The sequence below is a fragment of the Pyrus communis genome, chromosome 15 (genome assembly GCF_963583255.1).
Source record: "Pyrus communis chromosome 15, drPyrComm1.1, whole genome shotgun sequence".
NCBI lineage: Eukaryota > Viridiplantae > Streptophyta > Magnoliopsida > Rosales > Rosaceae > Pyrus > Pyrus communis.
This window is the reverse complement of record NC_084817.1, coordinates 1,090,231-1,159,482: the sequence shown is the minus strand read 5'-3', so window position 1 is coordinate 1,159,482 and position 69,252 is coordinate 1,090,231. Positions and strand designations below refer to the sequence as shown.

Below are 69,252 nucleotides of genomic sequence, written 5' to 3'. Positions count from 1 at the left end.
AAAGTTTGGCAGTATAATTTTTTTTTAATTTTAACAAACGATAGTACATACACTGAAGGTAAGAGACTGGACCAAGCCTTACTATCCAATAAACCGCCTTTTTGAAGATTGTATTATAACTTGACATTTTGGAAAAAATGATTCTATAGCTTCGCAAGTCAATGACTCAATGCACATTTTGGAACATGATCTTGATTTGAAAGTGATTACATAGCTATCTAAATACCATTAAAAGATAATTGATGATGTCAATACCACCCAAACTATTGATTTTCCAAAATTCTTACGTCTTAATCATCCAATATGAAATGACACGGCAATAGGTTTGTAAATACCGACTTGAAACTAACTCATATGGGTTCTTAATAGTTGATTTGCTTGATCGTATCACCAGAAAAATATTTCTAATTGAATTATATTTTTGGTCCCTCCAACAGCAATGGTTTGGTTTTGTCTCCTGCTGGTAAAGCAAAATGCATGTGTGGTTATGGCCTATGATGCTTAATTACTATAGGTTCATGAATATATGAAAGATTTGACTCGCAGAGTTTGGTGGTTTGCAAGCAGCACGCATGGCTGCTAAACATTCTTTTTGCAGGTTCATGGATTAAGAGCTTAATTTAATTTGTATGGATAATCCGCAGTCTAAAGTGGTTGACGTACACCTTAATTAGTTATAAGTTAGGGCTCATTTCAGACAAGTTCAAATCTTCTATGTACTCATTTTGTGTGTGACCTAGTTTCTGTTATTGATCGACACGTGTTCATAAACTTAACACTCCATCAACTTTGGTGTCATAAACTTAACACGTGTCAATTAATTATAGAAGCTACAAAGAAGCCACACACAAAACAGATGCAAAAGATTTGAACTCATTTCAAATTGTTTACATAGAAATTAATTTAGCACTTACATTCATGAGCGTCTTAAAAAAAATTACTAGAAAATACGTTAAAGTTAGTTTTTACGATTTATTAGCATTTTAAAGGTATTTTTTTGTCAAACGTAAGTATCATCATCATGAGCGATTTTAGCTCTTTCGTATGCACCATCGTAAATAAATTTTGAGTCATTTCGAATACTACAAACACAAACAAGAAAATATGATGGCAAACAATAAAATAAACAAAGTTGACCAAAAGAACGAGTGTATATATATATATATATATATATATATATATATATGTGAGGAAACTTTCACTAATAATATTCTTCGACCAAAACATAAAAAATATATAGAATTAATTAAGGAATATCGCATCTCAACAATACATATAAAATACATATACCAATACGCATGGTGTATATTGTAGAATAGCAAGACGTGCTGTATTTTCTATTTTCCACGGCCCGACAATTTGAGTCGATCAATTTATCAATCATTACAAGAACAAGATCAGAAATGCATTATAAATTTAGTTGAAGGATGTATCTGTCTAAACCAACCGTATCAAAGACATTCTGAATGAGCCCCATCAACCGTTTACAAAATTGTCCAAGTACACTAAGGAATATCTCACTTAATAACAAATATAGAATTAAAAGATCATGACTTCACTTGTTGCAAATAAGGTTGTAAAAGACGTTAAGTGCTAGTCGGGCAACAAACAGGGGCCTAGCTTCAGTTTATTCATACTTATTGAACAAACTAACGGTTGTGATATTAACAAGTAGTACCCTCATAATCTACTTTCAATTTGTCTAATTCAAGTCACGTCATCATATGGGGGGGGGGGGAATAATTCATGCCATATTGTTGAGAATCCCGGATTGATAATTTGAGAAACCAAATTGCAACTTATAATATATGGTACAATACCTAATTACACTGAAACATCTAGGAAAAACCCTCAGTGTTTCATGGTTAGGGAGCTAGGTTTGACGATAACAGGGCGTTATATTAATGGAATGTAAGATGTCAATCATGTCCTGCTAACAACCATAGAGGAATTGGAACCTTGAAGATTTTACAATTAATATAGACCAAATGTCAAGGGACTTAAGAGGATACTGTAATATTAACAACTAACGGGCAAAGCTATAATTTAGCATCAAACTAGTTATTATCAAGATAGTAGAATTTACAAAATCTTAACTTACTCATGAATAAAATATTGTACCAGATATATACCGAGTTTAAGACATCTTACTTATCCATGTCGAGAAGAATATAACTCAATATAGTGCTAATTAATGACATATACTTGTCGATTAGAGGAGCACTCCCTTACTTATTAGTTAGTTCCAGGCTATATTCATTTAGTTAAGAGTAATGTTAGAGAGACTAAATTTATAGACTAAATGATGTGTCACCGATAGGAAATGAGCACGTTTATCAACGTTTAAGTAATAATCCAATTATCAACTCCCATATCATTTCTCGTTTGGATGTTCTTTTAAAATAACTGAAAGCTCTTTTAGAGAAAATGTTTTTGGATTCCAAAAGCACTTAAAGTGTTTGCTGCAAGAAACTCTAATTATGTGCTTATTCTAGTGACACTTTAAGCGTTTTTCCAGAATTTACTTGCATTTTTACCAAAGATTAGTTCTAAAAACATTTTCATCAAAAGAGTTTTCAGTCATTTTAAAAGCACATCCAAACAAGCTCTTAGTTTACAAAATTTAGCCTCCCTAGCATTGCTTTTTAGTTAATTAATTAGGACGGGGTAACTCGAAAACCCTAGTATTTAAGGAGGGCCAGGTCGAGACTTGAGACAGACAGAACCACAAAGCTATAGCTCATAAATCACAGCTAAAGCACAATTTAAGTAAGCAAAAACCAAGAAAGAAAGAAAGAATGAAGCCAATTACCAGTCTCATTCTTTCATTTCTGTTGTTAATAATATTTCTTGGGTTCTCTCGGAGGGCCCACGCTGCCGGTGGCAATTGGCAAGTGTTGGCAACCATTGGCGTTTCCGCCATGCACATGCAGCTCTTAAAAAATGACCGCATTGTCCTGTTCGACCGCACAGACTTCGGCACATCCAACTTGTCCTTGCCCAACGGTAATTGCGTCAATAACGACTGCACTGCCCACTCTGCCGAGTTCGTCGTCCAGACCAAAGCCTTCCGCCCCCTCACGGTCCTATCCGACGTCTGGTGCTCCTCCGGCTCCATGGCCCCCAACGGCAACTTAATCCAAACCGGTGGCTTCAATAGTGGAGAACGCCGCGTTAGAGTTTTCCAACCCTGCACGGGTTGTGATTGGACGGAGGTTGTGGATGGCTTGGCCGTTCGCCGTTGGTACGCCACCAATCATGTTCTGCCCGATGGACGCGAGATTATCATCGGCGGCCGGGGGCAATTCAACTATGAATTTTATCCGAAGACCGAGTCCACAAGCAATGTCTACAGCTTGCCGTTCCTTTCGCAGACCAATGACCCCGGCCAAGAAAACAATCTATACCCTTTTGTTTTTCTCAACCCTGATGGCAACTTATTTATTTTCGCTAACAATCGAGCTATTTTGTTGGATTACGGGAAGAACGTCGTCGTTAAAACCTACCCGCAAATACCCGGTGGCGACCCGAGGTCGTACCCCAGCACGGGTTCAGCCGTATTGCTACCATTGAAGAACTTGATGGCTCCATCTGTTGAGGCTGAAGTTTTGGTCTGCGGTGGAGCTCCAAAAGGGTCATTTGTCCAGGCAAATAAGGGTACTTTTGTGGAAGCTCTAAACACATGTGCTCGGATCAAAATAACAGACCCTAATCCACAGTGGATTGTTGAAACTATGCCTCAAGCTAGAGTCATGGGTGACATGTTATTGCTCCCAGACAGCACTGTTTTACTCATCAACGGTGCATCGTCGGGGGTTGCAGGTTGGGAAATCGGGCGTAATCCTGTTCTCAACCCAGTTGTGTACCGACCAGATAATGCAGTTGGGTCAAGGTTCGAACAACAAAACCCTACCACCATACCGCGAATGTACCATTCCTCAGCATTATTGGTACGCGATGGTAGAGTGATCGTTGGAGGTAGTAACCCCCACGATAAGTACCAATTTGGCAGCAACGTGCTTTTTCCAACAGAATTTAGATTGGAGGCATTTAGTCCTGAGTATCTCGACGCTAAATATGCGGATTTGCGTCCTACTATCATCACACCCCTAAACCTAGCCAAAATCCATTACGGAAGAAAATTGACCGTTCAATTCTCGCTTACGGGCACACTAGCAATGAATTCAGTGTTGGTGACGATGGTGGCGCCGCCATTTAGCACACATTCATTCTCCATGAATCAAAGGTTGCTGGTTCTTGGTGCAGAGAACGTACAAAAGGTAGGGCCAACAACGTATCAAGCTCAAGTGACGACACCGACTTCGGTAAATCTTGCGCCTTCCGGATATTACATTTTGTATGTGGTTCATCAGCAAATTCCAAGCGAGGGCATCTTTGTTCATATTTAGTGAGAACCTTGAAGGTACATTTCATTTCCCAAATGAAGAAACATGATTGGTTATCAGTTGAAAAAGAAAATGGTCATATGTTCAGAGATCAAGCTAGCTAAGAGTGCTAACTTGTCAGATGTAATTTCGATCACAATTTGCAAGTTGTACTTTCAATTTCTTTTTGTATTTTGTTTTTTTTTTTACCGAAATTGTAAAGTTTGTGTTTAAACTGATGAATAAAGTTCTATTAAACTTGCATTGAACTTTTGCCACTGATGTGTGTTCAGGGTACTCACAAATTAGATGAATCAAACGCTACTAAATACTCACAAGGGCACAAAATCAAAAGTAGTAAAGCAAGGGCAAATACAAGACTGATCTCATATAAATTGCCTTAAAAGCCGATTTAACGGATTAGTAAACAAGCTTAAGTTAAAAACGAACGATGGATTGACGGTGATTAAAAGGTAAACTAAACAAAATGAATCAAAAGGTAAACGATGGATGTGTTATTTAAAACTAAAATTGGAAATCGAAAGAGAGACAAAGTAGGAAGACTAGATCATCATATTAGGGTTTCACCATATGCCCTAGCAAAAGTGCTTAGTTACAACTAGAGATAAAAATAAAAGGAAGATAGAACTCGAAATCCATGGTGATGCACATCTCAAACTCTTCTTCTCCGTCAAACAAAAATTGTATGTCTAAAAAGGCACCTTATTTATATTAAAACAACACAATTCTAACTCTAAAAAGTACAATAAAAACTCTCCTAAAATGAAACAAAGACCTAAACAAAAAGAACACAAACTACGAAAGAATCATATTCTTAGCTTGGGAAACGTGTAATCTGACTTGCAGGCTTGATTTGGGTTCGTTCCATCTTCTAGAGAATTTCAACAAAAATAGGTAACTTGTAACTCTTTTTGTTAGTTTTCCAGGTGTGGCACATTAACTAGGAAAATTTGGGAAAGTTTTCAAATCTTTATTCGCGCAAGTGCACAATCCTGAAGGCAATCAATCAACTTCCGCGGGATTGTCTTTGTAAATTGGAACATTTGGCTTCGTATGAAATTATGAAATGTAAGCACAATGATTCTCAATCTCTTAGCTCTCTCTTCCAGTTGGCCTTGCATACAAAATTCCTTCGAAAAGTCGATTTATCTTCAAAACCCTCCTAAGTGTGCATATTGGCTGAAATTGGGAAAATAAAAGTAACGAGGCTCTTTTAAAATCAATTCCTTGACAAAACTTAGGAATAATAATTGACATCAAGAAATAAAATTTATCAGGCCCTATTAGATAATATATTGCTTGCAAAAATTTTGGTATTTGCAAGTTGCACCTTCAATTTTCTTTTGTATTTTGTTTCTTTTTGCTGTATAATTTGGATCATTACATGGTAACTTAGACAAGAGTTTGTAACTTTGTAGTACTAGATGTTTTACAACTCCAGCCTCTGAACATTAGAGGTGTTTCTCGGATGTTGAAGTTGGACTAACAGGTTTCAATTTTGTCGCTGCAATATGTCAGAGAGGAAGTGTTTATAAACAACAATATAATTAACGCGTGCGACGCGAGTCAGTCCGCTCGAATTAGATGGGTGCATTATTTCTGAGCTTGTGAAATTTGAAATCATGCGCTATCGTTTCTTTTTGGTACAAAAACTATGTCGATTTTGGAACTCAAGTAACGAAACAAGCAAGGCTTTGAGATCTCTATTAAGTCCTCCTTCCACAAGGCACCCGAAAACTTTAAAATTCGGCTTGGATTTCTTTCACTCAAAAGCACGACCTAGTATTTAATGATGCATCAGGTTGCCCCATTAGTTAAGATCCAGTCTAGCTAGCTCGGTTTGTTAACTTGTACGTAACATCCTAGATGAACAGATGGTTTGCCTGGAAAAAACTTGTCCCGCTTGGTTTTGGTAATTCAGAGTTGCAATGTTGATGTTAATGTTGGCTGATGGATGAGTAGCTTTCAGATCTTTGATGGAAAAATCGAATTGCCCAATAATTAATAAGCCATCACGTAGAAAGTTCATTCAATCACTTTCCTTCTGTATATGATAATATCCTATAACAAAGTTCTTGTCTGTTAGCTGATTCGCTCCTTAAATCGTTTTAAGGATGATTACGTTGGAGAAAATGGAGATATGTTCAAATTATGTATAATTACAAGATAATTCATAAAGAAACCATCATGCATTAAACTACAACTACTGCCTTTAATCGAAATATAGTTTTATTTTATTTTATTATAATGTGACATTCTGAAATACTTTGACAGGAAGGAATTCAAAAGGGTTGACACGTGCCAACAGGAAGGTGTGCATCTTGTGTTGGCCAACTGACCGTAATCTACATATGCAACTGAGTTGTGAAAGTTTGACTCTTATCCTCTATTTTGACCCTAATCTAGTGTATTTCATGGGAATGATTTCAAATCTGGAGTAAGAGGTAGGCACAAGTTTCTTTTGAACTAAAAAGAGCAAAAGAAAAGCTACTTTATCCGTAATCGACAAGTTGTTTATGGGTCGTTTTCAAGTATTTGAGTTAACAGTAAAAAAATGCCTTTAAGAAACCGCCACTCAGAGAAACTCCATATGAACAAGGCATGCATATTGGATGCAAATTCAAACACGTTTAATTGGAATCTGCTGTTCTGATCTAATTAATGTCAATTACTTCATCAAGTTGAACCTTGTTGCTTGTGACTTGTGTATGGAAATAGAGTGCCTACCTAACTTCTAGTTAATCTCTAAAACCTTCTTATCCTTCTTCTCATTTTACTTGTGAAAACGATGCTTGCTGAGCTAAGAAGATTGGATGTCTATGGTCCTGGTTATCAAAGCGGAAAAATATATATAAAGTACGTCTAAATTATATATTGGAAATGTTTTATATATTGGATAAAGCCAGGGGGGGAGCATTCTCAAGAGTATGAAAACAAAACTTAATTCTCTTCTCTCTGTAAATACAAATTCGCATTGCCAATTCTTGTCAAGAAAGTCTTTTGCACGTATTGATTAGGCTAAACAAGGAGTTAGAACTTCAACACTATTGATTGGCACATCAATATTGAAACTAGATAATTGAGGTAGATCATTTTAAAAGCGTTTAAAATTCTGAGTCCTCATCAAATAATATTTCTTGCATTATATTTTTGTCTCTCCACCAGCAATGGTTTTGTCTCCTGGTGGTAAGAAAAATGGTTTATTCCCTCTGCCTATGGTGCTTATAAGTTCATGAATCAAAGGTTTGACTCGTACAGTTTGGTGGTTTTGTCTCCTTGCAAGCACGCATGGCTGCTAATTAATCATTCTCAGAATCATGAATTAAGAGTTTTATTCAAATTCCAGATATAATAAGTGAGGAAACTTTCACGATGCTCTCGAACTAACAATATTCTTCGACCAAAACTAGAAAATAAAGGGCACTAAGAATTTTCACACACAGAATGTTGCAAAGATGGTATATGGTGGATATATATTGTATAATACTGAGACGTGCCTTTTTTATTTAATTGAGATGATAATGTCAAAACTAGCCAGGTCGATTTTCAATTATTTTGAGAATATGAGATCAGAATGAAGTACATTATAAACTTATTGGAAGAATTTATGTGCGTGACCAACCGTATACATAAGACATTCTGATTGATCTTCCTCAACCGTATATATGCATATATAATCATCAGAATAAACTAATTAAGGAATATCTCATCTAATAACAGTGAAGAATTAATTAATGGATCATGATTTGACTTTCTCATGTTTTTTTAATGAATTTATATAATTTTACTCAGAAACTTTGATAAGCATATCCTTTTTTGTAGAAAACGTAAATATCATGTAAAACATTGTTTTCGTTAAGCAGAAGATGGTTTGTTTAAAGCTAGCGAGGGACCTAAACAATTTGTGTAGAAGATGCTCACACACTATGTATCTATTTTGCGAAAGAGATATTTGAACTGATTCGAGCCACCGTGTAGAGCTAGCATGCAACTAGCTTTAGATATATGTATATATTTCGGGATGGTTTGGGATTGCTTAAATGTTTTTAAAAGCAGCTCCTTAAAAGAGTTGGAGTCTTAATTGTGTTTGGTTCATGAAAATAAAGTGTTTTTTTTTTCAAGATCATGTGTCCAAAATAGCAAAAAGTAGAAGCAGCTAGCCCTACACATGCTTGTCAAAAAAGTGTTTTTTTTTTTTTATAGGAAAATGAATAGTACCAATTAATGAAACTTTCATATTGATAGTTCTACTCCTATCATTTTTTTTTTCTTTTTCCTAAAAGCACTTTTAGTATTATAGTTTACCAAATACTTACCAACTTTTTTCACAGTTGTTTATTTTCATAGCACAGTAGAAGCTGTTTTGAAAAAATAAAAACACAGGAACTCCAAACTAGCACTTCATTTGCTGTCATATATGCTTCTCTATAAGTATGTTCGAAAATGAATCTGAGAATTTGTCAAAGAATACCGAAACTAGATAATTATGGGGTGAAGCTTAAAACAATTATATTTGAGTTCAAGAAATCGTTATGCACACAAATCTAGCTATACAAAACTTGCAAGAAGAAAACTAGATAATCGGTTTCCTTTTCTTATTTAATCATATATAATTTGCTTAATAATCATAACCTGATGCTAAATATAAAATATAATATTGATGATCCATACATTCAAGGTATGTGATTGATCAAGTCAATTAGTCTGCACTTAATCTCAGTTTATTGTTATAAGACTCAAATTACAGCTGCATGACCTCAAAATAAAATAAATTTACAGTACAGGACATTGTCCTCGGACTTGGCTTTAGGAACTAGTAGCTGCCGGCCCCAAGCTATAGATATACAAAAAAAACCCTAGATCAGCATTGTCGGCAGCAATGATATGCCATGCATTGCCATTAACTGGTTTCATGTCTCTTGTTTAATATTTGCAACAGGTGCAGACCATATAGGAAGAGAGATTGACCCATCGATATATTAGGACAACATTTACATACATACATACATACATACATACATATACATACACATACACATACACATACACATACATACATACATACATACATACATATATATATATATACACATACATACATATATATATATACACATACATACATATATATATACACATACATATATATATATATATATATATATATATATATATATATATTCAAGCCAAAAGCCTCTTTATTTAGATACGATTCGATTATGGCTGGCCGTTTATGCCAAAACCCTCTTTCTTTGCACGAATATATATCTTTTCGGTCAGGGTAACCATTTAGATGATACAAGTATATATTAAAATGTCAATGTATTTTAGGTAGGAAGTTTTTCAGCCATTTTTGCCATTCCTACACTCATTTTTACTTCTCACATACTCAATTTTCGGATGTCAGATCAAATGAATTGAAGAAAATCACTGGAAACAAAAATTAACCAGGATGTGTCGAAAATAAAAATAGGTGTGAGTAACACTATCCTTTTTCATGTAATTGATACTTGATTTTATCCCTAGATTACAAGATTCCTTATTGTACAATATAACTAGTTGTATACATTCAGAATGTATCAATAAAGTACACAATTTGCCGTGAAATTCTTTTTCAACATGGTATTAGAGCGAATTTTGTATGAACTCGAATATTGGGTTTGTATTCTTTCTGAACCGCATTACTGGGTCTAGTCCAAGTGTGTAGTTTTAACGTGCTTGTCTTTACTTTCTCGATGTGGAAGTTCTCTTCACGTGTGAGCCATAAATATATGATTGCACGTGAAGGGGCATGTTGGAAATCCCACATCGGAGACAAAACAAATTACAATTTATATACAAATGGTTCCATTCGTAATTACACCGAGCTCTTTTAGAATAAAATCTCACACACCACTTGGGCTACAGGTTGTTAGGTTGAGAACAATATAGGTGTTGAACTATTTGGCCGGTCTCTCTGAAACTATATCAATAATATGACTCTTGAAGACAAAAATTTATGCATATCTTTGTATCATAATATCATGGACACCGAATGCTAGTAATGTACTCGTGCCATTGAAATATTTTCTCTTTCTGATTGGCCTATTCAAAATTAAGAATGATGAGAATATATAAGATGGCAAAGGTTTGATCGCAGGGAGGTTTGACCGAGCGTTATATTTAGTTACTGGAATATAATATATTTATTGCTGTCACTTTGTCAACTCCCTCAGCCATACACGCATTGGACAACCTTTACATTATTATTAGGATGCAAGATTGTACAATTAATACAGACCAAATGTCTAGAAAATAAAGAGAGGTGCAATGGATATCTACCAAATGGAATATTAGAACCATGCATGATCAAGAATCTAATTAATATTATAGTTCTGATCTTAGTATTAACCTAACAAGAGCAGCTTCTGCAATACACATTGATAAGTTTGCTTCCCAAAAATGCATGCATATACACAAAAATTTCTCTTTCATATACCAAAATCTATAACATCATTCAACTGGAAATTAAGTTCAAAATTAAGAAGTTAATAATTAGAGTTCGAAAGGTAGTTTTCACTCTTGACGACTATATTTCGATTTTTGACCCAAACAAGCAATCATTTCATATTTTGTCTCTAATTAATATATGTATGCATTAAACTGATCAATTTTTTTTTTTTATATATACGTACCTAGCATATATATGAACTAGAAATTAGAAAGACGAAACAAAGTTCATCAACCCAATGAAAGAATAAGTCGATAAGCTTAGTTATACCTAAGATATGTACCTGAAAAAAAAAAGGAAATAAATTTGATCAACCAACGAAAGAATAAACATTTAACAAGTATAATTATAAAAATAAAAACAAGAAGAAGACCTGGCTAAGTACCAGTTTGGTGCTGCTTAACTTAAAAAAAAAAAAAAAAGCAATATGCAAAAAACACTCAGTTTTTTTTTGTGTTTGGTAAACTTTCAAAATCAGCTTTTTTTTTTCATAGTTTTGGGTAAAAAAAAAAAAAAAAAACTAAAAAGGCAAAGCAACAAAACTGAGCTTTTGGAAAACCAGCTTTTTATCATAATACACAGGTGAACAGTGCCATTAAATGAATTTTTCAAAATGGCAACCTTAACCTCTCTTTCTCCTTCATACCAGTTCTAGGCTCCACCCCCCTTCTCCAATTGCTCTCTGGCGCCGTACTACCCAGATTCACCACCCCATCCCCTTTATCTCTTCTTACTCCCCAGATTCGTCACCCCATCTCTCTCCCAATCCCCACCAAATACACCCATCGCCACCTCGCAGACCATGATCCCAACCCACTCCCTGCTAGATGATAACCCAGATCCCACCCACCCATCCACCACCGCACCTTCCAAAACATGTAATGCCTTGGAAATCAAAATGCAGGAAATAGAAATGGGAGTGAGGATGAAGGTCCCAGATCGTTGGACCTGAAAGAGAAATGCGAAGGGACGAAGGTGGGTGAGGACATTGAAATTTCAGGAGGGATCATTGATGAAAAATGGAAGAAAAGCCAGAAACATTTTGGCAGAACAAAATATAAAGAAAGAAGAATGAAAAAGTTAGAAAGAAAGGGAAACAAAGAACAAAGGAAAAAGAAAACAATCATGAACTTTTTGGCAGAAAGAAAAAGAAAGGAAGAAAAACCCATAAGTTTTTTTTTTTTGTTGTCATATTTTACATAATTATAGCTGTTCTACATAAATATTTACCAAACACTATAACACTGTTTTTTTATTCAAAGCACTTTTACAATTATTGTTACCAAACACTTTATTATTTTATTTTACAAGCTGCTTATTTTTACAACACAATAAAAACAATTTTTTTTTTCAAAGCACAACAATACCAAACTAGAGTAATAAAGTTAGTTAGCATTCCCATTGTGAATTGCTCTTCGACTACAACAGTCCTTTTCACTAACCGGACAAATTGTCGGTCCCACACGTATATAATATAGAATGGGTAGCTCAAACCCTAGTATTTAAGGAGCTCCAGGTAATGAGTTGAGACAGACCCACAAAGCTAAAAGCACAAATAAAGAGATTCAAAAGGACCACGTCAGCAAAATCCAAGAAAGAATGAAGACAATTAGTCTCATTGATCTTTCACTTCTGTTGTTAATAATCAATTTCTCTGTTCTGACGGCCCACGCTGCAGGTGGCAAATGGCAAGTGCTGAAAAACGTTGGCATTTCCGCCATGCACATGCAGCTCTTCAAAAACGACCGCATCGTCTTGTTCGACCGCACCGACTTCGGCAAATCCAACTTGTCCTTGCCCAACGGTAACTGCGTCAATAACGACTGCACCGCCCACTCCGCCGAGTTCGTCGTCCAAACCAATGCCGTCCGCCCCCTCACGGTCTTATCCGACGTCTGGTGCTCCTCCGGTTCAATGGACGCCTACGGAAACTTAATCCAAACAGGCGGCAACAACATCGGCGAGCGCCGCGTTAGAGTTTTCACGCCCTGCACGGGTTGTGATTGGAAGGAGATTGTGGACGGCTTAGCTGCTCGCCGTTGGTACGCCACTAATCATATTCTGCCTGATGGACGCGAAATTATCATCGGCGGCAGGGGGCAATTCAACTATGAATTTTATCCGAAGACCGCGTCTACAAGCAATGTCTACAGCTTGCCGTTCCTTTCGCAGACCAATGACCCCGGCCAAGAAAACAATCTATACCCTTTTGTTTTTCTCAACCCTGATGGCAACTTATTTGTTTTCGCTAACAATCGAGCTATTTTGTTGGACTACGTGAAGAACGTCGTCGTTAAAACCTACCCGCAAATACCCGGTGGCGACCCGAGGTCGTACCCCAGCACGGGTTCAGCCGTATTGCTACCATTGAAGAACTTGATGGCTCCATCTGTTGAGGCTGAAGTTTTGGTCTGCGGTGGAGCTCCAAAAGGGTCTTTTGTCCAGGCAAATAAGGGTACTTTTGTGGAAGCTCTAAACACATGTGCTCGGATCAAAATAACAGACCCTAATCCACAGTGGATTGTTGAAACTATGCCTCAAGCTAGAGTCATGGGTGACATGTTATTGCTCCCAGACAGCACTGTTTTACTCATTAACGGTGCATCGTCCGGGGTTGCGGGTTGGGAAATCGGGCGTAATCCGGTTTTCAATCCAGTTGTGTACCGACCTGATAATGCAGTCGGGTCACGGTTCGAACAACAAAACCCTACCACCATACCACGGATGTACCATTCCTCAGCATTATTGGTACGTGATGGTAGAGTGATCGTTGGAGGTAGTAACCCACACGAAAAATACCAGTTTGGCAACGACGTGCTTTTCCCAACAGAACTGAGGTTAGAAGCATTTAGTCCTGAGTATCTCGATGCTAAGTACGCGAACTTGCGTCCTACAATCCTTGCACCTGGAAACCAAGCCAAAATCCATTATGGAATAAAATTAGCCATTAAATTCTCGCTTACGGGCACGTTTGCAAAGAATTCAGTATCGGTGACGATGGTGGCACCGCCTTTTAGCACGCATTCATTCTCGATGAATCAAAGGCTGTTGGTTCTTGGTGCGGAGAACGTACAACAGGTAGGGCCAACAACGTATCAAGTTCAAGTGACAACTCCGCCTTCGAAAAATCTTGCGCCTTCCGGATACTACATTCTCTTCGTGGTTCACCAGCAAATTCCAAGTGAGGGCATCTTTGTCAAAATTTACTGAGAAATTTGAAGGTACATTTTCTAGTGTGTATAATATAAGTTGAAAAAAATGAAATAAAAGGTTCATGCAGGGAGAGAGATCAAGCTAGCTAAGAATGCTAACTTATCACAAGTAATTTCGATCAAGTTGTAATTTTCTTTTTTTTTTTTTTTTTACTAAAATTGTAAAGTGTGTAACTTTGTATCCAAACTGATGATGAATGAAGTTGTATTTCGTTATTTCCAGTTATCAATTATTATGTAAATGGAATTACTTAAAAGTCAATGACTTGGGTTCCAATTGTTAATTGATTCTCAAGGTGATTTGTGGACTGTCTTACAGCGAGTGCATAATCATATATTACTTGAAAAGATGTGGTTTATGAAAATCCTTAAATTAACTTGGGTCCAGATTAATGCTAATTAAGTGTTGTCCTTCGTGCTATTGTGGGGCTTTTTCGTGGACCTAATGATGATATCAATTGTACGAAGGATTGGCTGTGAAAGTACTGACTAATTAGAAATGTAATTCTAGTAGAAAAACATGTTTGCGCGACCGCATTTTGCGCGACGAATCAACTTTTGTCGCGCAAAGTATGTTTGCGCGACCAAAAATACACAACGTCGCGCAAAAGGCATTTGCGCGACGGATTTTTGCGCGACCAAGGATGACGTCGCGCAAAACAGCTTTGCGCGACGCATCAGATCCTGCGTCGCGCAAAGGTGTTTTGCGCAGCGCCATATGTAGTCGCGCAAAGGTTCGTCGCGCAAATCACTTTTGCGCGACGTTTTATACGTCGCGCAAAGTCCTTTTTTTTTCTTTTTTGGCCTTTTCCTTTTCTTTTGGGTTTCTTGCATTGCCTTTTTCTTTTGTAGTATCCACTTGTGTAAATGTTTTAAATTGACGATCGAATCAGTTCATTGTATTCATATAGGGTTAAACAGTGCAGCTGTAAAAAATCATCAAAATCGGAGTTAATATAACCGTTAAATCGTAATTTTTCGTTTATAGCCGTCGAAAAGGTTTGTCCCGTTGTTTAATCTCTACACGCTTGTTTTTTACAATTTTTGGCGTATGCGATCTCAAAGCATATACAAACAAGTTTGACGGTTGGATCGTTGAAACTAGTTTTGTACAATGCGTATCCCATCAAAACATTATATTCACTAACACTTGGAATGTATTTAAACTTTCATTAAGTATAACATAATTTTTTGTGGTATCCACTTGTGTAAATATTTTAAATGGACGATCGAATCAGTTTATTGTATTCATATAGGGTCAATGAGTGTAGCTGTAAAAAATCAACAAAATTGGAGCTAATATAACCGTTAAATCATGATTTTTCGTTTATAGCCGTCGAAAAGGTTTGTCCCGTTGTTTGATCTCTACATGTTTGTTTTTTACAAATTTTGGCGTATGGGATCTCAAAGCATATACAAACAAATTTGACGGTTGGATCGTTGAAACTAGTTTCATACAATGCGTATCCCATGAAAACATTAGATTCACTAACACATGGAGTTTATTTATACTTTCATTAAGTATAACATAATATTTTGTAGTATCCACTTTTGTAAATATTTTAAATTGAAGATCGAATCAATTTGTTGTATTCATATAGGGTCAATGAGTGTAGTTGTAAAAAATCATCAAAATCGGAGTTAATATAACCGTTAAATCGTGATTTTTCATTTATAGCCGTCGAAATGGTTTGTCCCGTTGTTTGATCTCTACACGTTTGTTTATTACAATTTTTGGCGTATACGATCTCAAAGCATATACAAACAAGTTTGACGGTTGGATTGTTGAAACTAGTTTTGTACAATGCGTATCCCATGAAAACATTAGATTCACTAACACTTGGAGTTTATTTATACTCTCATTAAGTATAACATAATATTTTGTGGTATCCACTTTTGTAAATATTTTAAATTGAAGATCGAATCAGTTTGTTGTATTTATACAGAATCAATGAGTGTTGTTGTAAAACATCATCAAAATCAGAGTTAATATAACCGTTAAATCGTGATTTTTTGTTTATAGCCGTCGAAAAGGTTTGTCTTGTTACTTAATCTCTGCATGTTTTTTTTTTTTGATTTTTGGCGTATGGGATCTCCAAGTATATATAAACAAGTTTAACGGTTGGATTTTTTAAATTAGTTTGGTACAATGCATTTCCTATCAAATCCAATGGTATATGTATTTACTAAGTAGATTTTAATTAATTTATTTTGTACTCATAAGCAAAACGGGTAAAAAAAAAAAAAAACAGAGGACTTCGCGCGACGTAGGTACAACTGCGTCGCGCAAAACAGGCTTGCGCGACGCAGTACTACCTAAGTCGCGCAAAGTCCCTTTTTTTTTCTTTTTTGGCCTTTTCCTTTTCTTTTGGGTTTCTTGCATTGCCTTTTTCTTTTGTAGTATCCACTTGTGTAAATGTTTTAAATTGACGATCGAATCAGTTCATTGTATTCATATAGGGTTAAACAGTGCAGCTGTAAAAAATCATCAAAATCGGAGTTAATATAACCGTTAAATCGTAATTTTTCGTTTATAGCCGTCGAAAAGGTTTGTCCCGTTGTTTAATCTCTACACGCTTGTTTTTTACAATTTTTGGCGTATGCGATCTCAAAGCATATACAAACAAGTTTGACGGTTGGATCGTTGAAACTAGTTTTGTACAATGCGTATCCCATCAAAACATTATATTCACTAACACTTGGAATGTATTTAAACTTTCATTAAGTATAACATAATTTTTTGTGGTATCCACTTGTGTAAATATTTTAAATGGACGATCGAATCAGTTTATTGTATTCATATAGGGTCAATGAGTGTAGCTGTAAAAAATCAACAAAATTGGAGCTAATATAACCGTTAAATCATGATTTTTCGTTTATAGCCGTCGAAAAGGTTTGTCCCGTTGTTTGATCTCTACATGTTTGTTTTTTACAAATTTTGGCGTATGGGATCTCAAAGCATATACAAACAAATTTGACGGTTGGATCGTTGAAACTAGTTTCATACAATGCGTATCCCATGAAAACATTAGATTCACTAACACATGGAGTTTATTTATACTTTCATTAAGTATAACATAATATTTTGTAGTATCCACTTTTGTAAATATTTTAAATTGAAGATCGAATCAATTTGTTGTATTCATATAGGGTCAATGAGTGTAGTTGTAAAAAATCATCAAAATCGGAGTTAATATAACCGTTAAATCGTGATTTTTCATTTATAGCCGTCGAAATGGTTTGTCCCGTTGTTTGATCTCTACACGTTTGTTTATTACAATTTTTGGCGTATACGATCTCAAAGCATATACAAACAAGTTTGACGGTTGGATTGTTGAAACTAGTTTTGTACAATGCGTATCCCATGAAAACATTAGATTCACTAACACTTGGAGTTTATTTATACTCTCATTAAGTATAACATAATATTTTGTGGTATCCACTTTTGTAAATATTTTAAATTGAAGATCGAATCAGTTTGTTGTATTTATACAGAATCAATGAGTGTTGTTGTAAAACATCATCAAAATCAGAGTTAATATAACCGTTAAATCGTGATTTTTTGTTTATAGCCGTCGAAAAGGTTTGTCTTGTTACTTAATCTCTGCATGTTTTTTTTTTTTGATTTTTGGCGTATGGGATCTCCAAGTATATATAAACAAGTTTAACGGTTGGATTTTTTAAATTAGTTTGGTACAATGCATTTCCTATCAAATCCAATGGTATATGTATTTACTAAGTAGATTTTAATTAATTTATTTTGTACTCATAAGCAAAACGGGTAAAAAAAAAAAAAAACAGAGGACTTCGCGCGACGTAGGTACAACTGCGTCGCGCAAAACAGGCTTGCGCGACGCAGTACTACCTAAGTCGCGCAAAGTCCCTTTTTTTTTCTTTTTTGGCCTTTTCCTTTTCTTTTGGGTTTCTTGCATTGCCTTTTTCTTTTGTAGTATCCACTTGTGTAAATGTTTTAAATTGACGATCGAATCAGTTCATTGTATTCATATAGGGTTAAACAGTGCAGCTGTAAAAAATCATCAAAATCGGAGTTAATATAACCGTTAAATCGTAATTTTTCGTTTATAGCCGTCGAAAAGGTTTGTCCCGTTGTTTAATCTCTACACGCTTGTTTTTTACAATTTTTGGCGTATGCGATCTCAAAGCATATACAAACAAGTTTGACGGTTGGATCGTTGAAACTAGTTTTGTACAATGCGTATCCCATCAAAACATTATATTCACTAACACTTGGAATGTATTTAAACTTTCATTAAGTATAACATAATTTTTTGTGGTATCCACTTGTGTAAATATTTTAAATGGACGATCGAATCAGTTTATTGTATTCATATAGGGTCAATGAGTGTAGCTGTAAAAAATCAACAAAATTGGAGCTAATATAACCGTTAAATCATGATTTTTCGTTTATAGCCGTCGAAAAGGTTTGTCCCGTTGTTTGATCTCTACATGTTTGTTTTTTACAAATTTTGGCGTATGGGATCTCAAAGCATATACAAACAAATTTGACGGTTGGATCGTTGAAACTAGTTTCATACAATGCGTATCCCATGAAAACATTAGATTCACTAACACATGGAGTTTATTTATACTTTCATTAAGTATAACATAATATTTTGTAGTATCCACTTTTGTAAATATTTTAAATTGAAGATCGAATCAATTTGTTGTATTCATATAGGGTCAATGAGTGTAGTTGTAAAAAATCATCAAAATCGGAGTTAATATAACCGTTAAATCGTGATTTTTCATTTATAGCCGTCGAAATGGTTTGTCCCGTTGTTTGATCTCTACACGTTTGTTTATTACAATTTTTGGCGTATACGATCTCAAAGCATATACAAACAAGTTTGACGGTTGGATTGTTGAAACTAGTTTTGTACAATGCGTATCCCATGAAAACATTAGATTCACTAACACTTGGAGTTTATTTATACTCTCATTAAGTATAACATAATATTTTGTGGTATCCACTTTTGTAAATATTTTAAATTGAAGATCGAATCAGTTTGTTGTATTTATACAGAATCAATGAGTGTTGTTGTAAAACATCATCAAAATCAGAGTTAATATAACCGTTAAATCGTGATTTTTTGTTTATAGCCGTCGAAAAGGTTTGTCTTGTTACTTAATCTCTGCATGTTTTTTTTTTTTGATTTTTGGCGTATGGGATCTCCAAGTATATATAAACAAGTTTAACGGTTGGATTTTTTAAATTAGTTTGGTACAATGCATTTCCTATCAAATCCAATGGTATATGTATTTACTAAGTAGATTTTAATTAATTTATTTTGTACTCATAAGCAAAACGGGTAAAAAAAAAAAAAAACAGAGGACTTCGCGCGACGTAGGTACAACTGCGTCGCGCAAAACAGGCTTGCGCGACGCAGTACTACCTAAGTCGCGCAAAGTCCCTTTTTTTTTCTTTTTTGGCCTTTTCCTTTTCTTTTGGGTTTCTTGCATTGCCTTTTTCTTTTGTAGTATCCACTTGTGTAAATGTTTTAAATTGACGATCGAATCAGTTCATTGTATTCATATAGGGTTAAACAGTGCAGCTGTAAAAAATCATCAAAATCGGAGTTAATATAACCGTTAAATCGTAATTTTTCGTTTATAGCCGTCGAAAAGGTTTGTCCCGTTGTTTAATCTCTACACGCTTGTTTTTTACAATTTTTGGCGTATGCGATCTCAAAGCATATACAAACAAGTTTGACGGTTGGATCGTTGAAACTAGTTTTGTACAATGCGTATCCCATCAAAACATTATATTCACTAACACTTGGAATGTATTTAAACTTTCATTAAGTATAACATAATTTTTTGTGGTATCCACTTGTGTAAATATTTTAAATGGACGATCGAATCAGTTTATTGTATTCATATAGGGTCAATGAGTGTAGCTGTAAAAAATCAACAAAATTGGAGCTAATATAACCGTTAAATCATGATTTTTCGTTTATAGCCGTCGAAAAGGTTTGTCCCGTTGTTTGATCTCTACATGTTTGTTTTTTACAAATTTTGGCGTATGGGATCTCAAAGCATATACAAACAAATTTGACGGTTGGATCGTTGAAACTAGTTTCATACAATGCGTATCCCATGAAAACATTAGATTCACTAACACATGGAGTTTATTTATACTTTCATTAAGTATAACATAATATTTTGTAGTATCCACTTTTGTAAATATTTTAAATTGAAGATCGAATCAATTTGTTGTATTCATATAGGGTCAATGAGTGTAGTTGTAAAAAATCATCAAAATCGGAGTTAATATAACCGTTAAATCGTGATTTTTCATTTATAGCCGTCGAAATGGTTTGTCCCGTTGTTTGATCTCTACACGTTTGTTTATTACAATTTTTGGCGTATACGATCTCAAAGCATATACAAACAAGTTTGACGGTTGGATTGTTGAAACTAGTTTTGTACAATGCGTATCCCATGAAAACATTAGATTCACTAACACTTGGAGTTTATTTATACTCTCATTAAGTATAACATAATATTTTGTGGTATCCACTTTTGTAAATATTTTAAATTGAAGATCGAATCAGTTTGTTGTATTTATACAGAATCAATGAGTGTTGTTGTAAAACATCATCAAAATCAGAGTTAATATAACCGTTAAATCGTGATTTTTTGTTTATAGCCGTCGAAAAGGTTTGTCTTGTTACTTAATCTCTGCATGTTTTTTTTTTTTGATTTTTGGCGTATGGGATCTCCAAGTATATATAAACAAGTTTAACGGTTGGATTTTTTAAATTAGTTTGGTACAATGCATTTCCTATCAAATCCAATGGTATATGTATTTACTAAGTAGATTTTAATTAATTTATTTTGTACTCATAAGCAAAACGGGTAAAAAAAAAAAAAAACAGAGGACTTCGCGCGACGTAGGTACAACTGCGTCGCGCAAAACAGGCTTGCGCGACGCAGTACTACCTAAGTCGCGCAAAGTCCCTTTTTTTTTCTTTTTTGGCCTTTTCCTTTTCTTTTGGGTTTCTTGCATTGCCTTTTTCTTTTGTAGTATCCACTTGTGTAAATGTTTTAAATTGACGATCGAATCAGTTCATTGTATTCATATAGGGTTAAACAGTGCAGCTGTAAAAAATCATCAAAATCGGAGTTAATATAACCGTTAAATCGTAATTTTTCGTTTATAGCCGTCGAAAAGGTTTGTCCCGTTGTTTAATCTCTACACGCTTGTTTTTTACAATTTTTGGCGTATGCGATCTCAAAGCATATACAAACAAGTTTGACGGTTGGATCGTTGAAACTAGTTTTGTACAATGCGTATCCCATCAAAACATTATATTCACTAACACTTGGAATGTATTTAAACTTTCATTAAGTATAACATAATTTTTTGTGGTATCCACTTGTGTAAATATTTTAAATGGACGATCGAATCAGTTTATTGTATTCATATAGGGTCAATGAGTGTAGCTGTAAAAAATCAACAAAATTGGAGCTAATATAACCGTTAAATCATGATTTTTCGTTTATAGCCGTCGAAAAGGTTTGTCCCGTTGTTTGATCTCTACATGTTTGTTTTTTACAAATTTTGGCGTATGGGATCTCAAAGCATATACAAACAAATTTGACGGTTGGATCGTTGAAACTAGTTTCATACAATGCGTATCCCATGAAAACATTAGATTCACTAACACATGGAGTTTATTTATACTTTCATTAAGTATAACATAATATTTTGTAGTATCCACTTTTGTAAATATTTTAAATTGAAGATCGAATCAATTTGTTGTATTCATATAGGGTCAATGAGTGTAGTTGTAAAAAATCATCAAAATCGGAGTTAATATAACCGTTAAATCGTGATTTTTCATTTATAGCCGTCGAAATGGTTTGTCCCGTTGTTTGATCTCTACACGTTTGTTTATTACAATTTTTGGCGTATACGATCTCAAAGCATATACAAACAAGTTTGACGGTTGGATTGTTGAAACTAGTTTTGTACAATGCGTATCCCATGAAAACATTAGATTCACTAACACTTGGAGTTTATTTATACTCTCATTAAGTATAACATAATATTTTGTGGTATCCACTTTTGTAAATATTTTAAATTGAAGATCGAATCAGTTTGTTGTATTTATACAGAATCAATGAGTGTTGTTGTAAAACATCATCAAAATCAGAGTTAATATAACCGTTAAATCGTGATTTTTTGTTTATAGCCGTCGAAAAGGTTTGTCTTGTTACTTAATCTCTGCATGTTTTTTTTTTTTGATTTTTGGCGTATGGGATCTCCAAGTATATATAAACAAGTTTAACGGTTGGATTTTTTAAATTAGTTTGGTACAATGCATTTCCTATCAAATCCAATGGTATATGTATTTACTAAGTAGATTTTAATTAATTTATTTTGTACTCATAAGCAAAACGGGTAAAAAAAAAAAAAAACAGAGGACTTCGCGCGACGTAGGTACAACTGCGTCGCGCAAAACAGGCTTGCGCGACGCAGTACTACCTAAGTCGCGCAAAGTCCCTTTTTTTTTCTTTTTTGGCCTTTTCCTTTTCTTTTGGGTTTCTTGCATTGCCTTTTTCTTTTGTAGTATCCACTTGTGTAAATGTTTTAAATTGACGATCGAATCAGTTCATTGTATTCATATAGGGTTAAACAGTGCAGCTGTAAAAAATCATCAAAATCGGAGTTAATATAACCGTTAAATCGTAATTTTTCGTTTATAGCCGTCGAAAAGGTTTGTCCCGTTGTTTAATCTCTACACGCTTGTTTTTTACAATTTTTGGCGTATGCGATCTCAAAGCATATACAAACAAGTTTGACGGTTGGATCGTTGAAACTAGTTTTGTACAATGCGTATCCCATCAAAACATTATATTCACTAACACTTGGAATGTATTTAAACTTTCATTAAGTATAACATAATTTTTTGTGGTATCCACTTGTGTAAATATTTTAAATGGACGATCGAATCAGTTTATTGTATTCATATAGGGTCAATGAGTGTAGCTGTAAAAAATCAACAAAATTGGAGCTAATATAACCGTTAAATCATGATTTTTCGTTTATAGCCGTCGAAAAGGTTTGTCCCGTTGTTTGATCTCTACATGTTTGTTTTTTACAAATTTTGGCGTATGGGATCTCAAAGCATATACAAACAAATTTGACGGTTGGATCGTTGAAACTAGTTTCATACAATGCGTATCCCATGAAAACATTAGATTCACTAACACATGGAGTTTATTTATACTTTCATTAAGTATAACATAATATTTTGTAGTATCCACTTTTGTAAATATTTTAAATTGAAGATCGAATCAATTTGTTGTATTCATATAGGGTCAATGAGTGTAGTTGTAAAAAATCATCAAAATCGGAGTTAATATAACCGTTAAATCGTGATTTTTCATTTATAGCCGTCGAAATGGTTTGTCCCGTTGTTTGATCTCTACACGTTTGTTTATTACAATTTTTGGCGTATACGATCTCAAAGCATATACAAACAAGTTTGACGGTTGGATTGTTGAAACTAGTTTTGTACAATGCGTATCCCATGAAAACATTAGATTCACTAACACTTGGAGTTTATTTATACTCTCATTAAGTATAACATAATATTTTGTGGTATCCACTTTTGTAAATATTTTAAATTGAAGATCGAATCAGTTTGTTGTATTTATACAGAATCAATGAGTGTTGTTGTAAAACATCATCAAAATCAGAGTTAATATAACCGTTAAATCGTGATTTTTTGTTTATAGCCGTCGAAAAGGTTTGTCTTGTTACTTAATCTCTGCATGTTTTTTTTTTTTGATTTTTGGCGTATGGGATCTCCAAGTATATATAAACAAGTTTAACGGTTGGATTTTTTAAATTAGTTTGGTACAATGCATTTCCTATCAAATCCAATGGTATATGTATTTACTAAGTAGATTTTAATTAATTTATTTTGTACTCATAAGCAAAACGGGTAAAAAAAAAAAAAAACAGAGGACTTCGCGCGACGTAGGTACAACTGCGTCGCGCAAAACAGGCTTGCGCGACGCAGTACTACCTAAGTCGCGCAAAGTCCCTTTTTTTTTCTTTTTTGGCCTTTTCCTTTTCTTTTGGGTTTCTTGCATTGCCTTTTTCTTTTGTAGTATCCACTTGTGTAAATGTTTTAAATTGACGATCGAATCAGTTCATTGTATTCATATAGGGTTAAACAGTGCAGCTGTAAAAAATCATCAAAATCGGAGTTAATATAACCGTTAAATCGTAATTTTTCGTTTATAGCCGTCGAAAAGGTTTGTCCCGTTGTTTAATCTCTACACGCTTGTTTTTTACAATTTTTGGCGTATGCGATCTCAAAGCATATACAAACAAGTTTGACGGTTGGATCGTTGAAACTAGTTTTGTACAATGCGTATCCCATCAAAACATTATATTCACTAACACTTGGAATGTATTTAAACTTTCATTAAGTATAACATAATTTTTTGTGGTATCCACTTGTGTAAATATTTTAAATGGACGATCGAATCAGTTTATTGTATTCATATAGGGTCAATGAGTGTAGCTGTAAAAAATCAACAAAATTGGAGCTAATATAACCGTTAAATCATGATTTTTCGTTTATAGCCGTCGAAAAGGTTTGTCCCGTTGTTTGATCTCTACATGTTTGTTTTTTACAAATTTTGGCGTATGGGATCTCAAAGCATATACAAACAAATTTGACGGTTGGATCGTTGAAACTAGTTTCATACAATGCGTATCCCATGAAAACATTAGATTCACTAACACATGGAGTTTATTTATACTTTCATTAAGTATAACATAATATTTTGTAGTATCCACTTTTGTAAATATTTTAAATTGAAGATCGAATCAATTTGTTGTATTCATATAGGGTCAATGAGTGTAGTTGTAAAAAATCATCAAAATCGGAGTTAATATAACCGTTAAATCGTGATTTTTCATTTATAGCCGTCGAAATGGTTTGTCCCGTTGTTTGATCTCTACACGTTTGTTTATTACAATTTTTGGCGTATACGATCTCAAAGCATATACAAACAAGTTTGACGGTTGGATTGTTGAAACTAGTTTTGTACAATGCGTATCCCATGAAAACATTAGATTCACTAACACTTGGAGTTTATTTATACTCTCATTAAGTATAACATAATATTTTGTGGTATCCACTTTTGTAAATATTTTAAATTGAAGATCGAATCAGTTTGTTGTATTTATACAGAATCAATGAGTGTTGTTGTAAAACATCATCAAAATCAGAGTTAATATAACCGTTAAATCGTGATTTTTTGTTTATAGCCGTCGAAAAGGTTTGTCTTGTTACTTAATCTCTGCATGTTTTTTTTTTTTGATTTTTGGCGTATGGGATCTCCAAGTATATATAAACAAGTTTAACGGTTGGATTTTTTAAATTAGTTTGGTACAATGCATTTCCTATCAAATCCAATGGTATATGTATTTACTAAGTAGATTTTAATTAATTTATTTTGTACTCATAAGCAAAACGGGTAAAAAAAAAAAAAAACAGAGGACTTCGCGCGACGTAGGTACAACTGCGTCGCGCAAAACAGGCTTGCGCGACGCAGTACTACCTAAGTCGCGCAAAGTCCCTTTTTTTTTCTTTTTTGGCCTTTTCCTTTTCTTTTGGGTTTCTTGCATTGCCTTTTTCTTTTGTAGTATCCACTTGTGTAAATGTTTTAAATTGACGATCGAATCAGTTCATTGTATTCATATAGGGTTAAACAGTGCAGCTGTAAAAAATCATCAAAATCGGAGTTAATATAACCGTTAAATCGTAATTTTTCGTTTATAGCCGTCGAAAAGGTTTGTCCCGTTGTTTAATCTCTACACGCTTGTTTTTTACAATTTTTGGCGTATGCGATCTCAAAGCATATACAAACAAGTTTGACGGTTGGATCGTTGAAACTAGTTTTGTACAATGCGTATCCCATCAAAACATTATATTCACTAACACTTGGAATGTATTTAAACTTTCATTAAGTATAACATAATTTTTTGTGGTATCCACTTGTGTAAATATTTTAAATGGACGATCGAATCAGTTTATTGTATTCATATAGGGTCAATGAGTGTAGCTGTAAAAAATCAACAAAATTGGAGCTAATATAACCGTTAAATCATGATTTTTCGTTTATAGCCGTCGAAAAGGTTTGTCCCGTTGTTTGATCTCTACATGTTTGTTTTTTACAAATTTTGGCGTATGGGATCTCAAAGCATATACAAACAAATTTGACGGTTGGATCGTTGAAACTAGTTTCATACAATGCGTATCCCATGAAAACATTAGATTCACTAACACATGGAGTTTATTTATACTTTCATTAAGTATAACATAATATTTTGTAGTATCCACTTTTGTAAATATTTTAAATTGAAGATCGAATCAATTTGTTGTATTCATATAGGGTCAATGAGTGTAGTTGTAAAAAATCATCAAAATCGGAGTTAATATAACCGTTAAATCGTGATTTTTCATTTATAGCCGTCGAAATGGTTTGTCCCGTTGTTTGATCTCTACACGTTTGTTTATTACAATTTTTGGCGTATACGATCTCAAAGCATATACAAACAAGTTTGACGGTTGGATTGTTGAAACTAGTTTTGTACAATGCGTATCCCATGAAAACATTAGATTCACTAACACTTGGAGTTTATTTATACTCTCATTAAGTATAACATAATATTTTGTGGTATCCACTTTTGTAAATATTTTAAATTGAAGATCGAATCAGTTTGTTGTATTTATACAGAATCAATGAGTGTTGTTGTAAAACATCATCAAAATCAGAGTTAATATAACCGTTAAATCGTGATTTTTTGTTTATAGCCGTCGAAAAGGTTTGTCTTGTTACTTAATCTCTGCATGTTTTTTTTTTTTGATTTTTGGCGTATGGGATCTCCAAGTATATATAAACAAGTTTAACGGTTGGATTTTTTAAATTAGTTTGGTACAATGCATTTCCTATCAAATCCAATGGTATATGTATTTACTAAGTAGATTTTAATTAATTTATTTTGTACTCATAAGCAAAACGGGTAAAAAAAAAAAAAAACAGAGGACTTCGCGCGACGTAGGTACAACTGCGTCGCGCAAAACAGGCTTGCGCGACGCAGTACTACCTAAGTCGCGCAAAGTCCCTTTTTTTTTCTTTTTTGGCCTTTTCCTTTTCTTTTGGGTTTCTTGCATTGCCTTTTTCTTTTGTAGTATCCACTTGTGTAAATGTTTTAAATTGACGATCGAATCAGTTCATTGTATTCATATAGGGTTAAACAGTGCAGCTGTAAAAAATCATCAAAATCGGAGTTAATATAACCGTTAAATCGTAATTTTTCGTTTATAGCCGTCGAAAAGGTTTGTCCCGTTGTTTAATCTCTACACGCTTGTTTTTTACAATTTTTGGCGTATGCGATCTCAAAGCATATACAAACAAGTTTGACGGTTGGATCGTTGAAACTAGTTTTGTACAATGCGTATCCCATCAAAACATTATATTCACTAACACTTGGAATGTATTTAAACTTTCATTAAGTATAACATAATTTTTTGTGGTATCCACTTGTGTAAATATTTTAAATGGACGATCGAATCAGTTTATTGTATTCATATAGGGTCAATGAGTGTAGCTGTAAAAAATCAACAAAATTGGAGCTAATATAACCGTTAAATCATGATTTTTCGTTTATAGCCGTCGAAAAGGTTTGTCCCGTTGTTTGATCTCTACATGTTTGTTTTTTACAAATTTTGGCGTATGGGATCTCAAAGCATATACAAACAAATTTGACGGTTGGATCGTTGAAACTAGTTTCATACAATGCGTATCCCATGAAAACATTAGATTCACTAACACATGGAGTTTATTTATACTTTCATTAAGTATAACATAATATTTTGTAGTATCCACTTTTGTAAATATTTTAAATTGAAGATCGAATCAATTTGTTGTATTCATATAGGGTCAATGAGTGTAGTTGTAAAAAATCATCAAAATCGGAGTTAATATAACCGTTAAATCGTGATTTTTCATTTATAGCCGTCGAAATGGTTTGTCCCGTTGTTTGATCTCTACACGTTTGTTTATTACAATTTTTGGCGTATACGATCTCAAAGCATATACAAACAAGTTTGACGGTTGGATTGTTGAAACTAGTTTTGTACAATGCGTATCCCATGAAAACATTAGATTCACTAACACTTGGAGTTTATTTATACTCTCATTAAGTATAACATAATATTTTGTGGTATCCACTTTTGTAAATATTTTAAATTGAAGATCGAATCAGTTTGTTGTATTTATACAGAATCAATGAGTGTTGTTGTAAAACATCATCAAAATCAGAGTTAATATAACCGTTAAATCGTGATTTTTTGTTTATAGCCGTCGAAAAGGTTTGTCTTGTTACTTAATCTCTGCATGTTTTTTTTTTTTGATTTTTGGCGTATGGGATCTCCAAGTATATATAAACAAGTTTAACGGTTGGATTTTTTAAATTAGTTTGGTACAATGCATTTCCTATCAAATCCAATGGTATATGTATTTACTAAGTAGATTTTAATTAATTTATTTTGTACTCATAAGCAAAACGGGTAAAAAAAAAAAAAAACAGAGGACTTCGCGCGACGTAGGTACAACTGCGTCGCGCAAAACAGGCTTGCGCGACGCAGTACTACCTAAGTCGCGCAAAGTCCCTTTTTTTTTCTTTTTTGGCCTTTTCCTTTTCTTTTGGGTTTCTTGCATTGCCTTTTTCTTTTGTAGTATCCACTTGTGTAAATGTTTTAAATTGACGATCGAATCAGTTCATTGTATTCATATAGGGTTAAACAGTGCAGCTGTAAAAAATCATCAAAATCGGAGTTAATATAACCGTTAAATCGTAATTTTTCGTTTATAGCCGTCGAAAAGGTTTGTCCCGTTGTTTAATCTCTACACGCTTGTTTTTTACAATTTTTGGCGTATGCGATCTCAAAGCATATACAAACAAGTTTGACGGTTGGATCGTTGAAACTAGTTTTGTACAATGCGTATCCCATCAAAACATTATATTCACTAACACTTGGAATGTATTTAAACTTTCATTAAGTATAACATAATTTTTTGTGGTATCCACTTGTGTAAATATTTTAAATGGACGATCGAATCAGTTTATTGTATTCATATAGGGTCAATGAGTGTAGCTGTAAAAAATCAACAAAATTGGAGCTAATATAACCGTTAAATCATGATTTTTCGTTTATAGCCGTCGAAAAGGTTTGTCCCGTTGTTTGATCTCTACATGTTTGTTTTTTACAAATTTTGGCGTATGGGATCTCAAAGCATATACAAACAAATTTGACGGTTGGATCGTTGAAACTAGTTTCATACAATGCGTATCCCATGAAAACATTAGATTCACTAACACATGGAGTTTATTTATACTTTCATTAAGTATAACATAATATTTTGTAGTATCCACTTTTGTAAATATTTTAAATTGAAGATCGAATCAATTTGTTGTATTCATATAGGGTCAATGAGTGTAGTTGTAAAAAATCATCAAAATCGGAGTTAATATAACCGTTAAATCGTGATTTTTCATTTATAGCCGTCGAAATGGTTTGTCCCGTTGTTTGATCTCTACACGTTTGTTTATTACAATTTTTGGCGTATACGATCTCAAAGCATATACAAACAAGTTTGACGGTTGGATTGTTGAAACTAGTTTTGTACAATGCGTATCCCATGAAAACATTAGATTCACTAACACTTGGAGTTTATTTATACTCTCATTAAGTATAACATAATATTTTGTGGTATCCACTTTTGTAAATATTTTAAATTGAAGATCGAATCAGTTTGTTGTATTTATACAGAATCAATGAGTGTTGTTGTAAAACATCATCAAAATCAGAGTTAATATAACCGTTAAATCGTGATTTTTTGTTTATAGCCGTCGAAAAGGTTTGTCTTGTTACTTAATCTCTGCATGTTTTTTTTTTTTGATTTTTGGCGTATGGGATCTCCAAGTATATATAAACAAGTTTAACGGTTGGATTTTTTAAATTAGTTTGGTACAATGCATTTCCTATCAAATCCAATGGTATATGTATTTACTAAGTAGATTTTAATTAATTTATTTTGTACTCATAAGCAAAACGGGTAAAAAAAAAAAAAAACAGAGGACTTCGCGCGACGTAGGTACAACTGCGTCGCGCAAAACAGGCTTGCGCGACGCAGTACTACCTAAGTCGCGCAAAGTCCCTTTTTTTTTCTTTTTTGGCCTTTTCCTTTTCTTTTGGGTTTCTTGCATTGCCTTTTTCTTTTGTAGTATCCACTTGTGTAAATGTTTTAAATTGACGATCGAATCAGTTCATTGTATTCATATAGGGTTAAACAGTGCAGCTGTAAAAAATCATCAAAATCGGAGTTAATATAACCGTTAAATCGTAATTTTTCGTTTATAGCCGTCGAAAAGGTTTGTCCCGTTGTTTAATCTCTACACGCTTGTTTTTTACAATTTTTGGCGTATGCGATCTCAAAGCATATACAAACAAGTTTGACGGTTGGATCGTTGAAACTAGTTTTGTACAATGCGTATCCCATCAAAACATTATATTCACTAACACTTGGAATGTATTTAAACTTTCATTAAGTATAACATAATTTTTTGTGGTATCCACTTGTGTAAATATTTTAAATGGACGATCGAATCAGTTTATTGTATTCATATAGGGTCAATGAGTGTAGCTGTAAAAAATCAACAAAATTGGAGCTAATATAACCGTTAAATCATGATTTTTCGTTTATAGCCGTCGAAAAGGTTTGTCCCGTTGTTTGATCTCTACATGTTTGTTTTTTACAAATTTTGGCGTATGGGATCTCAAAGCATATACAAACAAATTTGACGGTTGGATCGTTGAAACTAGTTTCATACAATGCGTATCCCATGAAAACATTAGATTCACTAACACATGGAGTTTATTTATACTTTCATTAAGTATAACATAATATTTTGTAGTATCCACTTTTGTAAATATTTTAAATTGAAGATCGAATCAATTTGTTGTATTCATATAGGGTCAATGAGTGTAGTTGTAAAAAATCATCAAAATCGGAGTTAATATAACCGTTAAATCGTGATTTTTCATTTATAGCCGTCGAAATGGTTTGTCCCGTTGTTTGATCTCTACACGTTTGTTTATTACAATTTTTGGCGTATACGATCTCAAAGCATATACAAACAAGTTTGACGGTTGGATTGTTGAAACTAGTTTTGTACAATGCGTATCCCATGAAAACATTAGATTCACTAACACTTGGAGTTTATTTATACTCTCATTAAGTATAACATAATATTTTGTGGTATCCACTTTTGTAAATATTTTAAATTGAAGATCGAATCAGTTTGTTGTATTTATACAGAATCAATGAGTGTTGTTGTAAAACATCATCAAAATCAGAGTTAATATAACCGTTAAATCGTGATTTTTTGTTTATAGCCGTCGAAAAGGTTTGTCTTGTTACTTAATCTCTGCATGTTTTTTTTTTTTGATTTTTGGCGTATGGGATCTCCAAGTATATATAAACAAGTTTAACGGTTGGATTTTTTAAATTAGTTTGGTACAATGCATTTCCTATCAAATCCAATGGTATATGTATTTACTAAGTAGATTTTAATTAATTTATTTTGTACTCATAAGCAAAACGGGTAAAAAAAAAAAAAAACAGAGGACTTCGCGCGACGTAGGTACAACTGCGTCGCGCAAAACAGGCTTGCGCGACGCAGTACTACCTAAGTCGCGCAAAGTCCCTTTTTTTTTCTTTTTTGGCCTTTTCCTTTTCTTTTGGGTTTCTTGCATTGCCTTTTTCTTTTGTAGTATCCACTTGTGTAAATGTTTTAAATTGACGATCGAATCAGTTCATTGTATTCATATAGGGTTAAACAGTGCAGCTGTAAAAAATCATCAAAATCGGAGTTAATATAACCGTTAAATCGTAATTTTTCGTTTATAGCCGTCGAAAAGGTTTGTCCCGTTGTTTAATCTCTACACGCTTGTTTTTTACAATTTTTGGCGTATGCGATCTCAAAGCATATACAAACAAGTTTGACGGTTGGATCGTTGAAACTAGTTTTGTACAATGCGTATCCCATCAAAACATTATATTCACTAACACTTGGAATGTATTTAAACTTTCATTAAGTATAACATAATTTTTTGTGGTATCCACTTGTGTAAATATTTTAAATGGACGATCGAATTAGTTTATTGTATTCATATAGGGTCAATGAGTGTAGCTGTAAAAAATCAACAAAATCGGAGCTAATATAACCGTTAAATCGTGATTTTTTGTTTATAGCCGTCGAAAAGGTTTGTCTTGTTACTTAATCTCTGCATGTTTTTTTTTTTTTTTTTTTTTGGCGTATGGGATCTCCAAGTATATATAAACAAGTTTGACGGTTGGATTTTTGAAATTAGTTTGGTACAATGCATTTCCTATCAAATTCAATGGTATATGTATTTACTAAGTAGATTTTAATTAATTTATTTTGTACTCATAAGCAAAACGGGTAAAAAAAAAAAAAAACAGAGGACTTTGCGCGACGCAGGTACAACTGCGTCGCGCAAAACAGGCTTGCGCGACGCAGTACTACCTAGGTCGCGCAAAGTCCCTTTTTTTTTTGGCCTTTTCCTTTTCTTTTGGGGTTCTTGCATTGCCTTTTTCTTTTGTGGTATCCACTTGTGTAAATGTTTTAAATTGACGATCGAATCAGTTCATTGTATTCATATAGGGTTAAACAGTGCAGCTGTAAAAAATCATCAAAATCGGAGTTAATATAACCGTTAAATCGTAATTTTTCGTTTATAGCCGTCGAAAAGGTTTGTCCCGTTGTTTAATCTCTACACGCTTGTTTTTTACAATTTTTGGCGTATGCGATCTCAAAGCATATACAAACAAGTTTGACGGTTGGATCGTTGAAACTAGTTTTGTACAATGCGTATCCCATCAAAACATTAGATTCACTAACACTTGGAATGTATTTAAACTTTCATTAAGTATAACATAATTTTTTGTGGTATCCACTTGTGTAAATATTTTAAATGGACGATCGAATTAGTTTATTGTATTCATATAGGGTCAATGAGTGTAGCTGTAAAAAATCAACAAAATCGGAGCTAATATAACCGTTAAATCGTGATTTTTTGTTTATAGCCGTCGAAAAGGTTTGTCTTGTTACTTAATCTCTGCATGTTTTTTTTTTTTTGATTTTTGGCGTATGGGATCTCCAAGTATATATAAACAAGTTTGACGGTTGGATTTTTGAAATTAGTTTGGTACAATGCATTTCCTATCAAATTCAATGGTATATGTATTTACTAAGTAGATTTTAATTAATTTATTTTGTACTCATAAGCAAAACGGGTAAAAAAAAAAAAAAACAGAGGACTTTGCGCGACGCAGGTACAACTGCGTGGCGCAAAACAGGCTTGCGCGACGCAGTACTACCTAGGTCGCGCAAAGTCCCTTTTTTTTTTGGCCTTTTCCTTTTCTTTTGGGGTTCTTGCATTGCCTTTTTCTTTTGTGGTATCCACTTATGTAAATGTTTTAAATTGACGATCGAATCAGTTCATTGTATTCATATAGGGTTAAACAGTGCAGCTGTAAAAAATCATCAAAATCGGAGTTAATATAACCGTTAAATCGTAATTTTTTGTTTATAGCCGTCGAAAAGGTTTGTCCCGTTGTTTAATCTCTACACGCTTGTTTTTTACAATTTTTGGCGTATGCGATCTCAAAGCATATACAAACAAGTTTGACGGTTGGATCGTTGAAACTAGTTTTGTACAATGCGTATCCCATCAAAACATTAGATTCACTAACACTTGGAATGTATTTAAACTTTCATTAAGTATAACATAATTTTTTGTGGTATCCACTTGTGTAAATATTTTAAATGGACGATCGAATTAGTTTATTGTATTCATATAGGGTCAATGAGTGTAGCTGTAAAAAATCAACAAAATCGGAGCTAATATAACCGTTAAATCGTGATTTTTTGTTTATAGCCGTCGAAAAGGTTTGTCTTGTTACTTAATCTCTGCATGTTTTTTTTTTTTTTGATTTTTGGCGTATGGGATCTCCAAGTATATATAAACAAGTTTGACGGTTGAATTTTTGAAATTAGTTTGGTACAATGCATTTCCTATCAAATTCAATGGTATATGTATTTATTAAGTAGATTTTAATTAATTTATTTTGTACTCATAAGCAAAACGGGTAAAAAAAAAAAAAAACAGAGGACTTTGCGCGACGTAGGTACAACTGCGTCGCGCAAAACAGGCCTGCGCGACGCAGTACTACCTAGGTCGCGCAAAGTCCTTTTTTTTTTCTTTTTTGGCCTTTTCCTTTTCTTTTGGGTTTCTTGCATTGCCTTTTTCTTTTGTAGTATCCACTTGTGTAAATGTTTTAAATTGACGATCGAATCAGTTCATTGTATTCATATAGGGTTAAACAGTGCAGCTGTAAAAAATCATCAAAATCGGAGTTAATATAACCGTTAAATCGTAATTTTTCGTTTATAGCCGTCGAAAAGGTTTGTCCCGTTGTTTAATCTCTACACGCTTGTTTTTTACAATTTTTGGCGTATGCGATCTCAAAGCATATACAAACAAGTTTGACGGTTGGATCGTTGAAACTAGTTTTGTACAATGCGTATCCCATCAAAACATTAGATTCACTAACACTTGGAGTTTATTTATACTCTCATTAAGTATAACATAATATTTTGTGGTATCCACTTTTGTAAATATTTTAAATTGAAGATCGAATCAGTTTGTTGTATTTATACAGAATCAATGAGTGTTGTAAAACATCATCAAAATCAGAGTTAATATAACCGTTAAATCGTGATTTTTTGTTTATAGCCGTCGAAAAGGTTTGTCTTGTTACTTAATCTCTGCATGTTTTTTTTTTTTTTTTTTTGGCGTATGGGATCTCCAAGTATATACAAACAAGTTTGACGGTTGGATTTTTGAAATTAGTTTGGTACAATGCATTTCCTATCAAATTCAATGGTATATGTATTTACTAAGTAGATTTTAATTAATTTATTTTGTACTCATAAGCAAAACGGGTAAAAAAAAAAAAAACAGAGGACTTTGCGCGACGTAGGTACAACTGCGTCGCGCAAAACAGGCTTGCGCGACGCAGTACTCCCTAGGTCGCGCAAAGTCCCTTTTTTTTTTGGCCTTTTCCTTTTCTTTTGGGGTTCTTGCATTGCCTTTTTCTTTTGTGGTATCCACTTGTGTAAATGTTTTAAATTGACGATCGAATCAATTCATTGTATTCATATAGGGTTAAACAGTGCAGCTGTAAAAAATCATCAAAATCGGAGTTAATATAACCGTTAAATCGTAATTTTTTGTTTATAGCCATCGAAAAGATTTGTCCCGTTGTTTAATCTCTACACGTTTGTTTTTTACAATTTTTGGCGTATGTGATCTCAAAGCATATACAAACAAGTTAGACGGTTGGATCATTGAAACTAGTTTTGTACAATGCGTATCCCATCAAAACATTAGATTCACTAACACTTGGAGTTTATTTATACTCTCATTAAGTATAACATAATATTTTGTGGTATCCACTTTTTTACGTATGCGATCTTGGAGCATATACAAACAAGTTTGACGGTTGGATCATTGAAAGTAGTTTTGTAGAATGTGTATTCCGTCAAAACGATAGATTCAACAAACACTTGGAGTTTATTTTATACTTTCATTAGGTAGAACATAATATTTTGTGGTATCCATTAGTACAAATATTTTAAATTGAAGATCGAATTTGTTTATCGTATTCTTATAAGGTTGAGGAGTGTATTTGTAAAAAATCATCAAAATCGGAGTTAAAATCACCGTTAAATCGTGACGTTTCGTTTATAACCGTCGAAAGGTTTCATCCCGTTACCTAATATCTGAATGTCAGGTTTTTGCAATTTTTTATATATGCAATCTTGGAGCATATACAAATAAGTTTGACGGTTGGATCTTTGAAACTAGTTTTGTAGAATGTGTATCCCTTCAAAACGAAAGATTCAGCAAACACTTGGAGCTTATTTTATACTTTCATTAAGTAGAACATACTATTTTGTGGTATCAACTAGTGCAAGTATTTTAAGTTGAAGATTGAATTGGTTCATCGTACTCTTATAGGGTTAAAGAGTGTATTTGTAAAAAATATCAAAATCGAAGTTAAAATAATCATTAAATCGTGAGTTTTCGTTTTCAAAATGTTTCGTTCGGTTACCTAGTATTTGAATGCCATTTTTTTGCAAATTTTTACGTATACGATTTTGAAATATATACAAACAAGTTTGACGGTTAGATTAGCTATAAGAAATCTTACATATGTGAGATTAAATCCTTACCGTTGAATTTAATCTAGCAATTAAATCATAAAAGTGTTTTTGGCGGGCTGCCAAAATTTTGGCGTGGCGCCTAAAAACTAAATTTCCAAAGAGAACCGCGCACTCTCTCCTCCTTTTCATTTCTCTCCCACAACTTCTCTGCCTTTCCTCTTTCAGAAACAAATGCCTAGCCTCCATCCTTCATTTCTCAAACTCTCGCAACTTCTCTCTCTCCATCGCTTCTTCGCCGACTCCGGCTTCTAAGGATTTCTATCAAATTTCGATCCGTTCGAGTCGTCGTAGACAGCCCGCCTTCACTCTTCCCTCCGTCGTCATTCACTATCGATCCACCGCTGCATTAATTTGTCGGCCGTTTTGCAGGTGCAAGATGAAAAGGTATAATCCACCAAGATGAAAAGGTATAATCCACGCCTCTGCAACTGTTTGTCCCTGATATATATATATATATATATATATAAAATCCACCAAGATGAAAAGGTATAATTCACGCCTCTGCAACTGTTTGTCCCTGATATATATATATATATATATATATATATATGCCATTAGTTTTTTTTTTTTAATTTATTTTTTTCGTTTTCCATGTTTTTATTGGAAAATGAAATAATTGTATTTGCTTTGATTGAATCGCATTTATGGATGAAACTATTTCGGTTCGAGTTTTATGATCTAGGTATCCAATTTTTGGTTGATTTGGGCATCCATTTGTATAATATTTGTTTTTCCTTTCTATAACACTTGCAGGTAATTGTCTTTACATGCAAAGTGGAATTCTGGGCTAGATAGCTTACAACTGGTATCAGCACAGCATGGAGACTAGTGTGAGTATCATTCACGCCAGGTAATTTTGATATTTGAGGATTAACTTGATTAGTAGGTGTCTATATCTTCTTGTTTACACTGATAAAGATTATAAACAGTGATGAATTAGTGGTTTCGTAAATTGTGATTTCGTAAATTGATAAAATTGTTATTTTGATTCTACAACTTTGTAATTGAATGAAAATGGTTTCTACAACTTTGTAATTGATATTTACATGCTGATGTGCAACACTCTGTCATATTGAAATGCCTCAACAGCTTTGATTGAGTTGGATTATTGTTGTCCATTTACATGCTTGGCAAATGCACCACCAGCATATACACCCACTTACAGCATTGACACCATAATGAGTTTATTGTTAAGTAGTTTGCATTTGAGAATTATGTCGTCCTCTTTCTGTCATGGGAAAACAGTTTTGAAATGGATATGAATAGGTTTCTCATGATTTTGGGTCATCCCATTTCTTTTTGCCTATCATTTTTCTCTAATGGACCAAGTGGGTGGTGCATGTATTGACGCATTGACTCTCCGTAAGGTCAGATTTGAAAGCTGATGCTTGTGATGGAAATGGTGATGAATTTGAAATGTTAGTTTTGATGTTTAAGTTAGATTGGACTCTCATATATCTATAGGTTATTTGAATATGTACCCCATCGTTTCCTGGTTTCCTACATTGTGCTTAGTTAATACGTTGTATAGTTACAATCGCATTTTCCTTTTCTAGGATCACAATTGCATTTGAGAAATATGATAAGGTTGAAAACTGTAAGAGAAATATTGATACTCCAGGGTTATAATCCTTCTTGAAAGCTTGATGTGAGTTTTTCTGTTGCATTTACCTTGTCATGAAACCCACAACATTATCTGTTGCATTTAAGAAAAATGTTGTAGGATTAGTTTCTAATGTTATATTTTTATGGTTGAATAAGTGTATAGATGTCGCAGTTGATCACTCGTCGTCGGAGTGTGACCAATGCACCTCCTGCATTATCAACATCTACGGCTCCAGCCGTGAGTGCTCCATTGATTAGCGAGCCTACACCCTTTGCTGAGGCCACTCCTACGGCGTCCCCGGGGCGTGGAGAGACCTTGTACAAGCCATACAGATGTCCGGCCTTCAAATCTCACTACCAGCACTTCATCTTGGTCCACCTTCGACCTCAGAGCCACTTCGCCCTGCTGATACCTAGTAGCTTGATGTATTAAACCTAGTTCACTTTTTATTTTTCTTTTTTGTTCGGATCTTGTATGTACATTTTCATATATTTTATAACTAAATACTTTTGCTTGGTTAATTAATTATTCTTTCGAATTTAATTACAATATTTATCAAAAATTAAAAAAAAAAAAAAGTTTGACCAAAACTACTCCCCACTTTACACGACCAATCACTTTGCACGACGCATGGCTCCGTCGCGCAAACCTACTTTGCGTGACTCATGCGTACGTCGCGCAAAGTGGGTTTGCGCGACTAACGAAGTGCGTCGCGCAAAGTGAGTTTGCGCGACGCACAAAGTGGATTTGCGCGACGCACTCCGTTAGTCGCGCAAACCAACTTTGCGCGACGCACTCCGTTGGTCGCGCAAACCCACTTTGCGCGACGCACGCCGTGGGCCGTCGCGCAAACCCTAGTGTCTCAGACTTTGCGCGACGATTACCGCGCGACGAAGGTTGCGTCGCGCAAACCCTTAGGCAACGATTTTTTACTTTGCGCGACGAAAGTACCTACGTCGCGCAAAGTGTTTTTTTTACTAGTATATAACGAAGTCAATTATATACGCATGATTGCCTCGCTGTTTTTGTAGTTTCTGTTTACTATGCAACGGTATAACTATCGCAAAAGAACTGCTTTGGCGATATTGAAGGTATCACCATGCAACGTGATATTGCCACATGACATAGAACCTATTTGGTAAAGAGCTTATTTGGTCACTTTGTTGAATAAAAACATGAAATCCTACGTAGGTTATCTTACACAACAAATCATAACTTATATAAGATGATTTTATTTTTTATTGTAGTGAGGTCTTTTGCATAAAAACCTCACAGTGCATGATTGATTAATGTTGTTAGTGATGGACCGTGACTCGTCTCTCTGAAACTTTAACATGGTATCAAAGCCGATTGTCAAATTTGGGCTTGAATGGATTCAGTTACAAACATGAATGATATAGCACCACATGTGGCCCACTCCAAAATGGTTCAACATACGTAAAAAAAAAATTTCACATCGGCCATCTTACAAAATAAATCACAACTTATATCAAATGGTTTCACTTCTAATTGTATCAAGGTCTTTTGCATAAAGTCTCACACCTATTGATTGCAGGGTGATTAAATGAAGACAACATCAGTGTAATTTGTAGTGGACCGCGTGTTGAAGATCAAAACCAGCCCAATTAGTGTTTGGATGCCAGACAACTCTAGCAAAATACTATGTCGGTGGTACTAGCTAGAAGGTTCTGAAGATTCAAATATGCATGGGAGATGGACGGTGCATGAACTGAAAATGCTAGACAATTCTAGCACCAAAGTCGGTTACCTATCTAGAATTATGTAAACAAATATCTTAAGATTGTTGTAATGGAATGTTAGCGAAAATTCTAGAAAGAAATATAAGTTAGTGGCTGGAAATGCACAAGCCAAGTCCACCGACTTTGGCTAGGTCGGTTATGCCATGTATAAATATAAGGTAGTGCTATGTGTGGTGTAGTAAGCTTGTAATCAAGCAAGCAAGCAACCAAGTGAGAGTGAGAAGAAAGAGTAGTCTTGTAAGAGTGTGAGTGGTCTAGAGTTTGTCTCTAGAAAGTGAGTGAGTGTCATAGCTTCCCAAGAGTGTCTTTGATAGTTTGTGTTGTAATATTTTGTGTGTGTAATACAAGTAATTAGGTTACTTGTGTTGTCTCTCCAACACTTGTGTTAGAGTTGAGTACTCTAAGTTTTTCCACAACAATTGGTATCAGAGCGGTACGATCAGGGGCCGTCTCTATTGAAGCTTCCGAGAATCGTGAGAAGTTTAGTACTTCGCAAGATTATTGGTTAATCTTGTTCGTCTTATCGAAGCTCTGCCGACACGATGGGAGACCTTCAAGTTGTTAGAGGAATCAAGAAGTTGAACAACAAAAATTACAACACGTGGGCGACGTGTATGGAGTCTTACCTACAAGGCCAAGATCTTTGGGATGTCGTCGGCGGTAATGAAGTTACGTAGCCGGAAGAAGACACCAGCAGCGTTATGCGAAAGTGGAAGATCAAGGCAGGTAAGGCAATGTTCGCCTTAAAAACCACAGTTGAAGATGACATGTTGGAGCACATACGGAAGGCCAAGACACCAAAAGAAACGTGGGACACATTCGCCACACTCTTTTCAAAGAGGAACAATACAAGATTGCAGCTTCTCGAGAATGAGCTATTATCAGTGGCCCAAAGAGATATGACGATTGCACAGAATTTCCACAAGGTAAAGTCTATTTGCCGTGAAATTTCTGAATTAGATCCTAGTGCTGTCATTGTAGAATCCAGGATAAAAAGAATAATTATCCATGGATTGAGACCCGAATATCGAGGCTTCGTTGCTGTTGTACAAGGATGGCCGACCCAACCATCACTTGTTGAGTTTGAGAATTTGCTTGCCGATCAAGAAGCTTTGGCAAAGCAAATGGGAGAGGTCTCGTTCAGAGGTGAGGAGGAAGCGCTCTACACCAAAAGTAAAGGCAGCTTTAAGCAGCGTGCTGGTGGTGGATCTAAAAGAAATGGTGACAAGGAAAAAGGTTATCAAGGAGGAGGGAGTTCTCGACTAGGGAAAGCTTCAAGCATCATGGCAACTGTGGTCAGTCCCAGAATAATAAAAGGTTTGAGGGCAAGTGCTACAATTGTGAAAAGAAGGGCCACATGGCGAAGGATTGCTGGTTCAAAATGTCTGCAGAAAGTAACGTCGCCAACTCAGAGAAGAAAATTGAAGATGATTGGGATTTCGTTGCATCTCTAACTATACAAGAAGAATGGGACGTAGAAGCATCATCTTGTTGGTGCTTAGAAAATGAGGCGTTGCCCGACTCAAAAGAGTTTGAAGATAAGTTGCAAGGGAAATTGGGAGACCAAGTTGCCCAAATCCAATCAAGTCCAGATAAGCCTGAAGATTTTCTTGCTGGAGACGATGTCGAGCAAGAAATACCTAAGAGTCATTAGCAAACAGGTGTGTACCAACAACCATAAAAAGTTAGACCTAGTGGAGTGGAAGTATCAACTCCACAAGCACAACTAAGAAGGTCAACAAGAGTACGAAAGCCAAATCCTAAATATACCAATGCTGCTATAACTGATGGAGCACCAAAAGAACCTGAGGTGTTTGAAGAAGCATCATAGAGTTCTGAATGGGTAAGAGCTATGGAAGAAGAAATCATTGTGCTTAAGCAAAATCAGACTTGGGATTTGGTGCCAAAGCCAAGGGATGTGAAACCCATATCCTGCAATTGGGTGTACAAGATAAAGCGTCATCCTAATGGTTCGGTTGAAAGGTACAAGGCTCGGTTGGTGGCTCGAGGCTTCTCTCAGCAGTATGGACTAGTCTATGATGAAACGTTTAGTCCAGTAGCAAAGCTTACGACCATACGAGTCCTACTTGCACTTGCAGCTAACAAAGATTGGAATCTATACCAAATGGATGTGAATAATGCTTTCTTGCATGGAGAGTTAGATCGAGAAATTTACATAATGCAGCCAATGGGCTTTGAAAGCAAAGCTCATCCCGAGTACGTGTGTAAGTTGAGGAAAGCACTTTACGGTCTGAAACAAGCACCAAAGGCATGGTACGGTAAGATTGCAGAATTTCTAACGCAAAGTGGTTACTCAGTGGCGCATACAGATTCCAACTTATTTGTTAAAGCTAATGGAGGAAAGATAGCTATCGTGCTGGTGTACGTGGATGACCTAATCATCATTGGCGATGATGAGGTCGAAATTCGTCGAACAAAGGAAAATTTGTCAGTTCGGTTCAAGATGAAAGAACTTGGACAACTCAATCACTTTCTTGGATTAGAGGTTAATCGCACATAAGAAGGGATATTTCTGTGTCAACAAAAGTATGCAAAAGACTTGTTGCAGAAGTTTAGGATGCTTGAATGCAAGCCAATCTTAACACTGGTGGAACCCAATGCCAAGATGTGTGCACATGAAGGCAGAGACTTGGAAGATGCAACAATGTATCGACACTTGGTAGGTAGTCTGATCTATCTGACTTTGACTCGACCTGACATTTCTTATGCAATTGGTGTGATAAGTCGATACATGCAAAATCCAAAGAAGCCTCATCTAAAAGCGGTTCGATGAATATTGAGATATGTAAAGAGTACAATTGATTATGGTCTCTTGTACAAGAAAGGAGAAGATGGTAAGTTGGTTGGCTATTGTGACGCAGATTTTGCAGGAGATCACGACACCAGGAGATCGACCACTGGGTATGTCTTCAGAATTGGTTATGAAGTAGTTTCGTGGTGCAGCAAGAGACAACCAACAATGTCTTTGTCAACCACGGAAGCAGAGTATAGAGTAGCAGCAATGGCAACTCAAGAGAATGCATGGCTGGTATAGTTGATGAGTGATCTACAACAACCAGTAGATTCTGCAGTACCATTGTATTGTGATAACTAATCGACAATTCACTTGGCGGAAAATCCAATCTTTCATGCAAGAACTAAACACGTGGAGGTACACTATCATTTCATTAGAGAGAAGGTCTTGTAGGAAGAGATTGAGATGAGACATATTAATACAAATGAACAAGTTGCAGACTTGTTCACTAAAGGTTTGAGTATCGGCAAGTTCAAAAAGTTTCGTCATCAACTCAACATAGAGGAAAGAATGAGCTGGTGTTGAGGGGGAGTGTTGAAGATCAACACCAGCCCAATTAGTGTTTGGATGCTAGACAACTCTAGCAAAATACTATGTCGGTGGTACTAGCTAGAAGGTTCTGAAGATTCAAATATGCATGGGAGATGGACGGTGCATGAACTGAAAATGCTAGACAATTCTAGCACCAAAGTCGGTTACCTATCTAGAATTATGTAAACAAATATCTTAAGATTGTTGTAATGGAATGTTAGTGAAAATTCTAGAAAGAAATATAAGTTAGTGGCTGGAAATGCACAAGCCAAGTCCACCGACTTTGGCTAGGTCGGTTATGCCATGTATAAATATAAGGTAGTGCTATGTGTGGTGTAGTAAGCTTGTAATCAAGCAAGCAAGCAACCAAGTGAGAGTGAGAAGAAAGAGTAGTCTTGTAAGAGTGTGAGTGGTCTAGAGTTTGTCTCTAGAAAGTGAGTGAGTGTCATAACTTCCCAAGAGTGTCTTTGATAGTTTGTGTTGTAATATTTTGTGGAGTAAAGTACAAAAAACTACGTCAACTATTGGGGTCACGACAGTTTCTTACCTCATCTTTTAAAATTGACAATGTCATACTGCATCTTACGAATTTGTGACAATGTCATACCTCCGTCAAATTTTCTGTTAGTTTTTCTGTTAAGTACTGACGTGGCAAGAGATGAGGACCACTTTCTATTAAAAAATTATTAAAATATTATTAAAAACTAAAATATTTTTTAAATATTAAAATAATAAATAAAAGTAAAAAAAAAAAAAAATTTTGAAAACCCAACCCCACCCGCCCCTCTCCAGGAGAAGAAGGATTAACCGAAGAAGAAAAAGAAGAAGAAGAAGAAGAAGGAAGAAGAGGAGGAGGAAAAAAAAAAAAAATTTGAAAACGCAACCCCACCTGCCCCCCTCCCCCAGGGAGAAGGAGGAAGAACCGAAGAAGAAGGAGGAAAAAAAAAAAAAAAAGGAAACAGCAACCCCAAAAAAAAAAAAAACAAAACAAAAAAATGGAAACTGCACCAATTTCAATTTTTTTTTGTTCTTCTCCTTCTTCTTCTTCTTCTTCCTTCTTTTGGGTTTTTTTTTTTTTTTTGGGTTAAAGATTAAGGCAGATGAAGATGGGGAGAGAGAGGGGGAGGTATGACAGCACTTAACAGAAAAACTAACAAAAAATTTGACGGAGGTATGACATTGTCACAAATTCGTAAGATGCGGTATGACATTGTCAATTTTAAAAGATGAGGTATGAAACTGTCGTGACCCCAATAGTTGAGGTAGTTTTTTGTACTTTACCCTATTTTGTGTGTGTAATACAAGTAATTAGTTTACTTGTGTTGTCTCTCCAATACTTGTGTTAGAGTTGAATACTCTAAGTTTTTCCCAAACACCGCGGCCCGTCTCTCTAATTTAACACACTTTTTTTGTGCAAACAACACCTCTATCTAGCTCTTGGATGCTTTACAAACTACTGAGGGCCTGATTAGTTGCTTTTTATTTGTTTATTCTTTAATTTTTATTTTTTGCAGTGTAATGCTGTTTCTTATTCCGCTGATTGTATGCTAGCTAATGGCCTCTGCTGCATAAGAAGACGCAGTGGTGGCACTTTGGGATCTCTATCCTCCTTGAACGTGAACCGATGTCGCCTCTAGGGTACTGTACTATTGTGGTCCTAGGATGAAATGTAGCAAGACAAATATGTTACTACGGCTCCCCCATTGGACCAGTTTTCGTATAATAAGTCAAGAAATTCCTGACTAGCGAGAATAAAGATTTTAAGAAAGAAGAATAGTCTCCGCTCTCTTTGTGGACGCTGGGCTTGATTCTGAACCTATCCGGCTGCTTGACAATGGTTGCTTCCTTGAAAAAAGGCTTGATGAGTTGCTACGGTGCTTCAACTGACAATCGTATTAGGAGTAGCAGAGAAATAATACGGGGTCTCAGTTGTCGTATGCTTAGATTTATAGCTGCATGTTTGTAACTAAACAACAGAGCCAAACTCACAGTGGATGATGTGGACATGTACATGTGGTTTGGTCCTTCATCGAATGGCATCGGCGAGATATGCCACGGTGTCCCTGAACAGAGGTGTCAAATTCTTGGTCGTGGGGGCAGGTTGTTGCTGCTTGGAAGTTATTAACTTGATCTTTGTGGATGATAAGAGTCCACATTCTTGATTATTTAGTGTGACCAATATCACTCTCGAAATATGTTTGAATATTCTTGAATGGCTACTTACAGCCCTTGGATTCTGAATTCTCATAAGTTGAACTTGTCTTCATGACTTTAGGTTTCTATTAATTCGCTGGGCCGCCATTGCTTCGATATTTCAGAGAGTAATTGGTGAGTACTAATGACGCGTGTGACAGTTATTGTTCTCTGGAATTAGATGGCCTCATAATTTTTGAGCTTGTAAAATTTGAACCAAGTGGTGTCCTATCTTCGGGTACAAAACCATGTGGTATTTGGAACTCAGACAAAACAAGCAATGGCTTGAGGTCCATACGAAGTCCTCCTTCCACACGGCACCCGAAATTGTTAAAACTGAACCGGTTATCGGCTTCGATTTCTTCGACTCGTGAGGATGACCTAGTTTTAATGTTGCATCCCAGCAGGGGTCCCCCATTCATTAAAACCAGTCTAGCCGGGTTTTTTACTTGTTAACATCCTATATGAACATATTGTTTTGCCTAAAAAGCTTGTCCCACTTTGTTTTGGCAATGAAGTTACATAACGAAATGTTGATGTTATTGTGCTAATGAACCTAATGTCATTCATGCCCATTTGCTCTCTGATATCATTCTCGGAGTAGAATTTTCTCCCCTATAAATTCCTTTCTTCTCCAGTCCCCTCCTATTTAAAAGTAAATTCCTCTCTTCTCTAGTCCTCTTTTATTTGAAAAGTTACGATTAAGTCACGTCAACATCTTGTGTTGACTTATTTATAGAAAGAAAAAGAAAAGAGAAAGGTGAGGGAGGAGGGGAGGAAAAGGGAAGGGATTTGGAAGGGAGAGAATCTTACTCCATCATTCTCTAACTTTCAGATTTATGATTGAAAATCCGATTTGTACTCTTACATGGGCCGAATATTATTCAAAAGATTAGAGAAAGTTCATTTCCAATCACTTTCCTTTTGTATATCATAGTTATATGTATATGATACTATTATTATAAGGGGCGACCTCAAACTAATAAGGTTTTCCGCTTTGCGAGGGTTGGGAGGAACATCTATCGTACGCAGCCTTACCCTTTTTTTCCAAAGAGGTTGTTTTCACGATTAGAACCCGTAACCTTTCGGTCACAAAGGAGCAACCTTTCCGTTGCGCCAAGACTCGCCCTCATATGATAATATTTTATATTTTATTTTAAAAAGTCTATTGCTTGTTATTTTGAACAAGGATTTAGGGATGATTAAGGTGGAGAAGATCTAATGCATGTTAAAGTAAGACTTACAAAATAATTCAGGAAGAAATCGTCATGAATGATATGTTTATTTTTGAACTCAATGGGAACGAAGCTTCTTTACGTCATGAATGATATGTTTATTTTTGAACTCAATGGGATTTTTGAACTCAATGGGAACGAAGCTTCTTTACGTCATGAATGATATGTTTATTTTTGAACTCAATGGGAACGAAGTTTCTTTACGTAAGTAAGAGGTGGATTATTCGCAATTTAATTTGATCTACAACTAGATTGCAAATGTTTTTCCTCTGTCCGAAAGCCTTGGTTTTCTTTTGAACTATATAGGTAAACAAACTTTTTACATGCAAGTGGTAAATTGGTCTGACGGATAGGTCTTCTTCATCGACTCATTGAGTTTGTATTCAAACTCCTTTGCTCTTAGTAAGCTCATTTTATAGCAAAAATTTAAGTCATGGATTTAAAAAAATAAAATAAAATTTACACAATCACAAGAAGTTGTTTAGTCGTTTTCAAGTATTTGAGTTAACCAAAAACAGCCCTTGTAGAAACAGCCACTCGGAGGAACTCCATATGAACAAGTTATTTGATGCAAAATTCAAACACGAAAGAGGAATACACCAGAGTATAAGACGTTGAAAATCTGATTTTCTTTTAGCTAGTAATTAAGTAATGTTAATTACTTAATCAAGTTGAACCATGTTTCTTTGGTGTGGAAATAGAGTGCCTACCTAACTATTTTCGAGTTAATCTCTAAAGCCTTCTAATCCTTCTCGCACAAATAATCTTCAAACTGAAAGCAAAGTGAACCAAACAAAAGAGGAAAATACAATAATTTTGTTGACTTAGCAGAAATTAGTAATTTTATAATAATAAACTTCGACATCATGTAGAAAATCATATAATATATATGAAACTAGCTGAGCCGTGAGATGATTTGATATCTATGGTCATGGTTAACAAAGTGGAATTCGATAATATCTATATAAAAGGAACAACCAAAGTGGGAAATATATTTTAATTATCATGTTCGAAATATTTTATTATTAATTAGTAGAATATATATTTTTTTGGTGAGTAATGTTAGGAAGATCAAATTTTTTTTAAATCAAATTTGCAAACTAAATGATGTGGTCGTAGATGATTGGATTATTAATTAAGTATCAATTAACGTGCTTGTTTCTTATTGATGACACATCATTTTATTTACAATTTGGTTTAAAGAATTTAGTCTCCCTAGCATTATTTTTTTGTTTGGTTGAGGGGTGTGACTAAACAGAAGCATTTGGGCAGAGCCCAGCGTACGTAATCTGTTTTATTTAAGTTAAACAAGGGATGCAAAGGCTTAACGTACATCAATAATGAAACTAGATAGTCAAGGTAGGTCATTTTAAAAGCGTATAATTTTTTGAGTCCTCATCAAATGATATTTCTTGCATTATATTTTTGTCTCTGCAACGGTAATGGTTTTGTCTCCTGGTGTTAAGCAAGATGGTTTTATTCCCTCCGATGCTTATAAGTTCATGAATCAAAGGTTTGACTCGTAGAGTTTGGTGGTTAACAAGAAGCACGCATGGCGGCTAATCATCAGTCTAATTCATGGAGTATTTGAAGCTAATAAAAAATGTATTGTAAAACCAAGCGTCCTAATATTTTAGAATTTATACAATTGACGTTACTTAATGAGATAATGTTTGATTGTTGTTATGAATTAAGAGCTTCAATTTCTATATGGTGCAGTGTCTTAAATCGGACTAAGAACTCTCCCACGCAGAATGGGCATATCAACAACAATAAAATACAAACAATATATATATATATATATATACGTATATATGAATCCATACAAATACGGATGGTATATAATACCAAGTCGTGCTTCTTATTTGTTTTCACGACCCGACCAATTTGAGATGATAATGTTAACTCTGGCCAGCTCGATTTCCTTTTTTTTTTTTTTTGGGAGAGAAAAAACAATATTTGATATTCATTGCAAACAAAGCAATACACGTACAATCTAACAACAAACCGAAGATATAGTGCATAATGAGCCTCAATAAAATCTTGCCGGAACTTTCACTCCGGTCTAATGAAAAATAGCGTCACGTACGACAGAAGGACCAACTTTTGCTCCTTTTTTTAAATTGAGTTCATATATTTGACCTAAAATCTGATAACCATATCCTCTCTTTTCCTCCCTTTTTTCTATAAAACATATCATTGAATTTTTATTTATTTTTTGTAATCTGGGTGCTGAACATCTTAAGAACATCTTAAAAACACTAAATTATTTGAGAACCACAAACTAAGCTGTTCCTAGTAACCCCACAATATCACGGACAAAAAATCACTAATCCAAACAGGAGGTGGTTCAAGAAAACAAAATCCCATATGCTTGAAAAATATTGTTTTCGTTTAGCAGAATGTTTGCTTTGTTTAAAGAGACCTCTAAATTTTTTTTGTAGAATATATGTTTATTTACAGTTTGTCCTGCAGCACCGAAAGAGAATGGAAGAAAATGAACTGATTCGAGACAACCTTTGTAGCTTAGCTTTGGATAACATAAATACATGTCCACCCTAAAAATTTAAATCATTTCGATTCTTTCATAGACAAGGTTTGATGCTAAAATGGGTAAATATAAATGATCAGGAAAGGGTCCGCCAACTTTGAATCGAATTTAAGGTCATTTGTTTCATCTTGGATTAATAGTGAGGGTTAGAAAACTACTTGTTGCATATAGGACTTGCCTTTTGAATTCTAACTTTAGGCTTCTCATCATTTATTTGTCAAATTTATAATATAATCTCATATAGCACTATACTGCAGCAGTGGAAAACAATAATGTATATGTACTCTGGTTTGAGTATGATTTCATGCCAACTGATTCTCTCTCTCCTAACATTTAACAATTTAATCTACTAGCATTGTCGTTTGTCAAAAACAAAAAACAACAAAAAAACATACATATCCAATTGTAAACTAAAGTAGTATAAACTAAAGAAAGTTACAAAACCAACAAACACGAGGATGATTATGATGTCTTAAATCCGCAAATCCATATGCTGTATATGTTTTCTTTTCTTCTATAAATATATATGTTTGAAAACGTGAATGAACAATTGTTGGAAAAGATGTTGAATAGTGTAATAGAATAATATTATCTTATGAAACTTGTTAAATAGTTTAAAGAAAGCTTTTAAATGTTTATAGCAAGGATAATCAAAAAGAAGAAAAATATAGTCGGTTTCGTGTTATAGTTTTCTTTAATGATAACTTTTTCTTTTTCCATTTTTTTTTTTTTTTTTTTTTGAAACGATATATATTCTGAAGTTCCATAAATTCAAGGCATGCGATTGATCAAGTCAATTAATCTATAGCTGTTAATCTTGATTTATTGTTATAAAACTCAAATTACAGCTGCATAACTTTAAAATAAAATAAAATTAGAGTACGGGCCATGGGCGTCGTCGGACTTGGCTTTAAGGAACTAGCTGCTGCCGGCCCCAAGTTATACAAAAAGACCTCTATCGGCATTGTTGGCAGTAACTATATGCCATACATTGCCATTGATTAGTTTTATCATTCATTTTCTTGTTTAATTAATACTACTTACATAGCTAGGAAGAGAATGACCCATCAATATGTTATTAGGACAACAAGTACATATAATCATCGCATCAATTAGACAAAATAAACAACAGAAAAGAAGAACAAACAAGTGAAAGTAAATCGAAGAGTGCCGACAAATCAAGGAGTTCATTTCTAAACTGACAATAACAAAACCCTAAAGTCATCAATTAAAAAATTTGAGGTAAAATACCGGCTGACGTCTAAATTAGAGACTCTTCTGCAATCAAAACATAATATTAATGACATTATCTATATAAAAAAACATTTTTACATGCTCAAAAAGTACACTACCCCGTCGAATAAATACATTCCATAAAGTATCATTGATTACAAGAGAGTTACTCCCCGGCTAGATAGTAGAAGAATAGAGGACAAATAGAAATGCTCAGAAAAAAAAGTGCTTCAAAGACAATATATTAGAGTATGGCTTCTTTCTTTGCACGTGTATGAATTCAAGCTTCTGGATGTTTCAGGTCTTTGTATGGAGGTTTGACTAAACTAGGGCGTTATATATATAGTTACTGAGACTACACACACACACACACATATATATATATATATATATATTGGAAAACCTGTACATTATTATTAGGTTGCAAGAATTTACATTTAACATAGAGACCAAATCCCAGAAAATTAAGAGAATTGCAATGAATATATCCACGAAATGGAATATTAATTATTAAATAGATTTTTTTTTCTATTAAATATTTTATGTAGTTAGAACCATGCATGATTAAGTGGGCGCAGCCAAATGATGGTCAAATTTCATGACAAGAATTTAATATTATTGTTCAGGTATTGATTTAATTGCGAAGAACAACCCAACAAAAGCAACAATCATTTAACTCTCACTCTGCACCGCACCTATTCTGCAGTAGAAATTGATATTGCTTGGAGCTTGCCCAAACTGAAATAATTTTTTTTTTTTTTTGAAAAGAAACGATACATTTGGTGCAAAACTGAGCACAGTAACGTTTTAAAATTTATATAACCGACTTCGTTTGGTGGGATAAGGCTTGAGTGTTTTTGCTCAAAGGAAACGTTGACTTCATTGGACTTTTAAGAGGGAGTACAGACTAAATCTTGGAGGTGAACATCGATCCTGCATGATATTATCAGATTTAATCTCGCTTGAAACTGCATAATTATCTTTAGATATTGCAAATTAGCTAAACAATGAGATAGCTCTTGCAACAATGTGAATTTAATAAGAATGAATTTCACCTTCTGCAAGCAAAAACTTAAATCTTCAATCAGACGGAAGATTCTTGCTCTTTTTCATTAATTAATTCCAGCTACCAAATATACGATCCATCACTCTAAAAGGCAATCCCAAGCAAACAAAATTTTCCGCTTTACGAGGATCAGAGGAAGGGAGAAACGTCTGTGGTATGCAACCTTATCCTTGCAATTGTAAAAATGATGTTTTCACAACTCGAACCAACGACATTTGGGTTACAAAATAGCAATATTTTTATTGCGACAAAGTTTGCCCTCTATGACCCATCACTCTCCGACACAAAAATTTCTCATGCAAACCAAAATGACATCATCGAGCTGAAAAGTTCAAAATTCAAAAGGTTGAAATTAGAATTGAAAAAAAATAGTGTTCACTCTTCATGAGTAAATTAAGATTTAGATTTTTGTCCCAAAACAAAGTAGTCATAAGTTTATTATTCTGTCTCTTAAAAAAGAATATTACAACAACCAAAATATACATTAAAAAATGAATATTTCCACATTTACCAAACATATGTATAATAAAAAGATGAAATAAATTCATCAACCAACGGAAGACTAAACCAGTAACAAAAAGAAAGAAAAAAAAAGAAGAAGAATTTAAAGCACACACAAAGACGAAATAAATTCATCAACCAACGAAAGACTAAACCAGTAACAAAAAGAGAAAAGAAAAAAAAAAGAAGGATTCAAAGCACACACCTAAACTCTAGCATGCTTATCCAGGATCCTACTGTGTAAACTCAGATTAATTAGATTGAATTGTTCTTCAACTCAACGGTTACAGTCCCTTTCACTTACCGGGCACCTGGTGTCGGTCCCACGCGTTTATAATATACATATGGTACGTGTATTTAAAGAGCTGAAGGTTGAGAGTTGAGACAGACCCACAAAACCAAAGCACAAATTAAGAGATTCAAAAGCAGAAAAAATGAAGTCAATTAGTCTCATTCTTTCATCAATCCTCTTCTTAATTCATTTCTCTCTTACCCACGCCGCTGGTGGTAAATGGCAGCTCTTGCAACAAAGCGTTGGCATTTCCGCCATGCACATGCAGCTTCTGCGCAACGACCGTGTCGTCATGTTCGACCGCACAGATTTCGGCAAATCTAACCTGCCCTTACCCAACGGAGAATGCGTTCGAAACGACTGCACCGCCCACTCCGCCGAGTATGATGTCAAAACTAACACAGTCCGCCCTCTCTCTCTTTTAACCGACGTTTGGTGCTCTTCCGGAGCTGTAGCCCCCAATGGACGCTTAATCCAAACTGGGGGTAACGGCGACGGAGAGCGCAACGTTAGGGTTTTCGAGCCCTGCACGGGTTGTGATTGGAAGGAGTTTGAGAATGCCTTAGGCGCTCGCCGTTGGTACGCTACCGATCATATTTTGCCCAACGGACGGCAGATCATCATCGGCGGTAGGCGGGAATTCAACTACGAGTTTTATCCAAAGACCGGGTCTTCGAGCAAAGTCTACAGCTTACCCTTCCTTGTGCAGACCGATGACGCCGGTGAGGAAAACAATCTTTACCCTTTTGTTTTCCTCAACGTGGATGGGAATTTATTTATCTTTGCGAATAATCGAGCTATTCTATTCGATTATGCAAAGAGCAATGTCGTCAAAACCTATCCACAAATACCGGGCGGTGACCCAAGGTGTTACCCTAGCACGGGTTCAGCCGTGTTGCTGCCGTTAAAAAATTTGGCGGCTCCGTCTGTTGAGGCTGAGGTTTTGGTTTGCGGCGGAGCTCCAAAGGGGTCTTTTGTCAAGGCAAATCAGGGTACTTTTGTGGAAGCTCTAAACACATGCGCTCGGATCAACATAAACAACCCGAAACCCCAGTGGGTTATGGAGACTATGCCTCAAGCTAGAGTCATGGGTGACATGTTATTGCTTCCAGATGGCACTGTTCTACTCATCAACGGTGCATCATCAGGAACTGCAGGTTGGGAAATAGGGCGCAATCCGGTTCTCAACCCGGTTGTGTACCGACCTGACAACGCACTTGGATCACGGTTTGAACAACAAAACCCTACCACCATACCGCGGATGTACCATTCCACCGCGATATTGTTACGCGATGGTAGGGTACTAGTTGGAGGTAGTAACCCTCATGAAAAATACGAGTTCACCAACGTGCTTTTCCCAACTGAATTGCGACTAGAGGCATTTAGTCCTGATTATTTGGACGCTAAATACAATAACTTGCGTCCGCAAATCGTTGCGCCCATATCACAAGCTAAGATCAACTACGGAAAGAAACTATCCATTCAGTTTTCGGTGAAGGGAAACATAGCAACAAAATCAGTGTCAGTGTCGATGGTGGCGCCCTCATTTAATACACATTCGTTCTCAATGAATCAGAGGCTGCTAGTTCTTGAGGCGGAGAACGTTAAAAAGGTAGGAACAACGGCCTACCAAGTTCAGGTGACTACGCCGGCTTCCGGTAATCTTGCACCTTCAGGATATTATCTTCTGTATGTGGTTCATCAAAAAATTCCAAGTGCTGCCATCTGGGTCCAAATTCTGTGACAAAATGAAGGTATTTAAATTTGTATACTATGTTTCCTCTTCCTTTTTATTTTCTTTGAAAAAAAAAGATTAATTGTGAGTTGAAAAAATAAAAATGTTCATCAATAGAGATCAAACTACAAAAGCAAACAGTTTGATTAATTCTGTGTGTCATTTTAAAGATTAGGACCATGTAGCAAATTCCAATTTGTATTTGATTTTTCTTACCAAAGATTACAAGTTGTAATTAATCTAATGAATAAAGTTGTATTAATTTCCATCGAACTTTTTTGGCGCCAGTGCTTTTTTATGTACTTGCAAAGAGTTTATTTTGCAAGTTTTGCACACAAGTGGATATGGTGTGATTTATGCCCATGCGTTCTAGGTTCGAAACTGCATTCTTCTAAATTATTTTAATAGTTTCAAATCTTCTCTCTCCCCTTAATAAAAGTTTTTAACAATTTATCACATCCGACTAATATCAATGACTATCGTCAATGGAACGATACACAATATGTGGGCAGATTGGTAATTAGAAAATGGTGCAGCCGAGTAGAAAATGATGATTGTTAATTTTGAACGATTACGTGACGAGTTTTTCTTTACCAAACATATGTATAATAAAAAGACGAAATAAATTCATCAACCAACGAAAGACTAAACCAGTAACAGAAAGAAAGAAAAAAAAAAAAAAGAAGAATTTAAAGCACACACAAAGACGAAATAAATTCATCAACCAACGAAAGACTAAACCAGTAACAAAAAAAAAAAAGGAAAAAAAAAAAAAAGAAGGATTCAAAGCACACACCTAGCATGCTTATCCAGGATCCTACTGTGTAAACTCAGATTAATTAGATTGAATTGTTCTTCAACTCAACGGCTACAGTCCCTTTCACTTACCGGGCACCTGGTGTCTGTCCCACGCGTTTATAATATACATATGGTACGTGTATTTAAAGAGCTGAAGGTTGAGAGTTGAGACAGACCCACAAAACCAAAGCACAAATTAAGAGATTCAAAAGCAGAAAAAATGAAGTCAATTAGCAGTCTCATTCTTTCATCAATCCTCTTCTTAATTCATTTCTCTCTTACCCACGCCGCTGGTGGCAAATGGCAGCTCTTGCAACAAAGCGTTGGCATTTCCGCCATGCACATGCAGCTTCTGCGCAACGACAGTGTCGTCATGTTCGACCGCACAGATTTCGGCAAATCTAACCTGCCCTTACCCAACGGAGAATGCGTTCGAAACGACTGCACCGCCCACTCCGCCGAGTATGATGTCAAAACTAACACAGTCCGCCCTCTCTCTCTTTTAACCGACGTTTGGTGCTCTTCCGGAGCTGTAGCCCCCAATGGACGCTTAATCCAAACTGGGGGTAACGGCGACGGAGAGCGCAACGTTAGGGTTTTCGAGCCCTGCACGGGTTGTGATTGGAAGGAGTTTGAGAATGCCTTAGGCGCTCGCCGTTGGTACGCTACCGATCATATTTTGCCCAACGGACGGCAGATCATCATCGGCGGTAGGCGGGAATTCAACTACGAGTTTTATCCAAAGACCGGGTCTTCGAGCAAAGTCTACAGCTTGCCCTTCCTTGTGCAGACCGATGACGCCGGTGAGGAAAACAATCTTTACCCTTTTGTTTTCCTCAACGTGGATGGGAATTTATTCATCTTTGCGAATAATCGAGCTATTCTATTCGATTATGCAAAGAACAATGTCGTCAAAACCTATCCACAAATACCGGGCGGTGACCCAAGGTGTTACCCTAGCACGGGTTCAGCCGTGTTGCTGCCGTTAAAAAATTTGGCGGCTCCGTCTGTTGAGGCTGAGGTTTTGGTTTGCGGCGGAGCTCCAAAGGGGTCTTTTGTCAAGGCAAATCAGGGTACTTTTGTGGAAGCTCTAAACACATGCGCTCGGATCAACATAAACAACCCGAAACCCCAGTGGGTTATGGAGACTATGCCTCAAGCTAGAGTCATGGGTGACATGTTATTGCTTCCAGATGGCACTGTTCTACTCATCAACGGTGCATCATCAGGAACTGCAGGTTGGGAAATAGGGCGCAATCCGGTTCTCAACCCGGTTGTGTACCGACCTGACAACGCACTTGGATCACGGTTTGAACAACAAAACCCTACCACCATACCGCGGATGTACCATTCCACCGCGATATTGTTACGCGATGGTAGGGTACTAGTTGGAGGTAGTAACCCTCATGATAAATACGAGTTCACCAACGTGCTTTTCCCAACTGAATTGCGACTAGAGGCATTTAGTCCTGATTATTTGGACGCTAAATACAATAACTTGCGTCCGCAAATCGTTGCGCCCATATCACAAGCTAAGATCAACTACGGAAAGAAACTATCCATTCAGTTTTCGGTGAACGGAAACCTAGCAACAAAATCAGTGTCGGTGTCGATGGTGGCGCCCTCATTTAATACACATTCGTTCTCAATGAATCAGAGGCTGCTAGTTCTTGAGGCGGAGAACGTTAAAAAGGTAGAAACAACGGCCTACCAAGTTCAGGTGACTACGCCGGCTTCCGGTAATCTTGCACCTTCAGGATATTATCTTCTGTATGTGGTTCATCAAAAAATTCCAAGTGCCGCCATCTGGGTCCAAATTCTGTGACAAAATAAGGGTATTTAAATTTGTATACTATGTTTCTTCTTCCTTTTTATTTTCTTTGAAAAAAAAAAAATTAATTGTGAGTTGAAAAAATAAAAATGTTCATCAATAGAGATCAAACTACAAAGGCAAACAGTTTGATTAATTCTGTGTGTCATTTTAAAGATTAGGACCATGTAGCAATTTCCAATTTGTATTTGATTTTTCTTACCAAAGATTACAAGTTGTAATTAATCTAATGAATAAAGTTGTATTAAATACCATCGAACTTTTTTTGGCGCCAGTGCTTTTTTATGTACTTGCAAAGAGTTTATTTTGCAAGTTTTGCACACAAGTGGATATGGTGTGATTTATGCTCATGTGTTCCGAATTCGAAACTGCATTCTTCTAAATTATTTTAATAGTTTCAAATCTTCTCTCTCTCCTTAATAAATTTTTTTAACAATTTATGACATCCGACTAATATCAATGACTATCGTCAATGGAACGATACACTATATGTGGACAGATTGGTAATTAGAAAATGGCGCAGCCGAGTAGAAAATGATGATTGTTAATTTTGAACGATTAGTGCATCTTTCGAACACGTGGCGAGTTCTTCTTTAATAAAGATGCCTTTTTTTTTTAATGAGTACAATGATACCAGTAAAATTAACTATCGGTTGCATGGGAGAATCTTTCTTCTATCAATTGCGTGTAGAGCATTGGCTTCCCTCGTTCGTGGCCTGAGTGGGACCAATGCACTAACTGTGGGCTGACTGTGGGCTGGTGGCTTTTCAGAATCCTTACAATTATATATATACGGGCCTGCAGTTTTTCGCAGAGCCCTTGTTTTAAAACCCGTGCAGAACAGCAATTAAATAGCTCAGTGTCTCCAGTAGTTACTATCACCGATCAATGTGGTTGGTGCTTGGTGGAACCCCTCCATTAAATGTGGGAAGAACTCCAATTTTACTCAATTTTTTTCTAGTTTACCAATACAAAAAAGAATACTGAGGCATATTTTGGTTTGCACTCAGGGGCAAATCCATTTTGAAACAAGGTAGGTCAGCTCATTCCGCTAAGAATTCCTTGCGGAAAGGTCGGGTGTTGCCGTTTGAAAATCTAAAATGCCTTTAAAAGTTGCTCTATAATTGCTCAACGAGTTGCCTTTGTGGGCATTGATAAGGATAGCTGCTAGCCCCATACCTTTGTATGCATTGCTATGGGTTCTTTTGATAGGCTCACTCGACGTATGTTAGCATATGTCAGCATGCTTTCTCAAAACCTATTAAGTATTGACATCAGTCGACATGCTCGCTTGAAAACTGTTAACATCAGTCGACAGGCCTGCAATATGACTTCCAAATGACCTCAAGCCTACAAAGGCTCAGTGAAACACCAATTTGCATGCTATTGTGTCAAAAAATAATTTGCACGCGCAACGTGCTATTCTTAATGACACCACAATAATATTTGAAGTGCATTGAAATTCAAAAATATTTTATTTAAAAGTGTTTTCATTTATTTAAAATACACTTCCAATCGAGCTCCTAATTTCATAATACTAATTGTATACAACCATATTCTTTGTATTTGTGAACGAGTCGTGACTGGGAAAAACTCGGCGAGTTGTACAACTAGAAGGCAAAACGACATCGTTTCAAGTACATACTCAAATCATCTCGACCCAGTTTACTTCTTCCTTTGAGAAAAATTGGAAGCTTTGGTGGTTCGATGGAGGCTTGCAAAAAGGGCTACGCATGGGCAGTCTCAGCCGGGCTCTGCGCCGCTTCCGCCGCCGTTTCGGCGAAGCTCATCACTAATCAGGTGCCCTTCCGATATTCAATTTCACGAATTTAAGACCGTTGGATTTACATCTCGAAAACCCTAGAATCTCTTGATTTAGTGATTCAGGTGATTAATTTTTGGGGATTTTCACAGATTGTAAAGTACTGTTTCGTGGTATTATTCAACGTGACGATGTGGGGGTGCTTTGTGCAAAGCTTAAAAAATCTGTCGTCTCTGCAAGCTACAGCGACGAACTTTGCTACCAACTTCCTCACTTCTGGTCTGGCTGGATACTTTTTGTTTCTGGAACCCTTATCTGAGAAGGTAAATTCATTGTTTTTGTTCCGTTTTGTGTTAATTTTAATGAAGTTTTAGTCATTTACACAACCTTACCCTTATTTGCAAATAGGCTGTTTCCATGACTCGAAACTGTGACATTTCAGTCACAAAGAAGCAACATTTCCGTTGCGTCAAGACTCGCCCTTTGTTTTCGTGACTAAAATGCTCAAAACTATTAACTCTGCCAAGTTTCTTGTCTAATGCATTACTGAATACAAATGTGTGGAGCTAATGAAAAAAAAAAAGGAAATGAATGGATGACACTGTTGTCGTATGCGACATGTTTACTTACTTGAAAGGGGAAGTCGTTGATCATGAAAGGGAAAGAAGGAATGAGTACGAGATCTATTAGTCATGTCGTATTTCATATGATTCATAATTTTTAAGTATTAGATTATGGACTCTCACAATTTTCTTTTATTTCACATGTTAGTAAATAAAAAGGAAGTCGGTAATTTGAATAATTCTAATACCCATGTTTTACTTGACGCGGGGACGAATCAGAATAACTCCAGTACTCATGCCATGTACGTAAACAAGCCACCTAGTAGTATGTGTTTAGGCCATAAAAGTGGTGGGAAATGTTTGGCCTTCACTAGTGGGCCTTTAACTCTGTAGTCATTGATCAAATGATTCTGAAATTTATTTCAGTCAACGAAGAAATCGAAAACAACTGGTTCTTTTCACATAAAACATTTGAATGAACCATGGGTTATATGGCTGCTAGTGTTTCTTATCTGGTAAAATCACAGAATGGTGATAGACGACGGAGTTTCTTCACCAATTATGTCGTTTCTCTGTTGGGAGAGGCCGTAGAATTGCTGCTGCTTGTACATTGTTTTTACGCCTGCATATAATTGTTGTTTTTACACCTGCATATAATTGTTCATAGTAAGAACATTGAGAAAATGTTGCTTTAGCCTTGCTTGACATATCTCATTTGCATATCTGATGGAAAGGCTTGTTGACAGTGGTTTGCAGGTGCCCTGCTCATTGTCATTGGCGCTCTCGTGCTTAGTAAGTCAAGTATCGAGAAGAATGTTCATACGGATTAATGTTTCTGCATTCCACTTCGTGTTCTCACATTTGGTTGAGAGATTAGATAACTATAGATTTTGCGAGGATGTGCCTGTAACTAAACAGTTGAACAATCTGTTTTGTTTATGTGTTTTTTGTGAAATTTTATACTTTGGTGACTCATTTTGTGAATAAGATTATTCATTCTTTTCATTTCATTGTATTCGTGTATCAAATAAACAAGCGTGCAGAAACAGAAAAACAGTGTGTGAAAATCATTTTCGATACTTAAACCAGCTGGATTCCTATTTCCTTGTTGGTCTTAATCGTGACGATTCCAATGGCTTGCTCCCTCTCTTCCTCTTGCACTTCTTGGTCTTGTTCTCCGTCTTCGTGTTGTCCTTGGGAGATAGGTAAGGGTTTGATCCTGTCATAGGGACTGGTTCAACAGACGATCTCTGGCAGAAATTTTAAGAATGCGTTATGCTTGGCAGTTTTGATATAAGTAGGGTTTGGTGACTCTCTTTGGTCGTTAAATCTCCAGCCAAACGCTGCGTCGCAATGGCCTACTCGCTCGAGTCTCGACTCAGACGAGTCAGATAGGTGGGTGCGTCATCTGTTTGTGGGCCTGGCCTGGCAAAATTCAGATTTTACTTTACTTTTTGGGCTAAAGCCCAACCATTGAAAAACAACCTCAAAGCTTTGTGTACAAGACGCTGCCATCTTCATGGATCATGTGCACATGACCCAAAATATTGTCCACCTCGGTCAAGTTCTACCAAATAACCGGACCTAGAACACCAAACCAAGATAATAACTAAGGTCATCTCCGACCGACCCGGTCAAAAGGTTATAGGGCTAGCCCGTTTTGAAATGAGAGAACCAGCCCGAGGGTTAGGCCAAAGGGCTCATGGTCCTCACCCGACCAAAAATGAGAGAACCAGCCCTCTAGTGCCAGAATGTCAAGCTTGACATTTTGCCACCCCTCTAGCTAAACCCATTTGAATGCCAACGGCTAGCTGATGTCATGTTGCCATTAGGTTACTGTTGGAATTTGATTTTTTTTTTTTTTTTTATGAATTTTTTTCTTATAAATACCTAAGCCATTCCTACACCATTTATCACATACTTTTTACCATTTCATACTATCTTACCTCATTTTATTTCAATTCTTCACATTCTATTCTCTTACCTCTTCCAATAATCTTTCTTTTATTTTTTTCAATAATTTTCAAATGGCCACATCTGCAACGAAATGAAAGGCTTGGACCCAAAAAGAAGATAAAGCTCTTTGCAGGGTTTACAGATGGGTTTCGGAAGATAGTGTCAAGGGTAGTTCTCAAACAAGTGAAAGTGTTTGGAGGTGTGTGAATTGTACCCCAATATCCAGCCAATTTATTAATATTAGAAGCTAACGATAAGAAGTGCCACGTAAATAAGAATCTTATCTAAAATTTACAAAACCAATTACATCTCGACACGTAGTACTTGAAATCCTATTCGAAAAATTATTAAGATTACATAAAGATAAGAAATCTGGAGAGTTACTCAATTTAACGACACGTGTCACTTGAAATTCTATCCAAAAAATTATTGAGATTACATAAAGATATGAAATCTGGATAGTTACTCACGTTAGCGACACGTGTCACTATAAATCTTATCCAAAAAAATTATTGAGATTATATAAAGATAAGAAATTCAGAGACTTATTCATTTGGCGACAAGTGACACTCAAAATATGTTCGAAAACTTTATTTTAATATGGTAGTTTAATTTAAGTAACCATATTAATTCAATTAAAATAATAAATTATGTTTGCCCTATAGCCCTTTGATCCCCTCGGTTAGAGATGTTTTTTTGTTAAAGGGCTATGTTTGGCCTATGGCCCTATAGCCCCCTTGGTTGGACATGGTATAAAATATGGCGTAACACTGTTCATTAAAATATAATTTATTGCAGGACTAAAGGGAGGCTTTTGGTCATCATTCAGTTGGAGATAGCCTAAGGGCTCATTTGATAATACTTTTAAAATGACTGAAAGCGTTTTTAATGAAAATGTTTTTGAGTTCAAAAAGCGTTAAAGTGCTTCATGCAAGAATAACATAGTTGGTGCATGAGACACTTTAAGTGTTTTTCCAAGATTCACTTGCATTTTTACTAAGGACTGGTTCCAAACATATTTCACTAAAAGTGCTTTCAGCTATTTTAAAAGCATTTGCAGACAAACTCTATACTTGGTCTAATTTCTAAGGCAAGTGAAATTCAATAGCTACGCATGTATTTTTCGTTGTTGTAAAGTTGTGAAAGGAATTTTGAAAACTAATCTGATCTACGTGAGGTTGATGATTAACGATGATGATGAATGATTGATATAGACGTGTACATTAGAGATAAAAAATGAACACACAGAATTTCGTGTGAAAAAATAAACGTTCTTAACCACTTAAATCGACATGTTAGTTATCTTATTGCAACATAGTAATTCATTATTCTAATAATGAGAAAGTAAAAAAAGGAGGGGAAAATACAGTAGAGTACAAGTCCACATCTTACATCCTGGCTTGGTCCTCTTTGTCTCCGAGAGAGTCTGGTGAGAGAGAGCATCCAAACGAAAGTAAGAAAATTCTTCTCCTTCTTCTTCCTGACTACTCCCCTTCCCTCATCTTCTTCCTCAAAAATCAGGGTTTTACTGAACTCCCCCACTCTCCTTCTTCGGTGAGCTCCGATTCCCTTCCACCTCTTCTTCCATGGCGATTGTTTTTCATTTCTGCAGATTATATTTGTGGTATTTTTCGTCTGATTTTTTACTTGAGCTTGGTTTTAGGTGGTGGTCTTCAGAGCTGCTTCGATTTAGTTTGGAATTAGTTGTTGTTTGTTTGATAATTTCGATTGCGGTTGTATTTTTATTCTGCAAGTGATGCTTTATCTGTGTGATTGAATTGGAGATTTTGGGATTTCTAGGGTTTTACTTGTGCTGCTTTAGGAAATTAGGAACTGCTTCTTTGAACTTTGAAGCTATTGTTTTTATGAATTTTTGAAAGTTTGACGATCTTAGCTTCGTTTAGAATTGATTGGATGTTGAAAACATAAAAAAGTCGATTTTAAGTTAGTTCTGTCTTGGTTAATTTTAGAACAACAGCAATAACAAAGCTTTTCCCACTAAGTAGGGTCGGCTGTATGAATCCTATAACGCAACTGCACTCAGCTTTGCTCCAAGTCTTTTGTTAGCTCCAAGTACTCAGCGTCTTCTTTTTTAAAGTCTTTTTCCATGTCTTCCTAGGTCTTCCTTTACCCCTAGCCTCGGTCTTCCTTTACCCCTAGCCTCTGTCTCATAATTGCATTTTTTAACCGGAGCATCTGTAGGTCTTATCTTGGTTAATTTTAGTACAATCTGTAAAATTCGTAGGAATTCTGTGCATTTTTTTATCGATATGCTCTGGAAATGACGCAATGTTTCCGAAAATAGAGATGAAGAAATCGGTTGAGTTGCTGAATTTTATGTTTAAGGTGACTAGGGTATTTAGTCTTGCATGACTGCATCTATAATCTTGTTTAGGGTTCTCCTGGATTATTCTGCTTAACTTTGTTGCTTCCGCTTAACTTCTGCAACCTATAAACGAAATACGGACATTTATCTTAATGGGCATCAACTGCAGGATATGTAGCCTCAGTCGGAGTTTGATGTTTAACCAGTGTAGTGTTATACTAGCTGCAGAGGTGTGAAACTTGCATCTGCAGCTGTTGCTATTTACTGATCTCAAATGGATGACGGTGGCCATCGTGAAAATGGAAGACACAAAGCGGATCAGTATAAAGCAGCTCAGGGTCAGGTATGTGGAAGCAATTTTCTGAATACGGCTACCTAAATTGATTATCATGTGAATTGACACGTAAAGTCTTTCAGGAGGTATGCGGTATATAAATATCAATGCTTATCTGATGCTATTTTTTTCTTTCTTTTTTTTTAGTGGTTGATGCACAATCAGCCATCAATGAAACAGGTAATGGCCATAATGAGCGAAAGAGATGCAGCTATTCAAGAAAGAAATTTGGCCTTTTCCGAGAAAAAGGCTGCCCTTGCAGAGCGAGACATGGCATTCCTGCAACGAGATGCAGCAATTGCAGAACGAAATAGTGCCATAATGGAACGAGACAGCGCCATTGCAACTCTTCACTACCGGGATAACTCCTTAAACAGTGGCAATGGATCTTCATGCCCACCAGGTTGTCAAATTTCACGCGGGGTCAAACATATGCACCACACGCAGCAGCAGCAACATGTACATCACATGCCGCACATGAATGAACCTACTTATGGTACAAGGGATATGCACACAAGTGATTCCATCACAATGCCACCAGAAACTTCAGTGCCTACAAAGTCACGGCAGCCCAAACGACCAAGGGAGCCCAAGACAACGCAACCAAATAAGAAACCTTCAAAATCTCCAAGGAAGATGAAGAGGGAGAGTGAAGACTTAAATAAGATGACGTTTGATAAATTACATGACTGGAAGGGTGGCCAGGATATGGGCGGTGAAGGTGATGATCTTAACAAACAGGTGGTTGTGTCAAAGTCAGATTGGAAAGGTCAGGACCTGGGGTTGAACCAGGTTGCGTATGATGAGTCAACCATGCCAGCACCCATGTGCTCGTGCACCGGTCTCCTCAGGCAATGCTACAAGTGGGGGAATGGTGGTTGGCAATCCTCATGTTGCACAACTACAATGTCGATGTACCCATTGCCAGCAGTGCCCAACAAAAGACACGCCCGTGTAGGTGGGAGGAAGATGAGTGGGAGTGCCTTCAACAAGCTACTTAGCCGACTTACAGCTGAAGGCCATGATCTCTCGAACCCAGTTGATCTCAAGGACCACTGGGCCAAGCACGGAACAAACCGCTACATCACAATCAAGTAGATGAAAATTGGGTAGAGGCACGTGCAGGTAGGAGAAGGAACATAGTGATTGATCATGTATGCATTTCAAATTTTCTTTTCAGCTCGATGGCGGAGGGGAAATAATGATTCGACAATAGGCAGTTGGAAGTAGTAGGATTTGGGAGCGTTGCTATGTGGTTGTCTAAGGCCTTGGATATTTCTTCCCAAATTTTTTCGACATTAGAACTAGCTGAATGGGTTGATAATGCAGTAAGATTTTCTGGAAAACTGAGGCCGGTCGGAAATCGAGGAAGCAGGAGGGCCATTTCGACACCATCTTGGCGTGAATGATTTCGATCATCCCATGTAATTGAAGGGTTTGTAGTTTACTAATAAGAACATAATAACTGTAATTACGTTAGCGTTTCTTATCAACGTTTCCGGCCATCGTTTATTGGTGTATTTCCCACACCAGTTGATTTTTCTCTTCCTAAATCTGTGCAGGACATTCAAATTTGATTCACTTCCGACTGCAAACCAAATGTAGCGAATTTGGCACTCCATTGTTTATGTGCACATTCCGGAACCGAATCAATCGTTTATGTAACGCCATTGGTTTAGCAATTTTGGCACTCCCAGTTTAGCGGCACAAAACCAAATCATTCTAGCTTCATAATTTGTTTTTCCTACATTTTATTCTTTCATGTTTACTTGTTCTCCAATTAGAAAATGTTCCGGTTAACGGGCTAACGGAAGACTTAGCACTAAAATGACGGCAATGCATTCTAAGATTTACAGAGCCGGCTTCACTTAGTGAAGTATTATTATTTACTTGTTCTCCGATGTAGAACCATATGTATTGGTTGGTATTGAAGTTCAAATTTGAAAAAAAAATTACTTGAACAATTACGATTAAGCCATGTTAACGTAATTTGAAAAATATGTGGTGTTAAAAGCTGTGTCAGATAACATGTTTTCAGCATCCGTACGTCAGACAGGGATAACTGTTAATTTTGTGATCTCATCATCCACAGCAATTTAATCAAACAAAAATATACAAATTTAAAAAAAAAAAAAAAAAAAAAACAGAGAGCCTTCAGACCGTCCTAGTTCATGATAATTTTTATCAACACATTACGCAAGTTTTACGTTGCGATTCTGTCGATTTAACATAGTCATCACCGGCCCAACATTCGATCAGCAAAACAACATTGAAAATTGCGTTTCGAAAAATCCGAAGAAAAACAAAACATGTTTCTTAAAAACCTTTGAAAAATCGAAAGACAAGATAAATGAGAAGAGAGAAGAGAAAATGTTAAGGAACATCGAACACCGACAGTAAGCAAGCTCCGAAAAACATATAAAAAATCGAAGAGAGAGATTTTGAGGTTGCGGACGGAGAAGCCGGCGATGGTGAGAGGCTGCTAGGGTTTCAAAGTTCGACCGATGGATTAAGGTTGCCTTCGACCCGTTTATAAAAGATTTCGGAAGGGTTTTGGGTTTGGGGTGTTATTGATCGGACGGCTGAGATTTGATGTGTTCGGAGTAGTGGGCTTAGTGAACTGCAGTTGATGATTGGGCCTCAAGATAGCAACGTCATTGGGCCAAGAACTGGGCCTGGAACACTGCACTCTGGCCCAAAAGGTGCATGCGTGACGAGTAATGTTTTCTTGCCAAGAATTATTTTGTCAAGCGGTTGGAGTAAAGTTGGCTCGATACAAAGTCAAGAGGACGTGAATGAATTCATACCAAATGCATAAATATGATTGCTTTCAGTCAAGAATTATAATGTCAAATAGTTGGAGTTTTATATATTTTTTAGTAGAGAGATAGCGGTCGTATGTTAAAGTTTCAATTAGTTGTTAGGGATTTAGACAGTCGGTGAGAATTGAACCCATACCAAATGTATAAATATGATTGCTTTCAACTATTTATGCTAAAACGTCATATGTAAAGGAGTCTCACATTGGTGTAAATTTAATGATTCACTACTAATGGTACCCATGGATGGAGGCAAGATATGCCCACTGATACTCCAACTAAAACTAAACATTATCTATATACTCATAAATGAAGTGTAAGTCCAAACACTCAAATCAAGATACCCTCTCACCTTTTCGAGTCATGTAATTTTTCTTACAAATTTACCGTTCAAAACACCAGTTATTCAAAATCAAGTTTTTTTTTTTTTTTTTTTTTTTGAGTACATTGATATTTTTACATTGGATTCGAACCTAATTTGGTATCGAATTCGCCATCCACGAGATTTGAACCTAAGACCTCTCACTTTCAAGTGAAGAGGAATACCACCAAACCGAGTGGCTCAAAATCCTGTTGTTAGAAAATAAGTAAATAGCATTGTATCAAAATTTTAATTTAATTTCATCATTCAAAGTTACCCCCAATAAAACATATTTCTGACTCTGTCCGTAACTGTACCAAGGCTATTGTAATCGGATCCGGATCCCCTCCTGACCTTTAAAAACCGAGCTTGCTGAGCAGAAGATCGTGACCGTTGAAATTTGATCAAACGGCTACAATTATTAAAACTTTTAGAGGGTTCCTTGTTTGTAACCGTTTGATTAAATTTCATCGGACAAGATCGATTGCTCAGCACGCTCAATTTTTAAACATCAGGAGGGGTTCCGGATCCACTGTAATCAAGCATAATGCCTCAAGAGGGTCCATTGAACTTGACCCGTTCAACATATTGCATCCAGGTGATTAAGTTAAACTAGTAAACAATTTAAGGATGGCCCATGACACAACAAGCTGTATCACATAATTTAACAGAAAGCGCAAGTTCAAAGTGTAAGACATACGATCAAAAGAAAACTTTAAAATTTGAATGTAGCAAGAAAACAACGTTCCCTAATCAACTTGAGGAAACCTAAATCTACGTTAAATTATATATTAATTGAAGGGGGTCCAATCACCATTGCTGTGGTTTTGTTTGGTCGTTTCGTTATGACGTGTGACTCAACCATTTGTCACATCATTGAATTCATTAATAAAATAAAAATCTTTGTTGATATCCTTAATTAAAGGAGAAGAAGCCGGCGATAAAGGCAGAAAAAAAAGAAGATAATAAAAACGCGTCTTGTGAAAATTGTCTGAACTCCACCTCCTACGCTACTGCTTTTTGTCGGTGACAACATTGTACTTGTATTTGTAGTCAACACACTTTTTTTTCAAAGAAAACTAATCAGATTTGAAAATTTTGAATAAGAATAAAATAAATGGTAAATGAAAAGTAACGGATTGACTTTTAGAATTAAAATATGATTTCGTTAAAGTTCTTTTTTTTTCGTTGATCAAACGCTGTGAAATCACCGCCGTTAACATCTTTGATCATCCATTGTGTACGTCTACTGAGAACCAAAGCTGGCCAGCAGCAGCTGCTAGGTATTATATAATCAGGTACTCTGCAACCACAATCTTAACTGATCCCATTTTTCAGATTCTTTTTTGGGTTTGATTCGATTTGCGATCTGGGTTTTTGGGTTTAGAGATTTCTGATTCACATTTGAAAAAAAAAGTAGGAAACTTGATGGTTTTTCGTTTGATGGATCGAGGTTTTTAGAGCTTTTTAGCTGAGCTTTAATGGAGGGCAGTGATGAAACTGGCAGTGCCAAGCAACAGCGGCCTAATCCAGCATTTGGGTCGTCGTCTTTCTTGGTTCCTAAGCCAAACAGCAATTTAGATATTCCCAATTTCAACCCCTCTCAAATGGGTTTCCGTATGAGTCCTGAGAGCAGTAAGAGGCCTGGGATTCCTCCTTCGCACCCGAATAATCCCAATTCGATGTCTTTTTCGAGGCCTCAATCGGGTTCTTTGCCCCCATTGAGCTCAGGGTCATCCCACACTAGGTCTATGTCTCAACCTCCTTTCTTCTCGCTTGATTCTTTGCCCCCATTGAGCCCTTTGACGTACCGCGAGCCCTCGCCTCCTTCTCTGTCTGACCCGAACTCTGTTGATGTTTCTATGGGGGAGAGTGTTGTTAACTCTCATGGGGCTTCGCTTCGTTCCCCGGTTAATGACAGCACTGCGTATTGGGCTGGAGATGGCCGTCCTCCTCGCAGAGGGCACCGGCGCTCTAACAGTGATGTTTCATTAGGACTCTCAGCGATCAGTCAACCTTCGCCGCAATTGATCCCTGTTGGGCGCCGAACGAGTTTGGATGAATCGGCTTCTGCAAAGCCAGTTCAGTTGATGAGCCAGGGATCAAATGGGAATGCTGAGGGAATGGACGAGAGGAAATCGGGGGGAGAGGTTGTGGATGACTTGTTTAATGCATACATGAATTTGGAAAACATTGACCAAATGAACTTGTCGGGTAACGACGACAAGGATATGGATAGCAGAGCCAGTGGCTCGAAGACGAATGGGGGTGAGAGTAGTGATAATGAAGTGGAAAGTGGTCTAAATGGGAGTCGTAACGGCATGCTGAGGCCAGCTTCAGGTCTTCCAAATGAGAGGAGGGAAGGACTCAAGAGGACTGCCAGCGGAGATGTTGTACCTAATGCTCGACATTGCAGGAGTATTTCAATGGATAGTTATATGGAA

At 35.9% G+C, this 69,252-nt stretch overlaps 7 protein-coding genes and 1 non-coding gene across 12 annotated transcripts in view; 7 read left to right on the top strand and 1 right to left on the bottom strand.

The window, feature by feature from the left end:
- Positions 1–2,748: 2,748 nt before the first annotated feature.
- LOC137716717 (aldehyde oxidase GLOX1-like) lies at positions 2,749–4,616 on the top strand. The gene has a single exon (XM_068456097.1). It carries the CDS (start codon positions 2,799–2,801, stop codon positions 4,407–4,409), a length of 1,611 nt encoding a protein of 536 aa, XP_068312198.1. The 5' UTR covers positions 2,749–2,798; the 3' UTR covers positions 4,410–4,616.
- A 7,829-nt stretch (positions 4,617–12,445) lies between these two features.
- Positions 12,446–14,226, top strand: LOC137718703 (aldehyde oxidase GLOX1-like). The gene has a single exon (XM_068458249.1). It carries the CDS (start codon positions 12,496–12,498, stop codon positions 14,104–14,106), a length of 1,611 nt encoding a protein of 536 aa, XP_068314350.1. The 5' UTR covers positions 12,446–12,495; the 3' UTR covers positions 14,107–14,226.
- A 38,194-nt stretch (positions 14,227–52,420) lies between these two features.
- LOC137718333 (aldehyde oxidase GLOX1-like) lies at positions 52,421–54,345 on the top strand. The gene has a single exon (XM_068457860.1). The coding sequence runs from the start codon at positions 52,466–52,468 to the stop codon at positions 54,065–54,067; it is 1,602 nt and encodes a 533-aa protein (XP_068313961.1). The 5' UTR covers positions 52,421–52,465; the 3' UTR covers positions 54,068–54,345.
- A 731-nt stretch (positions 54,346–55,076) lies between these two features.
- LOC137718535 (aldehyde oxidase GLOX1-like) lies at positions 55,077–56,954 on the top strand. Its single transcript, XM_068458087.1, has one exon. It carries the CDS (start codon positions 55,077–55,079, stop codon positions 56,679–56,681), a length of 1,605 nt encoding a protein of 534 aa, XP_068314188.1. The 3' UTR covers positions 56,682–56,954.
- Positions 56,955–58,286: 1,332 nt separating this feature from the next.
- LOC137718698 (uncharacterized) lies at positions 58,287–60,015 on the top strand. The gene is made up of 3 exons (XM_068458245.1): positions 58,287–58,487; positions 58,602–58,772; positions 59,759–60,015. Exons 1-3 carry the CDS (start codon positions 58,395–58,397, stop codon positions 59,840–59,842), a joined length of 348 nt encoding a protein of 115 aa, XP_068314346.1. The 5' UTR covers positions 58,287–58,394; the 3' UTR covers positions 59,843–60,015.
- A 2,353-nt stretch (positions 60,016–62,368) lies between these two features.
- Positions 62,369–65,148, top strand: LOC137717496 (protein BASIC PENTACYSTEINE6-like). 5 transcript variants are annotated; one of them, XM_068456878.1, is made up of 3 exons: positions 62,369–62,522; positions 63,464–63,637; positions 63,776–65,148. In XM_068456878.1, exons 2-3 carry the CDS (start codon positions 63,569–63,571, stop codon positions 64,724–64,726), a joined length of 1,020 nt encoding a protein of 339 aa, XP_068312979.1. In that variant the 5' UTR covers positions 62,369–62,522; positions 63,464–63,568; the 3' UTR covers positions 64,727–65,148. The 5 variants fall into 5 exon arrangements, with proteins under 5 accessions (XP_068312979.1, XP_068312983.1, XP_068312981.1 ...); XM_068456882.1 differs by having other exon boundaries at positions 62,371–62,522; positions 63,523–63,637; XM_068456880.1 differs by having other exon boundaries at positions 62,375–62,522; positions 63,517–63,637.
- Positions 65,149–65,640: 492 nt separating this feature from the next.
- On the bottom strand, positions 65,641–65,722 carry LOC137718907 (small nucleolar RNA R38). The gene has a single exon (XR_011065986.1). It is a non-coding gene; the product is annotated as a small nucleolar RNA R38 (small nucleolar RNA).
- A 2,303-nt stretch (positions 65,723–68,025) lies between these two features.
- LOC137717400 (bZIP transcription factor 29-like) overlaps positions 68,026–69,252 on the top strand; it is a 3,013-nt gene continuing 1,786 nt past the window's right edge. The window contains exon 1 of the mRNA XM_068456763.1: positions 68,026–69,252. This exon is cut by the window's right edge and continues 197 nt beyond it. Coding sequence (XP_068312864.1) covers positions 68,290–69,252 — 963 coding nt within the window. The 5' untranslated portion in view covers positions 68,026–68,289.

What these genes read in the sequence shown, in the direction of transcription:
- LOC137716717 (XM_068456097.1), top strand. Translation starts at nt 2,799, where the DNA reads ATGAAGCCAATTACCAGTCTCATTCTTTCATTTCTGTTGTTAATAATA.
- LOC137718703 (XM_068458249.1), top strand. Translation starts at nt 12,496, where the DNA reads ATGAAGACAATTAGTCTCATTGATCTTTCACTTCTGTTGTTAATAATC.
- LOC137718333 (XM_068457860.1), top strand. Translation starts at nt 52,466, where the DNA reads ATGAAGTCAATTAGTCTCATTCTTTCATCAATCCTCTTCTTAATTCAT.
- LOC137718535 (XM_068458087.1), top strand. Translation starts at nt 55,077, where the DNA reads ATGAAGTCAATTAGCAGTCTCATTCTTTCATCAATCCTCTTCTTAATT.
- LOC137718698 (XM_068458245.1), top strand. Translation starts at nt 58,395, where the DNA reads ATGGAGGCTTGCAAAAAGGGCTACGCATGGGCAGTCTCAGCCGGGCTC. An exon ending in CGAAGCTCATCACTAATCAG is followed by an intron (nt 58,488 to 58,601) that starts GTGCCCTTCCGA and finishes GGATTTTCACAG; the next exon opens with ATTGTAAAGTACTGTTTCGT. An exon ending in TGGAACCCTTATCTGAGAAG is followed by an intron (nt 58,773 to 59,758) that starts GTAAATTCATTG and finishes GCTTGTTGACAG; the next exon opens with TGGTTTGCAGGTGCCCTGCT.
- LOC137717496 (XM_068456878.1), top strand. Translation starts at nt 63,569, where the DNA reads ATGGATGACGGTGGCCATCGTGAAAATGGAAGACACAAAGCGGATCAG. An exon ending in ATAAAGCAGCTCAGGGTCAG is followed by an intron (nt 63,638 to 63,775) that starts GTATGTGGAAGC and finishes CTTTTTTTTTAG; the next exon opens with TGGTTGATGCACAATCAGCC.